The following is a 72,089-nucleotide window of genomic DNA, read 5'->3' as shown; positions in this document are numbered from 1 at the left end:
CAGTTGGAGAAGTATGGGAGAGGCCTTTGCCCTGCAGTGGGCGTAACCAGGCTGATGATGATGATGATGATGATGATGATGATGATGTATGACGATACAGACATAAACCTTAGCAAACACTTATGCATGGTATTGATAGAAATACCAGCACAGGTTAATGAGTTCAATTACACGAATGTCTATGTCCCTAGATTGGTAAATTTTATTTAATAAGGTTGGGAGCTTGTATGGTAAGATTTGTATGCAGTAATTAATGCGACATCTGTCGACTTTCACGATTTCTGGCGTACGCATTTAATAAATGGGTCAACTGTTTTCCAGGCCAGATAAACTAATTATATTCATGTTTGCCTGTGAGCGCGTTATATTGCGCTTGTTAATTGACTCAGTAAGCGAACGTTTACAGCTGCTTGTACAGCGAATAAAACTGCTAACCTTACTGCGGGGGCCTGTCTTATTATTTGCTACCGCATTGAATGATTTACCTTTCGGGCGAAATTGCGGCTTTCTTTACCAATATCAGTGTCTTGCAGATGAACGATGACCTTAAAACAAGCCTCGCCGATTCAGATGACTGTCTTCTCGCAACACGCACGAAAGTTTTGGCAAAATTTACGTGTAAACGCCTCCGAGATGCAAGCATATTTCTGAGACTTCGATGTTGTCAAATGCGATCTTAGGAGTCGACGAGGTTACCGCGCTCCTGTTAGCGTACCCGTCAACTGTCCTGATTTATTAGCTATACGAATTTGGGATCGTGTTGTGATTTTACAAAAGTTGCTGGAAGTTGTACGAAATACTGTGTTCCCGAAATGTTTCGCTCGTCGGTATCAGTCTGAGCCGGCCGTTCGAAGTTTTTGAATGAATGGGTGCAAGAGGGCCGATTTCTTCGAGCAACTTGATTCAGACAAGTTCCTGAAACAGTCGAAATCTGCAACAGCAAATTTGTTGAGGAGTTACTGTGGGTTGCTTCTCGGTTTCAGATGTTTAAACGGTGTTGCTTGTGCTGCTGCCCGTGTGCATCCTCTACAATTACACCGTCCTCTATAAAGTGCTAAGGCATCCCTCCGAAGACGTTTGCTCAAGACAGGCTTCAAAAAAATTAAAGCCCTCGCCTTCCGGTATTGTGCCCGAGGGATTTTAGGAGATTTTATTGCAGGCAGGTTGGCAGGTATTTATGAGTTCACCATATTTGATTATGCTCCCTCCTTAATACTTCTCCCCTATCAAAGATCTATTTCCTTGTAAGGAAGCTCTGCGCTAGTCTGTGATAAGTCGTGTTTGTTATCCTTCTATACAATAGAGCGCTCTAAGAAGAAAAGATCCTTGGACCATGGCCTATGCGTTCTTGCATGCAAAAGGCAACAAGAGCCGTGCTGCATTTCTTGAAGGACACCGTATTGTATGAACGTGTGTGACAGTGGAGACTCCATTGCGACTGACTGTGAATGGCTGACTATTATTGTTCTTTTTTCTCCTGATCTGCTCTTACCATTTGCCCTCGCCAATTGTAGGGTAGCCAACCGGCACGTCCTTGGTTAACCTTCTTGCCTTCCCCTCTTCTTTTTTATCTCTCTCTCTCACTCCTTCGCATTATTCTTACAGCGCTTTCGGGCCGCCACTTCATGACGCTCTATACGCTGCAACTTTTTTGTACCCGACCACACTGATAACCATTTTCAATCCATTAAATATTATCTCCATGTCATTGTCTTCACGAGGTCAAAAACACTGCAAGGAATTTCGGTAACGCCATCCAAGCTTAGGCTAGTCAAAACATTCAACCATCTAAGACGCAATGCTATGAGTTCCTCGATTACAGTTGACCTCGTGCTTACGTCCCATGGATATCAGTGTTAATTTGTGTACACAAAGTCAAACATCAACCAACTATTCACTGTGCAGTAAACGGCTAGCTCCAGCCGCAAAGACGAATAATGAAAGCAATACCTTTGTACAACTAACGCAATTATGAAGCTCTTACCACAACTCTGAATCATTTTCTTCCAATGTTTGTTAAACTTGTGAGACGTAAGGTCGATAAACGATGATAAACGATGATAATTGAAATATACCACTTGATTGGAACACAGGTGTGAACTAAAAGACCCTAAAACGTACTACCATTCCCATGGCTTAAAACGCCTTAAAGGTCCACTCCGGTAATTTTCTGAGATGAACGGATCTGAATGCTTCCGTGATTTGTAGTAAATATCAGGCTTAAGAGTTTCGCAGATTTCTTTACGCTTAAATTTTGCTCATTCCATCGTACAACATGCCTTGCCTGCTTCTGCGCTACTGGCCACATTGTGTTGTGACATGAAAGGCAGTATACGCACCGCAAGCTGGGAATGAATGGCAGAAGAGAGGGCCTAGGAGGAAGTTAGATATAACGAACTAGTGTTTCGCGTGATAAATTGCGGTCGCCACAAATTACGATCTGTGTGGGCGGACAAAAAAAATGACATGAGAGCTAAGTGGTGTCGCGTTTTGGCTGCACGAATTTAAGCCCTCGCCATCCGCACTCACAGTATGACCGACCCGATGTCAATTGCGTTCAGCCGAGGTTAAGCCTAATTCAGTCGCCAAGTTCGTGCTCCTACTGTTGCCTGACCTGAGCGACTGACCTGAATAATTGAGCCACTAGAACGAACAAAATGGCTACTCTAGTTCAGTTTTGACCACGGAGACTAGTAATAAGCGATTAGTCATTTCGTACATTGCCCACACAAAAAGCTAAAGACGGTGAAACCACGCGCTATCAACATCGGTACGTTGCTGTTTTCGAAGGCTGCCTCTCACACGCGCGGGCACTTTCCTCAGTGTAATGCGACTACATCCATGAATGTATTTTTACGTATTCTTATGCTGACTCATACTTACATGGTGCACTGTTCGCCTCTTCTCCCAAACTGGCAGCAAGCGGAGGCCGCTTCGATACAGCAGCGTAATGAAGCGCCTGCGCCAGCTGCCAACGCTGTGAATACCGTCATCGACGTTTCCGCGAGAAAAGTGCGCGTTCTCTATATGAACGATCATAGGTGCAATATCCTAATCTAACTCTAGTCTACTTTACGGAAAGCATTAATTCTGTGCATGAAGAGAATACGAAGAGTGATAAGTTGGCAGCCTGACAACATAACCGTACCAGGTGGTCTCCCTCTCACTGTTTTCGCATGCATGAGTTTTCACTCATCACTGTGGTCGCGCATGTGAGCGCGACTCACAGTGATGTAATGATCCTTGCATGCACAATATGCGCGTTTTGCTATGTTGTGACATTAATTGTTATTACAGATGAGCGCCTAGCATTATATCTCCAGCGAAAGACGAGCCGTTGCTGTACCTAGCGAATTAGAAGACGATGAAGTGCGGCAACAAGTCGGATGGGTGGTGATGAGTGCGGCGATGAGTCGGCTCCACATCTGCTCCGCACAGAAGCTACATTTTCGGCGAACTCACCTCGGCTTCCAGATTCTACGTAATCATCATGTGTCTGAAGTCAGCCGGAACACGTCAACACCGAACTTAAATTATGGGGTTTTACGTGCCAAAACCACTTTCTGATTTTGAGGCATGCCGTAGTGGAGGACTCCGGAAATTTCGACCACCTGGGGATCTTTAACTTGCACCTAAATCTAAGTACACGGGTGTTTTCGCATTTCGCCGCCATCGAAATGCGGCCGCCATGGCCGGGATTCGATCCCGCAACCTCGTGCTCAGCAGCCCAACACCATAGCCACTGAGCAACCACGGCGGGTAACACCGAACTTGAGGGTGTAAATGCTATATTTTGCATTGTACGATGACATCAAGTTTCGAAGCGGGGCTGCCTCGCTAAACCCACTACGCTAGTTACGAGGCCTAGCGAAGGCTTCGGCCGCCGCACCGCTGCATATGCGAACGCGCTGCTCAATACCGACACCGACAGAGCTCACCAATCCTCCACGGGGGCCTCGGAGGACGAGGACATGGAAATTAGCGAATCGCAAGGGCTTCTTCCGGCCGCTGAGGAGAACGAAGTAGACAACGAGCCTTGGATCAATGTTACCAGTCGTGCCCGCCGTCGTCGGCTGCAGGCACGCTCCGACACGCCCCAACTATCCCGAACGCCGCCGAAGCCCATTCTCCGACCCCCCCCCCCCAATACCTGCCGATGATTACAAGTTGGCGTTTCGTCCACGGAACGGCCTGCAGCTCAACACGGTGAGCCCAGGGAAGTTAGTAGATGCCATAATAAATGAGGCAAAGCAACAAATCGGCTCCACCGGATTCAAAATACGCATTGACGAAGGCCAAAACATCATTGTTCTGAGCACTGCCTCAGAAGCTACGGACTCAGCACTAAGCAAGATGCAGAAAATTACAATTGGTGCAACAACATATGATATTGCATCATACGGAATATCCCCCGATAACTCATGCAAAGGGGTGATATACAACATCGATCACGAAACCACGCCCGAAATATTACTTAAACGAATTGAATCTCCTGGATACGAGGCGCTAACATGTAGAAGACTGGGAAACACAACAACCATGGTGATCGTATTCCTGGGAAAAGCAGTACCATAGTACATCCTATTTTCTGGCCTTCCTCTGCGGTGATACCTCCACAAGAAGGACCGTGCGACATTACCGAACCGGAAACGAGACAGGCCACAGAGAGGATCTTTGCCCGCGGCCCCCCGCCACGCCCAAGTCCAGGGAGTACGGCACGTCGCTAGCAAGAGCAGCACGAGTGCCACCCTCGGTGCTCTCTGTGCGCGGGAATCACCCGACGGCAGCCAAAACCTGCCCCAACAGATTCCTGCTGTCCGTCAACCGCCGGAAACCGTAGCAGGCCCTGAGAGCAGGCTCTTCGTCTCCGAGGCCACGTGGCGAGCACTCAGCATCCAGCAAGTCACGCTCCGCGAAACGACGCGGAGCTGTCCTGGAGAGGAGCAATTCGAGGCCGCGTTCCTGTTCCGGTTCCAGGCGCAGGACCTCATCGCGGCGAGGGACGCCATCCCATAGCAAGACCTCGAGCCTTGATCTTTCCGCAAGTGGCAGGAGGGGAAGCAAAGGAGCAGCGCAGGTAACGCAGCAGGTGAGCTGGGCACATGTTGTTTCTCTCAAAGCTCGTACCTCCCACCTGTTGACACAGAGCTGGCACAGGCACACGCCCATATTAGGCGCCTCACTGAAGAGAACGCAACACTCGAAGCAGAAATCACTAACGTACACGCAGAGTTCGTAGCAACTAAAGAGGAATTGTTTGGAAGAAATATCACTACCTCTACACAAAACAGTTCAACCCCATCCCCGGAGAAGCGGAAACGGGAAGAGCAGCCAATGCACACAGTCCCTTCAAATCCGACACCGCAACGAGCAACCGCGCAGCCCACTGTACCGCAGGGAGTCATACCCGTCCAATATGCCACACTCCAGAAGGTAGAGGAGATAGTAGCAAAGGCCATTCAGAGCCTTCAGACATCCCTACAAGTTACTATGCAACAACAACTCACAGCTATACAACAGTCAGCGGCACAACAACAATTCGTAACTCAACAGCAACACTCTAACACTCAGATGGCGGAACGCATCATGAGACTAGATGAACGCATACTAGCACTGGCGCCCCAAGAAAACAGCTCATCAGATACTACTAGATTTGCCAGATTCTCTAGGCTCCCCAGAACCCCATCTTGTGTACGCATCACCACCACTTAATAGCCAAGATGGCTCCTCTTCAACATATATGCTGTAAGCACGGGGCTCCCTTGGTGAGACTACGGTGTGGCCGTGGAATTGCCAGGGCTACAAGAACAAGTATTGATCACTGATACAATACATCGCTACATCAACAAGACCACCTGAAATCATCGCACTGTAAGAAATGAACACGCACGTCCGCTTACCCCGATACGCCACATATGGCACCGATACAGGTGACAGCCTTCACACCCTGGTCAGTAAGAAGCCAGTGGCCGTTCAACAGCATCTCCAACAATCCGAACCGCTTGCCATTCTGCTCGAAATTATCCCGCAGACAACAAGAAAGAAGGCTCCCATGTTCGTTCTAAACGTCTACTGTCGGACGAAAATCTCGCCATCGTTCCTCAAACATGTTTTGGAGCAACCCACGCACGCAGCAGGCAGCCATCCGCTTCTCATAGTGGGCAAATTCAATGCACCCCACTCCCTCTGCCGTTATACGTACACCAACCCCAGGGGAAACCTGCTTCACAAAGGTATTGAGGACATGGATCTCACACTCGTCAACAATTCAAAAAATAGCACGAGGCTCGGCACAAGTGTTAAAAGATACACGAACCCCGACTTAACCCTCACGAGAAGTATCCCGCAAGTTGCCGGACCAATCTGGTGAGTACCAAGGCAGCGACCACGCGCTACTAGCCACCATTCTCCATGGGCTCGAATACAAAGCCAGGATAGGCATTTCTCGCCTCACGGACTGGATCACGCTGCGGGAGATAACAGAACAAAGAGCTGTATACGAACAGAGCCAACCGCTTCAGTCAATTAAGGACTCGACCACTCAGCTTCACCAGGTTGTGAAGGCGCACACCAAAATGCTTGAAACATCCACCACCACTCCGAGCTTCGACGCTCGTTTGCTCCACATGTCGGAAGCCCGGCGTAGCTTGCTGAAGCGTTGGAAAAGGCAAAGATTAAATCGCAAGCTCAAGTGGCGAATCGCACTACTCACACAAGAGGCTGCGGAATAGGCTGCCACACTATGGCAAGAACATTGGCTATCTCTCTGCGACTGCTTGAGAGGAAGACTGAGTACTTCCAAGACGTGGAAGTTATTGAGATATTTAATCAACGCGTCCAGCAACAAAACAGAATCCCACCACAATATCCCCCACTAATCCACCAATTTCCAGGAAACGAGGCGGACGTCCCTCTGACTCTCAAAGCCCAGTACTTCCCCATACAGCCATTGGAGCCTCTGCCACACTACACCGGCACCCCAAACGAGCTCCTAGATAAGGATATTCATCTACTTGAAGTAAAAGCGGCGATAATGGGCTTGAGACGCCACACAGCCCTGACAATGGACCAAATCACCAATAAGGCACTTGTCAATATTGACAAGCCCTCGCTACTACAGCTTACCGCTCATCTTAACGAAGTATGGAATGAACGAAACCTTCCCGAAAACTGGAAAATGGCCGAGGTTCGTCTTATACCGAAGCCAGGCAAGCCACCAGCCATTGAGAAGCTACGACCGCTCTCCCTCACTTCGTGTGTAGGAAAGCTCCTAGAGCCCATCGTTCTCAACCGGCCACAACAATTCCTGGAAGACTCGGGTAAACTTCCAACAACGATGATAGGATTCCGTCTACACCTCTCATCTCAAGATATCCTACTTCATCTGAAAGAGGAGGTGATTGTACCAGCGACACGCAACTCCCCCACGGCTATCCTCGCCTTAGATCTTAACGGGGCGTTCGAAAACGTAAAGCATGCAGCAATCTTACAGTGGCTAAACACGCTGCGCTGTGGGGCCAGGACGTATTCCTATATCAGAGATTTCCTCTCAAGTAGAAAAGCCATCTTAAAGGTCGGGGACCAAGCCACAAACCCCTTCCTGCTGGGCGGGTGCGCCACACCACAGGGCGCAGTGTTATCTCCTCTCCTTTTCAATATCGCCCTAATAGACCTTCCGCCGCTACTCGATAACATCCCGGGGATCCGACATGGCCTATATGCCGACGACATTTCCATCTCGTCGTCCACAGAGTCCATCGGGGCAATGGAGAGCCGCTTGTAGGAAGCGCCAGACGTCGTGAGCGACTATGCTAAGTCATGCGGCCTAAGGCTGCGCCCCCGAAAAGTCGGAGCTACCGCTGGCCTCACGGCGAAAGAAGCCTGCATTCGACTCACCAACTAACAACATACAACTGCAGGGTCACACCATCGTTCCGTCTCAGAGCGTAAAGAAAGTGGGAATGGTCTTCCAGTCGGATCGAATCAACACAATATTACTTCACAAGCTTAAGAATACAACAGCCGAAGTTACCCACATGATCCGGCGAATAACAACCAAGGCAAGAGGCATGGGGGACGCGGACACGCTTCGGTTTGTCCAAGCCTGCGTCGTGTCTCGAATAACTTACGCTATTCCATACGCACTACTCAACGCGACGGAATGCAAGAAAAGCAACACAATGATCAGAAAGGCACATAAGCAGGCGATGCGCCTGCCGATCAGTACGTACACAGAAGGCCTACTACGACTAGGAGTGCACAACACGACCGAGGAGCTGATCGAGGCACATTTATCGAGTCGGTGGACAAGACGGACGGTTACGGAAGTGAGGAGGTCCATCCTGATACTCCTGGGGCTCACTGCCCCTCTCAGCCATCCACCGCCTCAGACTGTGAGCTTACCCCATGCTATTCGGAGCAACATCACCATACGTCCCCTGCCTTGCAACATGCACCCAGTGCACCACGCACAGCGAAGAGAGGCGCAGGCCCTGGCCAAACACAAGCAATGCGACACTTTACCCTGTACAGCCTACACGGATGCCGGGTCTTACCCCAGACGCGCAGCCACAACAGCCACCGTAGTCGTCAAGAAAGAACATCGGAGCAGCATTTCGCTCACCCGAAACAATCCCCTCCAAGCCGAGGATGCGGCCATAGCCCTCGTGCTCTCCCAAACAGAGGTTCAAGTCATAGTGACCGACTCCCACCAGGCGTGCCGCAACTTTGCTAGCCGCAGAATTCATACCGCCACACTCCAGATCATCAATCAAAAGCCACCAATGAGATCAGTCATGATCATCTGGGTGCCAGCTCATCACGGCATTCCTAGCAACGAGGTCGCCAACCACGTGGCTCAAGATTTGACCCACCAAGCCGACGTCGAGTAATCTGAACCCGAGCGCATGCACCCTCTAGTCTCGTACAAAGACATCACACAATATTACAAGATAACCCGCAGAACATAAGCACCCCACACAAGTCACTACCTAGAGAGCAGGAGTGATTCCTCCGAGCTCTACAGGTTAATACATTCCCCCACTCAACCAGAAATCGCCTCATGGTCCCTACACAATTCTCTCCGCAATGCCGCTTCTGCGCAGAGCCCGGGTCCCTCAGGCTAATAGCAGGGGGTTGAAGAGCGGCACCATTAAATCTTCCAAACTCTTACCACACCAACGAGCTTTGGGAGAGAGCTTTTGCCAGCTCCGACCTCGAGGATCAGCAACGGCCGATTGCGAGGGCCCACGACGCGGCCCGCGCTCAAGGCATTCTGGAATGAGGACTCCTCTCCAAAAGCTGCATTTACCTAATAAAAATGTTTATTCTCGCTCTTTCTGTACATAGCCGGTGTAAAAATTGGACCGGCTGGTGCTTTTACCTGTCAGCAGCGTTATTGGCATTACAAATGCGTCCTCCGCACCTTAAAGTGACTATGCAAAACGCTTCCCTGAAGATCCGTAAAACACTTAAAGGAGGAAGCGGCACGTTAAAATCACTCGTAAAGGCAACCCTTCGTCTTCATATTAGAGCTCAATATGTTGCGCATGGGCGTTGGTTCTCGCGGTGGCGGATTGAATGCAGAAGCCGTTTCGTGGCCACTGAATTCGTGGGAATCGTCGCTCTCACTCTTTGACAGATCCGAAGAGCTGCAACAGCTAATATTGCCATCAGAAGGTCCGGCGCGGTCACAGAGCGTCTGCTCTTTCGTCGCTTTCATTCGCCCCGCGGGCGAGAACGGCATGCCTTGCGTACCTTCCACGCTGGTGTGCTTCTCGTGACGTCACACGAAGAGCCTCGCGCAGCTGCTCGGCCAGGCTTCGGTTTTGCTTTCGCGATTTATTTGCGTATTGAAAATTATTTTCAAATTTACGGAATATTTCTAGTATCAGACGAGTGACAGAGGGGTCTCGGGAATGCAAGTATGCCATTACATTTACAAAAAATTATGAGTTGCCCTTAAAGAGGAACAAAAAGCGACACTTTCCAGTAGCGAAGCTTACGTTCAACTAACTCAGTGCTCTTCCACTCTGTGGAGAAGGATGGCTAGTGAAGCTGTGTATGGGGGCCCCTTAATGGCGAACTGCACCTCCGCTGCTGGTCGGGCCGGTATTGCACTATCTTCGGGATCGGGCCACGTACGGGGAGTGCTTAGCGCTTGCTTCGCCTCCACAGCGGGTCGGACCGGTATTGCAGTACTTTCGTGATCGGTCCACGTATGGTGATTGCTTGACGCCTGCTTCACCTCCGTCGAGGGTAGGGCCGGCATTGCATTATCTTAGGGTTCGGCCCACGTATGGGGAGTGCTTAACGCCTGCTTCACCTCCGCAGCGGGTCGGGCCGGCATTGTACTATATTCGTGATCGGTCCACGTATGCGGAGTGCTTATTTCCTGCTTCATTTCTGCCGCTGATCGTCCCTGCATCACTATATTCGGGATCGGCCCACGTATGGGTTGTGCTTCACCTCCGCCGCGTGTCAATCCGCCATAGCACTATCTTCGGTATCGGTCCACGTATGCGGAGTGCTGAATGCCCGCTTCACCTCTGCCGCGGATCGTCCTGGCATGGCACTATATTCGGGATCGGTCCACGTATGCGGAGAGCTTAATGCCTGCTTTACTTCCACCGTGGATCCTCCCGGTATTGCACTATATTCGGGATCGGCCCACGTATGGGGAATGCTTCACTCCTGTTTCACTTCCGCCGCGGATCGTCCCGGCATTGCACTATATTCGGGTTCGGCCCACGTATGCGGTGTGCTTAACGGCTGCTTCAACTCCGCAGCGTGTCGGTCCGGCATTGCACTATCTTCGGTATCGGTCCACGTATGCGGAGTGCTTAATGCCCGCTTCCCCTACGCCGCGGATCGTCCCGGCATTGCAGTATATTCGGGATCCGCCCACGTATGGGGAGCGCTTAATGCCTGCTTCACCTCCGCTGGATGTCGGTCCGGCATTGCACTATCTTCGGGATCGTCCACGTATGCGGAGTGCTTAATGCCTGATTCACCTCCGCCGCGGATCGTCCCGGCGTTGCACTATATTTGGGATCGGCCCACGTATGGGGAGTGCTTAACGCCTCCTTCACCTCCACCGCATGTCGGTCCGGCATTGCACTACCTTCCGGATGGGTCCACGTATTCGGAGTGCTTAATGCCTGCTTCACCTACGCCGCGTGTCGGTCCGGCATTCCACTAACTTCGGGATCGGTCCACGTATGCGGAGTGCTTAATGCCTGTATTCACTTCCGCCGCGGGTCGGCGCGGCATTTAACTATCTTCGGGATGGGTCCACGTATGCGGAGTGCTTGACGCTTGCTTCACCTCCACCGCGTGTCGGTCCGGCATTGCACTAACTTCGGGGTCGCTCCACGTATGCGGATTGCTTAATGCCTGCTTTACCTCCACCGCGGATCCTCCCGGTATTGCACTATATTCGGGATCAGCCCATGTATGGGGAATGCTTAACTCCTGCTCCACTTCCACTGCGGATCGTCCCAGCATCGCACAATATTCGGAATCGGACCACGTATAGGGAGTGCTTAACGTCTGCTTCGCCTCCGCTGCGTGTCGATCCGGCATTGCACTATCTTCGGGATGGGTGCCCGTATGCGGGGTGCTTAATGCCTGCTTCACCTACGCCGCGGATCATCCCGGCATTGCACTATATTCGGGTTCGGTCCACGTATGGGGAGTGCTTAATGCCTGCTTCCCCTCCGCCGCGGGTCGGTCCGGCATTGCACTATCTTCGGGATTGGTTCATTTATTCGGAGTGCTTAATGCCTGCTTCACCTACGCCGCGGATCGACGTAGCATTGCATTATATTCGGGATCTGCCTGCGTATGGGGAATGTTTAATGCCTGCTTCCCCTTCGCATGTCGGTACGGCATTGCCCTAACTTCGGGATCGGTCTACGTATGCGGATTGCTTAAGGCCTGCTTCACTTCCGCCGTGGGTCGGCCCCGCATCGCACTATCTTCGGTATCGGCCCACATATGGGTAGTGCTTAACGTGTGCTTCCCCTCCACCGCGTGTCGGCCCGGCATTACACTATCTCCGGGGGCGGCCCACGTGTAATGAGTTTTTGCTTACCACGCCAACAACGGCACGAAAATTTCCTTGTACGGTAGAGGTGTACAGCTTCGCTGTAAAACGTTTGCTCAGATGTTGTTCGGCCATGAATATGTTTGAATTACTGGAAGGACAATTCAAGGCTAATATCTTCTTCGTTTTAGTTGAACCCTCTCGAAAACCACCACGAACCATAGAGAGCTCGTGGAGGCTATTAAACCTACAAGTTCAAGTTCCATTGCATGGTAGGACCAGAAACGCGCCACCCTAGACTATTGGGTTTTTCACATATTGAACAGAAAGGTAATAATGTCATCGCACTAATATATATGATATATACTACCAAATTTAGGTGTGCATTTACGCATGTGGCAGGTCTCCAAGGAGGTTTTGTTCCAACAACTCATGGCCGAGTACTTTTCCTCTCAGCAACGTTTTTAAGCCTCCTACGCCAAACACACACCTATTTCATCGGGTGTAAGACAGATTAGATCCGCGAATTCTTTCAGTGACCAAATTTGATCGCTGTTATGGTAAGAAGCTCGGATGACTACATTTGTCTTGACATGAATATTTGAATGAGAAACGATATACGTGTGCACTTAGAGCCTAAAATGAAAAAAAAAATTGCTTGTTACTGCGTAATTTCGCTTGAGACTAAAGCTCTGACTTTTCCGGGGCCTCTCAGTATATTATGTTGTACTGCATCAGTCAGCCTAACCCTTTGCAGGTCGTTTACGTAAACAACATTACTCACGTATCCCATCCAAAAGGATTGACGACGTGGCAATGAGAAGCATGGAACGCCAACAGTATTTCATTGCCTTGGATCACAGCTGTGATTTAGAAGGAAAATGAAAGTGAGGAGCAGGCTGGCAACTGACCAGCGCAAAGGGGCTCAAAACGTCCCTGCTCTTCAGAAAGGAGGAGAAAGAAACAGAGAAACGGAAGATAGATGTTAGACTAAGGTATACACGCACTACAAAATGATAAACATACAGGTAATACAAAGTTATAAAAAGAATTTAAATCAATACATCACAATATGTGTAAAAGTAAACGAAATATTCTTTATATAATGTCAAATCACGAATAGTGCATAAACACAAATAAAAAATTCATAAATAAGAACCCTGCGCAATAGAAAGACGAAACAAAATAACTTCTACAGGACTGCTAGATACAACTAATAAAACGAAACGCAAGACCACCAACTTGTCACCAAAACACACTACTGAATTAAAGAGAGAGAAATCGCAAGAAACTTTTTAGGTTCAATTGTGCCAGAGCACATCGCTAAAAAGTGTCTTCTGAAGCCATTTCGACAGACTGAATTTCCTAAACCTGCAGTTTTTGACTAAGGGAGTGGTGGTTGATTTTTTTTTTTTCCAGATTGCACTAAACAAGAACAAAGGCCGCATGTTTTATTTCATGCTACAAACCAATAAAGGTGATCATGCACAGAACTGTTACCGCAAACAAAAAAGCAGTAAATACAACTTTGTCGTTTGAAAGTGTTAGAACAAAAGCCAGACGTACTGTACCTTGGTCCGTATTAATTAAAACGTGTTCATGAGCGCTTGCCTATGATCTCATCCACACACAAGCTTTGATCATTCGTTATCGGTACCAGGAAACAGAATTGTTCACCGTCTTCGTGGCGCATTAACAAAGGAGAACGTTATGCTTCGAATTTATCCACTCGATGCGGGGCTAATGATGTTATGATGTTCTACAGTTTGAAACCTTTGCTTGAATGAATCATTCAGTACTCCCTCGGGCTTTGCTCCGCCGTGACGTAAAAGTAGACCGCACAGCAAAATGTCACGTTCGTTGTATGCACTCAAGGTTGAAGATTCTATTAACGCGAAATAAAACCAGAGATTGCAACTTGTTTCAGTCCTCTCCGTGATGTCTGAAAAAGATCTACACTCTAAGAAAAAAATGGATGAAAAGAGAGTCACAGCAGCCTGACTCTCTTTTTCTTTGCTAAGGCCCCTTCTTGCCTGAGTAGAGTCACAAAATAATGGCCAATCCTTTTCCATGAGCGGATTGACTCCCAATGGTTTGCGAAGAGTCGTCGTGAAAGATTGCGACTCTTTCGTGACTCGATATGAGCCATGGTGCTGTAAAGATTAAAATGCAGGAGAAGAAGAACCACATAATTTCTTTATTCTATATGCTTGCGTCTGGCTTAGGCAGAACTTCTGGGTTTATGTCCCGGTTGTAATGCAGTGTCTTACTTTTTCGTCCTTGTTATGTTCTGCAATGACTTCGGACTCTAAATGTTGATTTTCCTTGAAAAGGTTTGTTGATATCGCACACGTTTAAGCGATAGCTGGCTTCCTGTTCTAAGGAAGACCTGGATTTGTCACACTGGATTTTGATCATAAGTAAATCACCAAAAAAATAATTGGCTACTAGCCAGAACACAGGCAACGAGATAACAAACTAAGTTCAGTAAACGCACTCGACAGTGCCGATTGTAAACGTAGTTCGCACGAAGTAAAATTTAAGTTTGAGGCTTTACGTGTCAAAATTATGAACTTATTCTGATGCACACGGAAGTGGGAAACTGCAGATAAATTTTCAGCAGTTCGGGTTCTTTAACGTGTACGAGCGTTTTTACATTCTGCCCCCGGTGAAAAGGTGGCCACCGCGGTTGTGATTGGACACGTGACATAAAGCTTCGCTGTACAACGCCATAGCCACCGGATTACCGCGGTGCGTTGCGTTCCGCTACCAGAAAGAAACGTTAGCGTACACAACGTTGCTTTTGAGCGCCCTTAGAAATAGGAAAACAAAGATGTGGCATTTTTTCCCTAAAGGCGAAGCTTTTATTACCATAGCAAGGTATCAGATTACTACGCGAAGCAAGGTCCCTAGTTTAATCGGCTATATAAATTGCAGTAAACACTCGCTTTCTAATTAAATTACGAAACGTGAGGTCACGCGCGCACGTACAAGCGTGAACAGATCAGATCTTACTAAATAACCGCGAGGACTCATCTCACAACATCCGCTCAGTGAAGAGCGCAAAAAGAGGGGTCCAAACACTTCTGCTTCCTATTCCTTCAACGGGTCTCCGAATCTTGAATTTACATTTCCTCAGCTCACCCCGCCTTTGCACCCATCGGGGATTATCTCCCAGACAGGGCGAGGGTGGAGCAAGACCGAGTTAGAGCAGTGGCTGGAGGAGGAGAAGCGTGCTAAACCAACGTCTCCCATCTCTCGGCTTGCGCGCGTTTTATCACGTGGCATGGAGCGCCCATACATACATGGAGCGCCCATCAAGCCACTATACCTCTCGGCTCCCCCTTGGGCACTTTCTTTCATGCGCAGAGCCAATGGCGCGAGATAGGACCTTATCGCACTAGGACCTCATACGTAAGCTCACGGCAACGTCAACAGATCAATTTCGCCGGTTGTGTCCATATAACTGATAAACCAATAAACGCAAAAATTTTATGAATAACCAGCCCCGTTGGTTTTCTCCACACAAGAAGTCGCGGAAGAAATGCAGTACTGGCAGCTTCATGAGCACCAGATCACTCTCTTACATGGGCGCTTTTATAGTTCTACCTTACATCGGTCAAAACAGCACTAGCTAGAGATTGAGTGCAGCCGCACCGTTAAGGCTCACTCACACAAGGCCGACCCGACATCGATTTCGCTCTTCGCTCTGGCGACTGTCCGCGACCGCGTATTTTTTCCTTCGTGTCGGTGCCTGTCACACTCTGAAATGAAGCAACTAACTTGGAAGCAGTTTGCACTCCTCGTTGTCGGTGCGGGAATGCTCAAGTCCATGCATTTTGTTTTAGCCGCCAAGAGGCAATGTGGATAAGACGAGCCACGATGCGAATTTCAAAACTACAGGGAGACCACTTATACAATTTTTTCTTGATTAACACAAAAACTACTTTATTAAAATTTTACCCATTTAAAAGCAATACAATGTACTCTCACACGTCCTATTTGGCATGATTTTACTACGACCGCTCCAATGATAAGCATGCCGATAAACATACGCTGACAGTGAGTTCCTTGCCAGTTCATCCTCATCTCTGTGCACTGCAGCATATCATATCTTTCTGAATCTATTTTGGCACACAGTACAAATCCTGAACACTTCGATTACATAAATTTACAGCTTTTGCTGAAAGCCAGTCCTCTGAAAATAAAACTATTACGACATTTTGCCCACTTTTAACAACCCGTAATAAATTCAGCAGGTAATAATCAAGGAATCCAACTTTTCTTGTAAGGCCTCTCTTTGTTCTCTTGAGAAAAATTTGTTCTTCTCTTATAACGTTGGAACCGGTTTTTTGGCTGTGTCTTTTATGACACATAGTTTGGTGCCGTACAACAAAATTGACAATGTGCTTTCGCAGCTAAAAAAAATTGTCAGCAGTATTTTCTGGAATGAACGTTTGTCCTATATTGGAAGGCCTCCAATATTTCAAAAAGAAATCCCAACTGGTTGAGTGCCAGGTTGGCACAGTTGGCATGGGGTATCTTACTTACAGAAATGAAACGTATGGAGGGTCAAGAATTGTACAATTTACATTATGTTAAGGCGCAATTATTAATCCACAAAATACAACATGACAAGCATACCATCGTATAAGCAGTCCTTCACATTTATTTGCCTCGAGTCTGATGACTTGTGTCTGTTTTCCTTATGCGCCTTATGTAGACGGTAAGCTTTAGATTTGCCCTATGGTGAAGAATATTTTGGTGCTTATAGATATGGACTTGTTTTTCTCATGTTACCTCGAAATCTCACCCAAGCCGTGCCAAAATTCGAGCCAGGCCTCTTGGAAAGGACGCATACCCAGGCTCCACGCGTCAATGTCAAATGAGTCCTGAGTCCAAGGCAACCTGCTGTGCAATCAGCGTGCAACCTTTGGTCTATCCAACTAGCATCACCAGCTGGGACCACTTATCGAGCCATGAGCGAATGCTGGGGTGCAGTATTCCATGAGCTTGACATTCTATTGGCCTCTCAGGATCCTTTGCAAGTACTCGTTTTCTTACTATTCGTGTGTTTTTAGTACCTAGTTTTTAATAGTTCCTTTCCCTTAGAATGTTAGTATAAATTCCTCCTATTTGAATTTAAATCTGTCTTTATGCCCAGCTTTTCGTAGTTCTTTTGTACTTGTGCATGTCATTGATACGTTCTTAAATCTTGTAGTGCGTAAGGCTAAAGTGCTCACTTACGGCATTTTTTCTTTGTTTATTAGTCTACAGCACTGCAACATATTCAAGAAATCTTACTTAACAAGGGCTGTGGTGTAGGATAAGTTTAAGAGCGAAATATAGTATTTAATTCGAGTGACCTTTATTATTGAAAAGGCCAAGAATATAGGAGCAGGAAAACGAAAACAATATTAAACTAGAGAAACCGGGGTGTCCCTCATAGGTCTGGTAATAATGTGAGTTCCTCTCAGCGAAATGACACCAGTGGCACACAGGGTTTCAGGCATGAAACAACATGAAACCTATGTGACTCTTCGAATTTGTCAGCGTGGCAAATAGGTTGGTGACACTGACGAATGCGAAAGGTGTCGTAGGTTGCACCACACATTGGTTGTGTTACACTTGATCAGTAGTGCACTTCTCTAACACAAAGGTTTACAGCAGTGCTTGGAATGGCAAACATGTTTCCTAATTTTCAGACCTTCAGAATTTATTAGTGCAAGAGTAACTGCACATATCTTGTAAAGGTAATTTTACGGACTATATATTCATAGATACACGCGTGTTCTGATGACATAACACCAATGTGAGGTGGCGGAATAAATGTCTTTATTTCAGATTTAAATAATGGCTTCCAGGCCTGGGTTAGTGTGCTACATTGAGCATTCTAGGCCAGAACCCCTGTACTAAAGGGAAGTGAACTAAACTAGAAAAAAAAATATCAAAATATTTTGTTCGTGAAACTAACGTTACAATCATCAAAGTTCTTTGCGCATTCATTTCCTAATTTGTGATATAGTTTATATGATTATACGACTATATGATTATATAAATTATATGACTAGTTTCATTAATGTGAGAACAGACATTTGTTTATTGTCACATTGCTGTTGATAGCACCTATTTGCATGCAATTCTCTTACTGGCTAATAATTATTTGTATTCATAGGGTGTTTTAGGTTTTGCGCACTTCTGTGTTAAGGGACACCAACGGTGGCATACAGCAGAAAGCAAAAAAGTACAAAGGAATGCAAGCAGGACATGAGGCTTTCGAGGCAGACGCTTGGGTGTGCTATTTCTAAAGCTCCCTATGGTCTGCCTGAAGGCATATTCTAACGCTTTGATAGAATATATTGCCAGCCACTTATGAAGGGGTAAAGCTCCTCGAAACCACTTTCGGTAAATATTTGCACTTGTGATTTGAAAATACTGCCATTCATAGAGTTCTTTATCTAGATTCCAAATATGTCACTGGTTTTTCTGTAGCTGATATATATTTAAGTAATGTCCTGTACAATGGCTAAATGTCCTTGCTGGCACTTCTGGATAACATTTTCACAAAAAACCTCGTCCTCTATCTTATTTAGCTCGTTGTAGACCGCAGAGTGCCGATATCTATCCGAACGGCATGTACAATTAGTGGAACTATGCAAAAACTATTAGGACACATTAAATAATTTTGAGATATATTGAAATTTCAAGTAATATTCGCATTCTGCATAACTCGCACGAGTATGTAGGACAAATTTCGTCAGTATAGGAAAATTATGAGAGCGCAAGGTTACTCTCATTGGATTGTGAAAATTATAGAAATGTACTAATCTTTACTTGCATAGTTCCACTAATTTCAAATGCTTTTCGGATAGATATCGACACTTTCCAGTCTACGAAGAGCTAAGTTAGTTACAGCATAATGCTAGAAATTACGCTAGTTTATTACGTTTATTAAATGCTAGTTTATTACGCTAGAAAGTGCCCGCAAGTGTCACTATATTGTTACGTCCGAGCGCGTAAAATGAACGCGGGGATCAAGAAGAGAAGGGAAGAGGAGAACGAAGACTGTGCAGCGGCCATTCCTGTTGTTTCTAGCCTGCCGTTCCTGCTCTCGTACGCCTAAATAAACCCTTTTCCCCGTGCTTGTAACAAATTGGTGGAGGTGTGGGGTACACCTCGTAACCACGGAGGCTACGCTGCTACAACTTCGCCGAAGCCGTCGACTTGCCGGACTTCCGCCTCCCTCACCTGACATGCCTGAATACACCTGCCAGATTCCCGAAGGATCTGACGCGGCTTCAAGGCCAGCACCTGGTGTTCCGTGGCAATACTACCCGGTGCCACTCACTTTCGGAAGAAAAGCCGGAGACGATGTCGACGAGTGGCTCACGAACTACCGACGGGTGAGCCGGTCTAACGGTTGGAACTCGACCGCACAGTTGCCCAATGTTGTGTTTTCCCTTACCGACACAGCCCTCGTCTGGTATGAGAATCACGAAGACACGCTCACTTCATGGGAGCTTTTCGTTGAGGAGCTCAGAGCGTGTTTTGGAGACTCTAGCGCAAAAGAGAAATGCGCTGAACAGAAGTTTTCGCAAAGAGCTCAGATTCGATCTCGGTGAGACCTGCACGACTTATATCGAAGAAGTGCTGAAGCTGTGTAAAATAGTCAACTCTCAAATGTCTGAAGATGACAAAGTTAGTCATTTGTTGCAAGGAATAGCCGAAGACGTCTACAATTTTTTGATCGGCAAGGAAAGCTTGGATTCCGTGTCTGACGTCATTCGTCAATGCAGGACCTTTGAGACGCTGAAGATGCGACGGATAATACCGAAGTTTGGACGCCTGGCTAATGTCACAACGGTGGCAAGTGTAGACCCGAGCTCGTGTGTTGACCTTCCATCAACAATACGGCACATTGTTCGTGAAGAGTTGCTCCATCGGGAAAAGATGTACCCTTGCACACCCGGCATCACTGGTGCGTACTTACCACACGAGGTGAGAAACACGGCCGTTTCGACCGCATGGCAACCCACGGTTGCGACCGTCGAGTATCGGTCTACCCCACAAACGAGAGGGACCATAAGCTATCAAGATCATGACTACGACCAACACCCTCGCCGCACGCACGCCTCCCGGCGGCCGGTGCCTAGCCACAATGAATGTGACCCACCTGCTGGCTATGCAGTCGACAGCAACATGCGTTACTACGTGGGAGAACATCGAAATTTGCGGCATCTGCCGGTGTGTTTCCAATGCGGTGTCGCGAGCCAAATAGCGAGGTTTCACAATCGTCGCCCAACAACGTGGATTGGTCGATCGGCGTCTTCAACAAGAACCACACCTCCTATGAGGACACCTCAACAGCCGTACACCACCTCTTGGCCGGCTGGCGTCCCTGCCGGCAACGATTACTGGCAGAGAAGCTTTCGGAGCCGCTCGCCGGCATCTGACAGGACTTTGACGCCACCGCCAACTTCTCGTGCACCGCGTTTACGTCAATCTCCATCGCCAGTGCGCCGCTCCTCCTCACCTTCACAACCGGAAAACTAGCTAGTGTGGTCGATGGGGGTGAGGTCGCTCGACACGTGCTACCGACAGAAATGCCCTCTGTAGTTGCTATGATTGAGAACAAAGTGCCTGTACTTGTTGATGGTGTTCCTACAATGGCTTTACTGGATGCCGGAGCAACTGTATCTGTAGTGCGTCTCGGCTTTAAATGTCGGTTAGGGCGCGAAATTGTATTTCCGTGAGACCAGGCTGCAACGTTTTGTGGAGTGAGCGGCGAGTCGTTGCGCCCTGTTTGTGTGTGCACTGCTGAAGTATCCTTGGCTGGTGGAGTTTTCGCGACCGAGTTTCTAGTTATTCCCCGATCGACGCACGAAGGGATTTTGGGCATCGACTTTTTGCGGCAGTGTGGTGCCACCGTTGATTGTCGCACGGGGGATGTTTGCGTCGATGGCCATGTTTCGTCCGAGCTCTTAGAGGACACTTGCAGTCAAGGTGAACTTTGTGTGTCTGCAGATGCTGCTGTGCAAGCGTTCCCCTCTGTGTGCATGCCGGTTGTATCTCGCGGTGAAGTTCCAGATAGTTTCGATGCCTCCATAGAGCCAATGCATCTAAATTGTGTGAAGAATGATGTTTTTGTCCCTCATTGTGTGGTATCCATCGGCAACGGCCGTGCTGGCTTGTGGACGGCCAACTGCTTGAAGAACGCGTCCTGCTTCCAGACGGCTTGAAACTCGCTTACTTTACAGAATACACGTCTTCGTCCGTAGCCGTATTAACAGACCCGTCGTGTGTACCTGCTGACCTTCGCCACGTCTCAGACAAAAAGCTTCTATGATAAACAAGTCGCTCAGCACAAGGGAGTGCCATACCTTGGCGGATACGCTTTCTAAGCATCTGTCACTGTTTGACTTTGCACAGCCGGACAAAGCGTTCTCGATTCCCGAGTCACAAACGCGCCATACTATCGATACGGGATCTGCGCGCCCGATCAGGCAAAAGCCTTATCGCGTGTCGCCTAACGAGCGCAAGATAATCGGCGAACAAGTGAGTGACGTGATGAAAATGGGATAATACAAGAGTACACGAGTCCTTGGGCAGCTCCGGTCATACTCGTCAGAAAGAAAGACGGTAACTCGAGATTTTGCGTCGATTATTGAAGATTAAACGCCGTGACTAAGAAGGATGTCTACCCGCTGCCCCGGATTGATGATGCAATTGATTGCCTTCATTCGGCCTCTTATTTTTCTTCAGTGGACCTGCGCTCAGGATATTGGCAAATCTCCATACACCAGGCAGACAAGGAGAAAACAACCTTCATAACCCCGGATGGATTATTCGAAGTCATTGTGGTGCCATTTGGGTTGTGCAACGCTCCAGCAACCTTTGAAAGGTTCATGGACACCATTCTGCGTGGGTTAAAATGGAACATCTGCATGTGCTATCTTGACGACTTGTTATATTCGGGCGCACATTCAATGAGCACAATACGCGCCTGGATATTGTCCTCGACTGCATCAAAAACTCTGAGCTGGTTCTGAACTCCAAGAAATGTAACTTTGGTGACCGTCAAACCCTTGTGCTGGGTCATCTTGTTGACAAAGACGGTATCCGGCCTGACCCCCTCAAGACGACAGCTGTTGAGGCATTCAGTGCACCGCAGTCCGTGAAGCAACTTCGTAGTTTTCTTGGTCTTTGCTCTTACTTTCGCCGTTTTATTCCTGGCTTTGCTGATGTAGCTTATTCTCTGACAAATCTGCTACATAAAGACGCACGGGTTGAGTGGACACCCGAGCGCGAGTCTGCATTTCGTCAGTTGAAGTTCCTGCTGACCTCCCGACCTATCCTTCGCCACTTCAATCCTACTGCGCCGACAGAAATCCACACAGATGCTAGTGGCGTCGGTCTGGGTGCCGTCTTGCTCCAACGTTATGACAACCATCAGCACGTGATTGCTTATGCAAGCCGCTCATTAAGCAAACCTGAACGAAATTACACGGTGACAGACCAAGAATGCCTCGCTGTCTTTGCAAATCTTTGCAAATCTTTGCAGTTCAGCGATTTCGCTCGTACTTCTACGGGCGCCCATTCCTAGTCGTCACAGACCACCATTCCCTGTGCTGGCTCGTGAACCTTCACGACCCTTGTGGTCGCCTTGCACGCTGGGCTTTGAGGTTGCAGGAATACAACTTCACTGTTTCCTACAAGAGTGGCCGAAAACATGCTGACGCAGACTGCCTTTCCCGTATGCCGCTTACCACGACGGACTGCGACGCAGACGATTTTGATCATCTCGCCGCTTCTGTGACATCCGATTTTCCAGATATCGATGCTTTCAAAGCAGAACAACGGACAGACACCAAATTGGAGCAACTCTTCACTTCTGCCCATTCAAGTGCAACAAGCAGCTACTGTCTACGTGACGGGGTCCTGTACTAAAGGAACTACTCAAGCACGGGTGCACACTTCCTTCTAGTGGTGCCGGAGCGTCTCCGGCCAGCAATCCTTCAGGCTATGCACGATGACCCTACCTCCGGTCACTTGGGCACTGTACGCCCCCTTTATCGCATTCAAGAGCGCTTTTACTGGCCCCGGATGCAACATTCGGTTGAGTTGTGTGTCGCCAAATGCATACACTGCCAACGTCCGAAACGCCCAACCACTGCCCCATCTGGTCTCCTTCAACCTGTGCCGGCTCCCAGCTCACCCTTTCGGCAAGCTGGAATTGATCTGTTAGGCCCTTTTCCAAAGTCATCCAAAGGGAACCGTTGGATAATTGTCTGCGCCGACTATTTCACACGCTATTGCGAGACGGCGGCTATACCATCAGCCACTGCCACCGAAGTGTCGCTCTTCTTACTTCACGCTATTATTCTGAGACATCGACCGCCTGGTGTGATCATAAGCGACCAGGGACGTCAATTCACGGCGGATATCGTGGAAGAGCTTGTGCGTTTATGTAACTCGCACCTCAGGCACTCGACGCCGTATCAACCGCAAACGAACGGCCTACTGAGCGCACTAATCGAACAATCATCAATATGCTTTCCATCTATGTTGCGTCCGATCACAACAATTGAAATGTAATTATACCGTTTATTACTTGCGCTTACTACACCGCCAAGCACGAGACAACCAGCTACAGCCCCTTCTTCCTTCGATATGCTCGGCCGCCGTGGCATACGCTCGACACTGTCCTCCCTTTTTACCCCCACGACAATCCTACGGTGGCCGATACGCTATGCCTCGCTGAAGAGGCTCGGAGACTTGCGCGTGTGCGGACTTTGGCATCACAAGAAAACTCCAAAGCCCGCTACGACGCACGACATCGGCCTGTTACATATCACCCTGGTGATCTCGTTTGGCTTTGGACTCCCACAAGGAAGCGCGGTTTGTGCCAGAAGCTTCTGGCAAACTACGATGGACCGTATATTGTCATCGACGAAGTCAGCGAAGTGAACTATACTCTCGCGCGCCTCACGAACGCTGGTAGACGTCCTGCTAAGACACAAGTCGTGCATGTCGCACGCTTGAAATCTTGCACGCCACGACAATATAGTTGACTCGCCTAGTGGGGTTTCTGTGCGAGGAGAGGTATGTTACGTCCGAGCGCGTAAAAGGGACGCGGGGATCAAGAAGAGAAGAGAAGAGGAGAATGAAGACTGTCCAGCGGCCATTCCGGTTGTTCGTAGCCTGCCGTTCCTGCTCTCGCACGCATAATAAACCCCTTTTCCTCGTGCTTGTAACAATATACTTTGTCGTTGTAGAGGTCATAATAAATCTAGCATCTGAACAAGAACTAATGACGTACGAAATCTGCTTGAACAACTCTGTAACTGGCTCAATTTTCAAACCTCTAGTAGGTTTGAAAATTGAGTTGGTTCAAACCTCTAGTAGGGGAAAATTGAGAAAACATTTTCTCGAATAGCATGTGCCCTTAACTCCAGATTTAATGTACAAACCACGTCCCTTGCTTTAGTTACCTACAATATAGCGACACAACGTTGAAGGCAAGTCCTGTTGTCGAAGCGACTCGAGGCTTTCTTCCCTTGGGGTGCAGTTAAACACAGAATTTCCCTGCATTCGCCAAAAGTGCAATAGTAAAGCTTTTGTGAATGTGGCATCGGTACTGACACACAAACAGGAAAAAGCAGCTCTCTGAAATGCAGAATCGGCTATCAATTTGTTGGACATATACATTTTGACTCCATATCCTTGTTTTGTGCTCTGTTTCTGCGGTGACTTCCTCTAATACTTGAACATAACTGCTTGAAGACGATGTGACAGTATTCGCTATCAAAACTTTATGCAGTGGCCGGCATTGGAATTGCAGTACTCAAGACTGTCTGGCTTGTAAGAACTCATAGACTAGCACCAGTTCTGAGATACACATCCCCAAACGCAATGGTAGAATATATTTCTGTTCCGAACAGAATTGTCCCCCAGGACTTACAAAAGTCATTGTGGCAAAGTAGTATCTGAAACAACAAAGCATGTTCCACTAAGTATGGCGACAAATATTTCATGACTGCCAGTCGGAGGACTCCTCCAAACTGCCATACATTCAGCACTGATTAGCTTGAATAGCGCAATGTGAGCAATCCGGTGAAATAATTAAAAGTAGAATTATTGTCATCATGTTTACGAAGACATTGGCAATTATCACGCAGTTCTAATCACTGTCACTTTTGTAAATATTTGGTAATTATATTTTCAGCCTACGATTCATGGTAATAGGGGTATTCATTGCAGAAAGAGCTAGTACATTGTATTTCATTATACAGGTACTGGTCATTCGTAGATTCTTTTGTCTTCAGCATTTGTTCTGTCCCACAGCTGCTTCTTTAAATCCGAAATGATGTATCCACCTCCTTACACTACCAATGTAAGGTAAATCTGCCAGTAGGTTTTGTTTAAAGTACAGTTGATAGACTCGATAGTTAGGCTATTTGTTGATTATAAATTATAATGATAATAATTACAGTAGTAAATTTGAGAAGTCGCTTTGCACTATCGGCAAAAGGCTTTGACTCATATTGAAAATCGGCGCGACACTGTCAATTAAGGATGAAATGAATTACATTCAATTACAAAAAAGTACTATAGTGAAACGCTTTTACGATAAGAATAGATAGATAGAATAAACTTTATTTTCCAACAGATAAGGTGGTCTACATACCCCCCGACATGCAGGTCAGGGGGCGAGTGCCGCCGCCTCAGATGCAGGCTCGGAGGTATTGGCTCCCAGCAGCCTCTTCAGCCAGTTAGACGAGCCGGAGCTCGAGCTTGGAGTCCGAGCTGCGCAGCAGGGTCTAACAGTTGTCTCTACTACCTATTTTGTGCGTTCCCTCGGGAGAGTACGGATATTCCCATATTTTGTGGTCGAGGGCCTCTCTCGCCCCACAAAGATTACACCTATCGCTCCTGGCCTCGGGGAACATGTGGTTCACCATAACCGGGTGCAGATACGTATAAGTTTGAAGTCGTCTCCACGCGACTACTTGCCTGTTGTTTAATAGAAGAAGAAGAAACGAAGGAAGAAAGAAGATATTATGTTCGTTTCAATTAGGCTCAGCTTGACAATGTGACAAAGATTTCGAAAGGTGTGTGTGCATAGCTTAGTGTTTGTAAATCAACTGTGTACGATAGCTTTGGCCAAATGTGCATGTTCGCCAAGCACATAGCAATAAAACGATTGCCTTACCTTGTCCTGCTGTGTGTTTAAATTTGAGGAGCGTTCAGCCATGGTTGAAGTTATGGAAGCACCATTTTTCGATAGTATACCATGGTGAAGTAAGAGCTGCTCACCGTAGCAATTCAGATACCCGCAAGGATGAGGTCTTGCAGCTGCCTGCAAAAACCTGGTATATTCGTAACTACGATGATCTTACATCAGGGTTCTGCACAACACCATTTCAAACATTAAACATAATTGGCAGGATGCTTAACCTTCGCCTTTAAGAGAGGAACGCGATAGTATTCAAAGACCCCTGACTGCTTTTCATGCTTCCCGGCAGCTGCAGCATATTTAACCGTAACGTTTACCGGAAAACACTGGCGGCGAATGCTATGCACGAAGGCAAACTTTCTGGTAGAAATGCGGCCTCCTGCGTGGGTTGATCTCCTGTTATTGTTTCGCACATTTATTATTTCAATCTGAGAAGAGCTAACATAAAAGATATGCGCAGTCGGTGCTTCTCTTCCGCATTATATTTGTTTGTGGGCTGCCATTCTGAAAATCCAGAGGAATAACTTTGTAAAGAATGAAAGACAAGGTATGAGGAACTTTCGTGGTAGCAGAGTGGTTGGTTATGCGTGGTTCGACATTTGGTTCGAAATTCTTTTTGCCTCAACGACGTCTCACGCCCGATACAGGACGCTGACGCCATATTTTTTGCGACACGGGGCCCTTAACGCTATCGTGTTAAAACTGATGCCCAAATTCAGGCAAGCTATTACAGCAGAATCACCTAAGAACAACTGGTATTACCTATGATATTAGAGTAGTGGAATGTTACGTACACGCTTTAAGTGTCTAATGACGTTAATAATCAATCTATCACTCAGGGAGTTCGCGTAGTAGTATGCGCAGTTGAGTTACTTTTGCTAAACGTAAGACTTCGTCAATCTCGTCGTATACACTCTAGTTAAAGAAGGGTAATGCTGTAATGCATGTGGGGAAGCGGTGAAGATAGACGAGAAACATTCCAGAACAATGATAAAAGGCGGGAGTTCTTTCTTCTGCCAACCAACATACGCAAAAACTGAAGATTATATCCGAGCCACAAACTGCACCTGTTAAAGGTAGCGTTACGTTTTTTTGTACACTTTGTTAAAATCTTGGAGGCTCATATATATATATATATATATATATATATATATATATATATATATATATATATATATCATTCTCGATATATGTGTCGATGGCTTCTACAACGGCATATATTTTTTTTTTAGTTCGGGCTCCTTGGCCGAACGCTTGGAAAGAAAGTTAGGAGTTAGGAAACATACGAAACTTGTAGTCTCCTATTCTTTCCGAGCCGTGCAGCACAAATGTTTTTAAATTATTTTAAATTTCTCAGTTTGGGCAAATGCGAAGGGCCTAAAAGTGAGCTTGAAAATTTTGGGATATTGATTAGATAAATATTATACAGAAGAACATGAATCTAAAAGGTTGCGAATAAAACAAATACCTTGGCAAGACAACGTTGTCGCCACAAGTGAGACCTTATAGTACAGCATGTCGAGCTAATGTATTAATAGTCCTTAACATCTTAAATCTTTTATTCTTCCTTGTCTGCATCCACGTTACACCTTTCAAAAAGGTTGAAGGCATCTGTATTACTTAAAATGCCAGATACCTAAAATGCTTTTCCTACAAACTGCGCCAACAAATCTTTCCAGCGTTATAAGCTATAAGTTACATAAGCAACTCGCGTGACATGTGCATAGCACTATGATTGGCGAGAGGTGCACACCCACGCAACTTAAACGCCGTTTCTCAAAAGAGTTTCTCGTTTGTTATTCTCACGCCTCTGAAGTATGAACTGCATAAAATCGATCTTTATAAATTATGTACAATACCATAGTGGTATGTCAGTTTGTAGCTGACGGCAAAAAAATTCAAGTGCTAAGTGGCTTTGTTCTTAGTGTGCCGTCTATCTTCGCGCTTCATCTTTTGAATGCTATGCACCAACTTGCCCCACAACGCGTTTTACTGTTTCACCCTCTCTTCTCACGAAACACCGCTTCGTCCGCTCTGCTTCATCTAAGCATGCTCGTGATATGGTGTCACAGGCAGCGATAATCTAGGGCCGTTTCGCTGCTACACACGCCGGCTTCTTCGCTCAATGCGCCGTTTGATCTTATTGCATCAAAAATTATGGAGTTGTACGTGCCTAAACTACGATATGGTTATGAGGCACACCGTAGTGTGGAAATTTTCGCAACCTGGGGTTACTTAACGTGCGCCCAACTTAGATCACACGTGCGTTTTTGCATTTTGCCGCCATTGAATTGGAACTACCGCAGCCTCGATTTGATCCCGTGCCCTCGGGCTTAGCGGCGCAATGCCAAATCCAGTACGCCACTGCGGCGGGTGCAGTGAAGATAGGACAGTTATTATGGGTATGTGCCGAAAGGTTTGTCCTTATGCCACTGGATATGTGGCATCGTCGTCGCGTCGTATTCGATACTATCGTCGTTATCAAATTGTTATGTCGTATTCGCTCCATCGACGCGATTCTTGCTTGGTCCTTTCATCGTATTCGTGCTGTCGTCACTCAATCGTAATTAGGACGCCATCGTCATGTCATCGTCATAATACGCTCGTTATCAAAAATTGCTTGTGATACCGGTGTTTTGATACCATCGTGGTCGTTCCATCGTTCTCAGTCCAGACTTGCCCTTTAATTCTCGTAATGCAATTGTCGTCATGCCTTCGTCATCCCTCTGTTATCCTGACACCATGGACATTTAAGAATTAACAGCCCATTGTTGTCCTGTCGTCGTCGTCATAGCGCCTTCGTTGGCGCTTGTGTATGCTTAGAAATACGGTGAATGCTGGAGCATCGGGGAGCGCAGTAAAACATTCTTTGCAGTGAAATGTTATGGAAGCAGCGGAAACTTCAGAGCACCATGCGATTCGGCGAGCCCGTGATCAGGAGCGAGAACGCCTATCCCACACGATAGCGAATGCCTAAACATTAGGCATTCGGCGTTACAGTAAATCTCGTAACTGTCCTGCTGTTTATTTTTATTTCTGACAAGCAACGATATTGATTATTTACTTCTTTCTGCCACGAATTTCCACACTTTATTTCTTCTAAAGCTTCGATCGAAATCTTGTTTTAATAAAATACAAAAGAAGATAATTCAGTTGTCTGAACACGGGTATTACTAATACCAACGACTTGCACTTGTGACACCATCGGCGGCACCAATGACCTTTGTTGCGGCGGACGTCAGGAGCATCTGAAGACAGCGGCTCAAGGTGCCAGCTGTAACAGATACACGAGCTCCATTGAAGACAAGAATGGCTATAATAAGGCAGTCCACTTGAACATCCAGAATGTTACTCTAATTGGCAGCGTGAAGAGGATTTGAGCTGACGCGGGTAGCTGCAGCTTAACCTTCAGAAGATGGAGCACTTAGTTTTTGCAACTCCGAGGGTCCGTAATAGGCCGGAGGGTAAGAACGGCGACGCCGCTGAGAAGGAGACGAACGACGCCGTTGAGGTGATGGGGACAGGGCGTGACGTGGTACGTCCGTTGGGCGTCAGTCATCAGTGGGTTCAAGTGTGGCAAATAACATGCATATGCCGATCGACACGGAGGAGTTTGCGCACGTGAATAAGTGCGAAATTAGCTGCTGTTTGATGAGCTATAGAGATTAGAGCAGTCAGAAGGCAACGTGAGTCATGAGGCTGCGCTGAAAGATATTCGCATGTCATGAGGAATTCTGCAGGCATAATGATCTTGAAAAGGCGGTGGAAAAAGCTTGCGATAACAAGCACAAAGTGGGCGTAAGATTTTGGGCGTCATGAAAAGTAGGAGAGTACGTACACTGATTGAAGGTCAAGGGTATTAAACAATTGAATGACGAAAGCGCACATAAAGAAATGCCTGACGTAGTTGTTCACAACGCTGGAAAATGAAAGGATGGCAGCGCATACGTCATGGTTATGCAGCCTCGAGCTTGCATCGAATAATGTGTGTGACATTAAGGACATGCATGTGAGACGTAGAACATCAGTAATGTAGCATTTGAAATCTCTCGCACTGACTTATGATTCCATGAACTACAGGGTCCCTTTAAATATAGCCTCAAAAGTGAACGCGTTCCCATGGGCGAGGAGGTTCAAAAAACTTATCCAGATCCAACGCGCATGTTCGAATCCACGTAAAGCGCGGCTGCTTTAAAGTGGTTACCATTGACCTCTGTACTTGTTTATCTTTTTCTAGTGATCGCTGTGCACCGTCTAACAAATCTTTTCGCTCAGCGCGGGACGCTCCCGCATATATCGCAAGTTTCTCGGTTGTTATTCATGGTTCTATCTACAGTTTGTTGCCACGGAAGCTTGTTTAATCTGATTGCATGTGCGACGCAAATTATGTCGAACTTCCCGGAAGACACGCACCACCAGCGCTTACCCTAGAACATTCGACGGCACATGTATAAAAGCCGACGCGCTTCCGACGATCGCCGACTGCGTTCACCGCTATCGTTGTTCGTAGAGTGTAGCCTGTTTTGGAGGGCACAAGTCTGCCCAATAAACCGCTAGTTTCGTCAATCACAGTTCTGCTGCCTTCTTAACCGTCACTACTACGTGACAATATAATGCTATAAATTTGCCAATTTCATTCCTTCGCCTTTGGTGTAAACTGGCGCACGCATGCACTCTAGAAACAAAGAGAGTTCCCGGCACTGTCTTTGCGGGAGTATCTTGCTTGTCCCACATTTCACTCTCTTTTAAAAGTAGATCGACCCTCTTTGAAACAGAGTAGGACAACTCCTCTCGACAGGGTTTTGTTACTCCACTGCAACGGAGTGCTAGTACTCTTCAGCAGAGTGCGAATAATCTTATCTCCCCATAGGGGTAATAGTACTCCGCCAGACCGAGTGCTTCTACTCCTCCTAACCGAGTACTTCTACTCCTCCAACCCGAGTGTTTCTACTCCCCCAAACAGAGTATTGTACTCCTTCAGAACAGAGTTCTAGTACTCTTTCCAATAGTGTGAAAGCACGATGTAGATCCATGGTCACGTTAGAAGGGATTCGCAATACTTACATGTGGGAAATATTTTATTCTTTCATAAGCAGCTCCTGCACTTATGGTTGGTGAATGGGATTTAATCTGTAGTCGCCGAGTTACTCAAATGAAACCTTTTCTCTCTTAAAAGGTCAAAATACTTATTGATCAGTCACAAGACAAACTTAATGATAATTTGAGAAGCATAATGACAAACACATAAAATCAGATTACAATGATGCCCATGGTTTTTAGAACAGATATTGTAATAAAACATAAGTACATTCTCTAAAGTTTCATCAGTATTACAGCATAGAAATATCCTTTATTTCAATTGGCTCCTTTTCAAAAATAAAGTAAACAATGAAAAGTTAAACATAGAACAAACGTGCGCAAACTCGCCAAATATTGACACTATCATCAAAGAGAAATATGCGCCACATTACTGGCAAGCACACGCATTTCTTCCACAAAACACGTGCACTTATATGGCAGAGGTTACCGATGAGCTGCTAAGCACGGGGCTGGTAATGTAGAAAAATTGTGCAAGAAACTTTTTTGTTTGCCACATTCTAAGCAGCTCATTTGGTAACGTCTTGTACAGCGTATGGATATTCCCGACGGAGAGTACAGTGCACTTAGAAATGTTTTATATATTCTCATGTGAGGCCACAGGTCTAGCTAGCTTTACTTATCTTTCACATATTTATTTATGTATGGACTGCACCCTATTGTTTCTAAGTCTGGCTTGTGGTTCTGCAGCAATATCTTGCCCGGTCTCAAAGCGGTACAAAGGGGCATCATATTTTCTATTCCGTTGGCCTCCTCACGAAAGTAGTCTCCTGGTGCTGTTGGGATTCATCCTTTACATTTTCTCACCCATAAATAAAATTACATTTAGAATATTATCTAGTGTGTATCGAATCAATATAAAACTGCAAGGAGCATTGGCATTAAAATCTTGCACATCAAATTTCCTGTCATATATGGTAGCTTTTCATTCTCATTACGGTAAGAATGCCATACTTCTGAGGAGCAGCTTCCATAATTACCTGATCAATTATTTTCACTCGTTGAATATGCAATCTAACTAAAGTATAACATGGCTGCAGATGTGATGAATATGAGGCATCAAAAGCGACTTAAGCATAAGTACAGGCAGGAAAGCGCACGAAAAAGACAAACAAAGAAGCAAAACATAAATTGAGAATTCTGTTTCCCATATCCCTTCCATGGACGTGGATTTTGCATGCGAGCATGCATATACTTGCACAATGAATCAACTACCTGAGACCAAAGCTTTTTATGGGTTGCATATTGCAATCCCTCAGTTCAGCCCTTGGGCGCGGCCGGGCAGCCACCATTGGGGGTATGAGCCACCATAGTGGCTCATACCCCTACACTAGAGTTTTATGCGTTGCATATTGCAATCACTCAGTTCAGCCCTTGGCCGGGCAGCCACCATTGACCTTTAGCGCAACCACGTGACGTGACGTCACGACAGCCGGAGGAAAAGCTGGGCCCCAACACAATATGCAACGCATTCTTGGCTTAACCAAGCTAAGCCTGGCCATTTTTTCTTCCTCAAGTGGTTAAGATGGGCTAAAGTAAGAAAAATTATCGCCCTTCACAGAATCTTCGTCTTAAAACAAGTACATATGTGTCTGGGAATATTAATACACCGCTTCAATATGCACTCTATCTAAGACGTAAGGTGTGCACCGTGGTGTACATAGTGAAAGGCCTTAATTGCTCCTTGCTTTCGCTTCGGGAGACACAAGCGGTTCTAATGAACTGGTTTCGTGAGCATGCACGTAAACGGTAATGACTTCATAAACATGTGAATTTGAAGTTTGAAGTTGAAGTTTATTTTCCTTCAAAGATGAAAGAGGGAACTACGACAAAAGGCGGTAAAGCCTGACGAGGTCACAGTTCCCCAAAACAGCCGATACAGCAGTGAGCAACACAGAAATAAGTATTAACATAGTATGATAGTGAAAAATACATTGCATCAAAACAACATTGCATCAAATACATTGCATCATAATATGATAGTGAACAAACTACATTTCATGAAACGACAATATTACCGTGAAAAATATTACTTTTAATACAAAGACAGTGCACCATAAATCAAAGGCAGTGTATAAACATGGCATGAGGTCGATAAAGAAAACACACACATAAACAACTTGATACGAAAACAAGAGATGCTTCGCTAAGTGAAAAACTGAAATCATATTGAGTCAGTGCTAATTAGTAACTTTTTTATGTCGTTTTTAAATATGTTCTTAGAGAGATCAAACATGACGCTTAAAGATGGGTTATTGAGAACAACTGTAATTTGGTAATCGAGCTTTTGTTTGCCGTAATTTGTCCTCGTTTTAGGGACCAAGTTTCTGTGTTGCCGAAGGGGATATTTAGAAGGAGGGCGGTTTGGAACAATGGAATACAAACGATTACGATGGATGTACTGTAACAGGCAATGTATGTAAACATGGTTTGCTTTAAGTAAATTATGCTTATGATAGAGTGGTATTGTTGGTAGGTTTTCGGGCCTACCATGGTAACCCTCAATAGCCCGCAATTCCTTCTTTTGTAAAAGCAATAACTACTGTAAATTACTTATTGTTGTAGTGCCCCAGACCAGTGCACAATAGGACAATTTGGAAAAAAATAGTGCATAGTATATAGACACCTTTAGGAAAACTGGCAAGAGATCGCTGATCCGGTAAAGACAACCTACAGTTTTACTAAGGTCCGTAATAAGTTTTGAAATATGTGTGTTCCATGATAAGTGCTCTTTAAACCAGACACCAAGAAATTTCTGAGTTGTTACCTGTTGCAGTTTTGTGTTGGCGTATATTAGGTTAAGTGTGTAATGAACAGAGGCATTAATGGGTCTGAAAATTATGTACCTCGTTTTTGACAAGTTTAAACTAAACTTATTCGCCTGCATCCAAGCGTATAATTTTACCAAATAAGCGTTCACGATAGTTTCTCATTCCGGCAGAGTACGTAATGTGAAAAAAAATATTTGTATCGTCAGCGTACATAACCAAATCTGGAGAATCAGGTATGTTACAGATGTCATTTATATACAATAAAAACAAAAGTGGACCTAATATAGACCCCTGCGGAACCCCTTGGGTAATGCGCAAACGGTCCAAAACAAAATTATTCCGTTTAGCGTATTGTATTCTGTTATTTAAGTAACTTTTCAGCAGGGTTAGAGCTATTCCGCGTATACCGTAACTGTTCAGCTTACTCAAAAGAATTTCATGCTGTACGCAGTCAAAAGCTTTCCGGAGGTCTAAGAACAGACCGAGAGTGTATGCTCTGGATTCAATGTTGTCAATGATCTTTTCTTTAACGGCGAGTAATGCTTGCTCAGAAGATTTATTTTTCAAAAAACCATACTGAGAAGGGTTAATAATGTTATGTACGCTAAAGAACTTTTCTAATATACTATTAATGGCTCCTTCAAATACCTTCGATAACAATGATAACACGGAGATGGGACGATAGTTTGTGATTTCATTTCGATTTCCTCCTTTATATATAGGACAAACACGAGCAATCTTCAATTCATCTGGGAACGTACCACTTGTAAACATCAAATTTATAATATACGCTAGAACCTCGCATATTAATGCAGACACATACTTCAATGGTATCGCCTTGATGTCGTCATGGCCTGCTGAGACATTGTTTTTTTATTTTCCCAATGTAGGTAGCTACTTCTTGTGGGATCACAGGCAGCAACGAAATAGAATTAGGTAAAGTGATAATGAGGTTGCATACGGGAGCATTAGACAGAGCTTGATCTAATGTAGGCTTGCCAGCTTCAATGAAGAAATGGTTTATGGTGTTAGCTAATTGAGTTCCGCTAGCTAGGGAATTAGATGCAGCGATTTCCGAGTGGTCCCTGCACTTGTGTTTGTTTATTAGTTCGTTTATCTCACCCCAAACTTTCTTGCGATCATTATAAATTCTGGAGAACCGTTTTGTATAGTAAGCTGCTTTTGCAAACTTGAGGTCTTTATTTAGTTTATTCCTAAATTTTTTGAATTCTCTAAAAAGGGCTGCATCGCGAGTACGTACAAAGTCATGATACATTTTATTTTTAATACGTATCCTGTTATATAACACTTTATCAACCCACGGCTGATAATGATTCTCTTCCCCCAATGCTTCCCCTTTCTGGAACCTAAAAGGAAGCCATACTTACAAAGTTATATGTAAAAGATCGATAAAAGGGAAGACATGAAAATCTGTCGGGTTCATGACAGCATTTAAAATGCAGAATCACAGTGGTCTGTATTTGCACCCTTGCTTTCATATGCTGTTAAATATAAGCTATTAAAGCTGTTAAATGTATGCAAGCATCTAACCAAGCATGAGCTGTTGATTTTTATAGTGAACACAAGCACTGTGCTCATTGCAAGAATGTCACTAAGCAACTATGCAATTTCATTTTACCACTCTTTCTTTTATCACATGGATATATCTGTTGAGAGGCAGGCAAAAAGCAGTCATTTCTCACAAAACTAATCAGCGTTTGTTAAACACATTTCTAACTTTTCAGTGACACTTGCTCCTATGTGCGTGTCTCCAGAGAGCATACTTGACCTTGACTTCCCCATGAGAGAAATTACAAAAATATACCATGATAAGATGACTGCCCAGAGCATGTGAGAATATTCACCTTGGTGTGACATACTCTATTTTGATTTTGTTGACATTTAGTCAAATGGTACACCCAATATACCCACATTCCAGTTTTCTCGTCCAAATTGCATGGCAATGTATTTTGATTCCTTGGCGTGCGCTCTGCACTACGTGGAGTCACGCTTTGCTGGCTCCTAGACATTCTTGGGTCCTTGCAGCTGCCTTCCTGCGTTATATAAAGCGTATACCTGAAAAATATCGTGTGCAAAAGCCAACACGAGGACATGGTGTAAAACAACATCAGGACAGTCAAGGTCATGGCCCTAAAAGAAAGTATCAGCTCTAAGTCTTCCTACTGAAATGCATGCGAAACATCTAAATGACTGCAACAGTCAACAGCCAAACTAACTTCAGTTTTTGATTTCAACAAAAAAAGAAATAACCGACAGTTCATCCTCGTTCAGCGCCAATGTTAAAATACTCCTGCTAATAAATATAATATCGGTCATTGTCAGATATCACAAGTCTGATATTAGTCTGGTGTGTCGCAAACACCACTTGTGACACATCCTAAACACGTACTCAGTGTGACCCCCCCCCCCCGCACCATCTTTGGTTGTGCCACTGCTCATGCCATAATTTGAGGATCATATCTAAAAACATGATGTTCAGTAAGGATGAAAATATGGTCCTCTATTTCAATGGATATGACTGGATGTGTCTATGAGAAAGGGCAACAAGGCTTGTTATGGCAAGCTTACGTACATTTCAATAATAACAAGAACACTGCGGCATGCATCTAAGCTTACTAATAGGCATGAGCTTAATTTCATTTGCGAGGTGCCCAATGAAGTTCATTTTTGACAGACTCGACTACTGCTGCAGTTTTAAATCTAGCATTTTACATTCTTGAACGAATGTAAAGGTTGCAGTTAGACCGCACTTATTAGTTTATTAGACCAACTCTTTGTTCTATGTACGACAGACAAGTAACACGGAATTAAAAGAACGTCTTATTTTGGTACATTGGTTCTCCACTAAACGTATTAAAGCGATAAACACGTTTTGATCTGTCATGCAGTAGCAAGATGCACACATTAGGCTTGTGACCCCCAGAGGAAGGGTTATTCAGCTGTTCATATGACATAACTCTGAAACGCCAACTCATATTAGCAAATACACAGGCAAGTTCAAAACAATAAGCGTATGCAAAGCACCCCTGCAATTGTAATTCCACGCAGTAGCCATTATATTCGATGACGATGCATAACTCGCTGCTTGATAATTCACCGAGTTCGTAGACATAAGTACCCTTTCATATTCGTACCGTGCTCGAAAACCCAAACAGGAGACATAAAATAAGACATATATTCACACCATTTCAATACCTGAGCAAAAATAGTTGTCTTAGGGCTAAATACCATCAGAGAAATTTAGTGCGCGACGGCGACGAGCGACAAAACGGGCCGTCGCTTGAACAGATCGCTCGGTTCGAGAAATATAGAATTCGTCGCTCGTCTCCCGGAAGTGTTATGAGCCACTAGCCAACAGGGCGAAGCCGGAACTGGATGTACATGCATCACTAAATACTACCGATTGCCGCGCGGAAGGAGCAATCGATTGAATTGTTATACGTGCAAAGATAACAACCTACTGCAAGACCTTCGGAAATATCTTATGCTACTTTTCAGACTAAAATATATCAACTTAAATTAGTAAAGTGCGCGCCACGCTAGTTTCGACGCGTATTTGCGGCCCTCATACCGGCAACACCGGGGAGACGTCGCTCAACATAATCACGCGCACGGAGTACGCCTTGTAGGCGACGAGCGATCGCGACAGCCATCTCCATCGAATCGCTTGTAGCTGTCGCGCGCAAGATCGTTTATATGGGGTCTATACGACTCGCCAAGATACCTTCCCTACCGGAGGCAGGGAAGGGAAGGCAGGGAAGGCCTTCGGCTCCCGTCGCTACGATAGGAGCCTGCAGAAGAGCCCGATCTGGTAGCGGCGAGAGCTCCGTCATGACTACGCCTGACCTGACACCGGGCCAAAGGCTACCCACTGACCCTGAGAGCAACCGTGACTGTAAGCGATATAAGGCTACAGAAGCAGACGACGAGTCTACCCTTATTGATGATTGTGACATAGCTGACATCACTGATCTGGGCGATGAAGGCTTAAGGCTTGTGCGTCACCGCAAGAACAGGACCGTCGGAATCCCAGTGATTATTACCCCTGCCACAGAAGGATCCGACCTGAAAAAAGTAAATCCCCCTGTTCTGTCCACGGAAATTGAAAAAATTCTTGGCGCATCGCCAGTTAGGAGCCGATTTACTGCTCAAGGAGCCCTACTTCTATATGTACAGACAGAACAGCATGCGAATTCCCTTCTCAGCTGCAAGTCAATCTCAGGGACTGCAATCTCAGCACGAGTGCCGAATTCGAGTACCTGCAAAACACGTGCATTATTAGAGGAGTACCGAAGTGGTATACTGACGAGGAACTGTTGGTATACCTAAAGCCACAAGTTGTTTACCATGCAAGGAGAGTCACGCGACGCGTTCAAATATCCGAATCCGATTGGGAGTCCAGGTGAACCAGCTCCGTGGTTCTTACGTTCGCTCCAAATACAGACCGTCCAGAGAAGATCAACTTGGGCTTCACAAGACACGAGACCATCGGCTACGTTGAGACACCACCTCGGTGCTTCAAGTGTCAGCGCCATGGACATGTGGCCAAGTATTGCCGTGGTGAGCAGTGGTGTAAGAGATGTGCAGGACCGGATGATTTCAAAACATGCGCGTGCAGCGAGAACTTTCTATGTGCAAACAGTAGTGGTGGTCATCCAGCTAGTTATGGCAAGTGTCCTACGCGGGCAGCGGCAATAAAGCGAAAGAAAACGTTTATCTTGGGGCCAACAGGAAAGGATGAGAAAAATACGACGAATAAAAAGACGGAGAGTCGCAGACAGTCAGACGAAATCAAATGGAGCTCAAAGAGTGACACTTATTTTCCAAGCCTGAAGCCTTCTCCAGGAATCCAGGACACAGTGATGCCATCGCGCAGCGGACCGGCTAAAGTAGTCAAATCAATAAACAGAGGCCCCGTAGACGAGAAGACTGCTGAACAATCGGAACAGCGAAGTTATGTGTCTGCACTGCAGCGACCCCAATCGCGTTGCGATGAAAAAACACCACAGGAGGACTGTCAGCAGGTGCTACGTGCTCTCTTTAAGGCCTTGCGATCACACATAGAGAAGATGCCGGCGAGCTCGATGAAGGACATACTCGAAGTAGTCCAGGCTCTCGAGTCAGTTATTCTAAGCTCTGCCTCTTCTTAAAGATTCCCTTGTTAGTCCAATAAAAAACGTGTTGAGTTTTGCTACGTGCAGGCTCTCCATTAAGGTGTTTCCACCTCCAGCGCACACACTATCGCACCCTTTGGTTGTTTCCTTGTTCGGTGTCTTCGGCGTCCTCCCTAGACAATAAAAATTTCCGATACAGGAATTGTACTCGCGCATACAACTGCGTCCTAATGCCCTTGAAATGGATTATTAGGAGCACTCTGCGTGCCTATCGGGTGTCGTTCATGTTTCAAAACCTGCTTTAATAGTTCACCATGCTACTGGCCCCTCGGGCCTCAAAGGAGGATCACCCGATGTCTCCTGCGCAGTCACCACCGTAACGCAACCATGGTCACCCAAGGCCAATCGACCCACTTCTCGCTGAGCGCACTCGAGCCATGCTCGCGTTCACACCGACAGACACAGCACCGCATTCGCGATCGTCAGGCGAGGCACGTGCACTGCATTTCACACCTTATTCACCATCACGACACGGCTACATCTCTACCTTTATCGTCTTCACAAGATGTTGCTGGTACGCTAAGATATCTGGTTCATGTGTGCCTCAGGCTCCGCGTAACATTTTCCCTGGTGCTGAGCCAATGCACCGGCAAGTCGTCGTTGTTGGTATGTCCTCACGGCTTCGGAGCCGAGAGTATCGGTGGTATTGTCACATCCAGCAAATCGCAAAGCTCCTTCTAGTTGGAAGATGAGACCTAGGGTGCCGCTCTGGTTTACTATGTAAAGCAACTATTGTAGTAGCAGTGTATTTTAACCTAGTAGCACCAGATCATTCGCCAAAAAAAGGTATGCGAATGTCCAGACTTTGCACATGCAATTCTAGGAGAACTGGTGCTTGAAGCCCATGTCAGACAGGCTGATGGCCCGCTCCAGCTACTCTGCGTACGACATATACAATAGCGAAGAGACTAATCATATTTGCTTCAGTACCTTCTGCACTGCCACCGCGTCAGCGGAGCCTAAACTGACAGCTGGGTAGATATGTTCGCATTTTAACAAACCTTGTTCCATCGTTTCGTTAGCTTTACCACACTGCGGGCACTATGCGCTATTTGGTGGAAGGCGTGGCATTCAAGTTAAAGGGAACACGGCGTTCGAGATCAGACGCCATGCGCTGTCGATCTCGGAGGCCTTGGATGGAACTTGTAGGTAGCATGGGACCGGGCCACAGCGGCATAGGCACTTACATATTACCCTGTTTAAGACTAATTACACTATCTTTTTCTGACGCCTATAGTTGCAGACTTGCACGTGTTCTCAGCATACAGATATTTATAAAAGCCCATCCATGTCCAAAAAAATTTTTTTAATTAAATTATGGGGTTTTACGTGCCGAAACCACTTTCTGATTATGAGGCACGCCGTAGTGGAGGGCTCCGGAAATTTCGACCACCTGGGGTTCTTTAACGTGCACTTAAATCTAAGTACACGGGTGTTTTCGCATTTCGCCCCCATCGAAATGCGGCCGCCGTGGCCGGGATTCGATTCCGCGACCTCGCGATCCATGTTCAAACTACACCGAGATGCCACCTTACCGACCTCTTCTTTTTCGTGAGGAGGTTATCAGATACCCTGATCCCAGATACGTGAAATCCATCTGAAGTCAGGTAAGACCTCGTCTTCAAAAAATAATGAAGCATGGGGATGAATAGAGAACCTACATGCGCGCATGACTCCAAATGCGCACGGCAGTGACTACTGGCGTGAACAAGTAAAGCGCATTCAGCCGTAATTGCGCCCCCCCCCTTTCCCTCCCTAGTGTAAACGTCCCTATGAACGGAAGATATAAATCCGCTCATTCGGGAAAATGGCAACGTGGAACCTACATAATACGGATTCTATATCAAATATAGGCGATATGGAATCCGTATGGTACGGCAAAAAACTTACGATATGATAATATATAGGGCCGTGTTCGAACAGATTCGTATGCAGCTTCCATATTGTCCGTAGGAAACTCCTTATTGTACGGAAACTACTTCCCGCGGCTTCTGTGAATCGCACCCACGCGTCACCCATGCGCTCACGCTGGCGATCTCCACATTAGGGAGGCAGTGGCGCAACACCTCGCTCCGTTTGCAACGTGCCACACGAGAGCGATTATCTGCGCCAGCCAACATATCGCTAAATGAAAACACGTATGGAGTTGTGGTCAAATTTCACATCGGGAAGTATCGTAACCATGGGTGATTTTCTTTTTCTTATCAGAACGGAATGCCAATCAGTTCCTTTTTTTTTTTGCCTGGTATTTCAGAATTAAACACTACCTAGTTACATGGCTCGGTCTTGTGAATTTAGATGCGTATTAGGTGGTCGGAGGAAAGGAAAAAAAAAGTCAGTTTCTGCGCTTCATGATCCAATTAAACCACTTGCATTGAGAATCGTGTGGTTGCGTGCTATAGTGATGGCAGTCAATGCACAGCGTTTGCTATACTCTTGGGGCGTTGTATATTCCTGGCCAGCCTTAGACATAGCTATGCATGTTTTTATATACGAGCGCAGTTACATAGCGTCAAACGGATCTCTGATTAATACTGGAACACTTCGAATGGTTGCCTCATGCGTGGAGAACTCGCAAGCAGGAACCACTCGAGGCTAGGAACCTCGCCTTCTCGCGGCGGGAAGCCATGTTAGACGCGGCCGAACAGCCTATTTTGCCGGTGTTTTTGAAGCCGCGCGAATAGGCAAGGGTGCACAAGCGTTCACAGAACATTATACTACAGAATGAGCTATCATCGATGTGACATCAATGAATCGAATGCTATAAAGCTACGGAAGCTTGCTACTCCCTCGAAGGGAATGTAACCCGGCTTTGCATAAAGTTGATTGCTGTAAAAATCAGCTATATGCGACCTTTGGTAACAAAAATACCTTGATTTCGGCCAGTTCATTCATATTGACATTCTTCTTAAAATAGCATTGTGGTAAATCGCGCACATACGCAACTCCGAGTATGATACGAAGCAATGTTTACAAACAAGTAGAGAGCAGTTTAATAGACAGCTAATAGCCTATGAAATAACAAACGTGTGCAAAGGAGGCAAGTGGTCAACTCGTACATTGGCTGTTGTCAGGTTACACCGTAGCATTGCCGCCATTGGCTATCTTGAACATCTTCGCCATACCCATGCATAATGACTGAAATTTTTCAATATGCTTATCTTAGTATTGGTAATGATATGTGTAACACTCAAATGTTGCTCAGAACTACGTTCACATGAAAATCTTTTTATAATGATTTATGATTGAGATAATCATCCCTAGCATACTTGACACACCTTCCATTATCTATGTGTGCCCGTGTCTTTTTCGAAGCATTTTCTTCTTAGGCCGACGCAGCGACGCAACTTGTCTAGTAGCTTGGGCAACTTGGTAGGTGCTTGTGGTCATGATGTCGTCGTAATTGTTCTATCGTCGTCATTCCAGCTGCGTCATTCAACTTTCGTCGTGCAATCATCGTCTTACAGTCGTCGTCATCCTGTTGTCATCTCATTGTCTTCATGCTTTCGTGAAACCATTGTAATAATTCTAGGAATGGCATCCCATCGTCGTTAACCCGCCGTCCTCATAGCACATTCATCGTTCGATCGACGTCATTCCGTCTACGTCATTCCATCGTAATGGTGCCGTCGTGATTTAGTCGTCATTGTGCCGCTATTGTCATGGAATCGTCGTCATTGTGTTGTCGTCATAAAGTGGTCGTTGTGCATTCTTAGTCATACGCCGTAGTGATGCTGTCTGTGGTGGTTCCTTTGCCGTTCTTCCAGCCTCATTATCCAGTTCTCGTCATACAAGACTCATCACGCTGTCGTCGTTATACCACCGTCATTCTTTGAAAATCGTCCCTGATTGTCAACTACATGGTTGCGCACCCGCCATGGTTGCTCAGTGGCTATGGTGTTTGGCTGCTGAGCACGAGGTCGCAGGATCAAATCCCGCCCATGGCGGCCGCATTTCGATGGGGGCAAAATGCGAAAACACCCGTGTACTTAGATTTAGGTGCACGTTAAAGAACCCCAGGTGGTGGAAATTTCCGGAGTCCTCCACTACGGCGTGCCTCATGATCAGAAAGTGGTTTTGGCACGTAAAATACCAGAATTATTACATGGTTGCGCGAGAGCACGCACCCTTTGCCTTTACACCTTCACATCGTACTATTAACTTGCAGAATAAAGTATTTTCATGCATCATCAGCAGCGAAAATCAAACCACCAGCCACCTACAACCACTAACCACCGAATGACCACAAAAAAATAAATTGAAAAACCAGCTAGAGCCAAAGACACATATTCGCTTAAAAAATCTACACTTCAATCGCTTAAGGAAATTGCACTGAAAATTCATTTTTTTTTGTCTGCTGTGGGCAGTTACTGAACTATTCATTGTCGCTTTGTAAAGGGCTGCACGATGTTTCTAGTCAATTTCACACCAGATACCCACAACCGCGCGTCTTCAATTTGGGCGACATTATTTTCCGGTAATCCCTAGGAAAAGTAGCTCGGTTTCTATTATGCGAAATACAACAGATGGCAGATAAGTATATATATATATTTATTTTCTCTCATGATGTTCAACGTAGCTATAGTACTTAACATTCCTACATATCTCACACATTCGTCAAAATCAGACTTAATATTGACACGTGTGCTTGTTTTTCTTTATCGAGTGGCCAAGTTTCACCGCCTAATAGTTATCGCTCAGCGCAGGACGCGTCTGCATATATCGGAAGTTTCTATAATGTTATCGATGGTTCCATCCGCTCTCGATTGTCTCCGAACTGTGTGTAATATGATTTCATGTATGCGCGACCCGAATGATGTAGAACTTCCTGGAACATGCGGGCACCAGCGGCTACTCTGGAACTTTCGATGATTAATGGATAAAAGCTGACGCGCTTGAGCTGCTGATCAGAATTTCGCCGATCGCCGCTGTCGCCGTTCTTTGAGTGTAGCCTGTTTTTGTGGGCACAAGTTTGGCGTCACTACTAAGTGACAATATAAGCACGCCTAACTCGATTACGTTGATTGTCACTTTAGTACTTTTGACAAGCTATCGGTCAGGGGCAACTGATGGCACTAGAAAAAACACGCTGTTGTTCATCATTGATTGCGTTGCACAAAAGGGAAACGCTCGATTCACCAAATTCCCCATTTTCAATGATTCAAAAATATTTTAGAAGGACTGCGCAAGAAGAAACGGGTATTCTAACGCGCTAACCAACAAGGAAAAGTTGTCGTTTCTATTACTATGATGATATCTATCTGGAGTACTGCGCTGTTCTTTAAAAATACAAGAAGGGTTTCTTGATCTAACTGTTCCAGCGGCACTACGTAATAACCCCGTTACGTTTGCAGTATTTTTGCTGCAAAAATAACAGATATTAAATTATTTTAGTCTAGCGTTCCAGTCCATTCAGATACTTGCTGCACAGTTCTGAAAAGTATGTTCGCTACCCGCTTTGAATAATGCAACACCACAGTTATTTCCGCATTCATGAAAGACCACGTTTATGCCAATGTACCCCATTACTCTTCATGCAGTTATTGTCGAAAGACAGGTTGAACGTTCAATGTTTCTGCTTCGGCCGGTTAAGATTACATTATGTAGAATGCCGAAGTGTTCTCAAGTCTATTCTTCAGTAGCCTTGTCGCAAGTTTTGAAGAGACAGTTCAGTCATTACAGGCGTTCACTAACATTCTTTCCGGTCAAAATATTAGAGCACATGATATACGCACACTTAATCAATTTCCTCGAGACGCCTTCCTTCAGCAATAGTCCTGAGCATGGCTTTCAGAAAACACGTTCGTGCGAAACCCTACTGTTATGTTTTACTAATGAGCTGTTCTGTAATTCGCACCTTAAATTTTACCCCGATTGCTCAATAATTAACTTCCATAGGGCTTTCCGCTTGGTTACACATGGCTTGCCTATTTTGAAACTCAGGCAGCCCAGACATGGTTCTCAGTGTGCTCTCGTGGAATAAAAATTTCTGCTTAAGCTTAGTCAGCACATGGCGGCTAACAATTTTTGTTCATCTGCAAGAGCGTTAACATGCGGCGCCTTGCAAGCGTCTGTTCTATGCCTTCTGCATTTCTTACATTACATTACTGACCTTCCCACTTGCCTTTATTCTTCAACTTGCCACCTTTCTGCCGATAATTATGCAATCTAGCGACAAATTACTAACCACAGGGATTCCCCTCACCTTCAAAGCTTTTTAGATGGTGTAGCTTACATGTGCAATAAATGGTTGATGACACTTGAAACAACTACATATAAAGGCATCAGTGTTTCTCGTCACTCTTCTACAGAAATTGCGCTTGCTTCCCCGATAACATGCCATTAGCATCTCCCGACTCTTATATATACCTTAGAATTCACGTCTCCTCTGTTATCAACTTTAATATGCCTCTCCAACACATGACTCAGGCAAAGCAGGTGCTTGATGGCCTGCGCGGAATTTTTTCAACTGTGAAGAAGGTCCTTGGACGAAGAAGGCTCTTGGAACAACTCACAGCTGATCTTTTGTTTCTACAACGTGCTTACCACCACCAGTCGACGGATCTTAACGAGTGAAATCTTTTGAGACCAAGATCTCCCAGATCCGGTGAGACCTCGGCCCTTGGATATTTCGAGGCGAGCAGGCCGCAGCGCTAGGCCTAACCTAGGCGCCGCGATCACGGCGTGACAGCATCGAGTGCCGCCCATACCCACTGCCCTGCTACCGTGACGATGGCTGCCCGAGACCCTCTGCCTGCTGCAGCATTGGACGAAACCACACCAGCCGCCGCTATGGATCAAGAACCGACTCAAGACAACGAAGACGGGACTTGGTTTCGCGTGGCCCGAAAGCGCAAGAAGCAGGTCCAAGCTACGTCGAGCTTTCCACCCAACACCGAACCCGCACAGCAGGACCACCTACATCTGACATCGCGCAATAACAGCTCGCAGCTGCCCCCGCTACCGATCGACGACTTGAAAGTGGACTTCCGAACGAGAGATGGACTGAATCTCGGTGAGTGGCCGCAGCACTCTATAGCCAGAGCTATAGGCACAGCGGCTCAATTAAACGAGAGCGCGCTCCACCAGCTAACCATAAGCATACGCCGAGAGCAGAACGTCGCAGTGGTCAGCACACCGGACAAAGAACTAGCGGCAGGACTGCAGCTGATAAATTCTATATGCCTGGAAAACAAGCATTACGAGGTTCAGACCTATGTGGCTGCTCCGGATGCTTCCTGCAAAGGAGTCATCTCCGGCATAGAAAAGAACACAACGCCGACAACGCTGATGACAAATATCCGATCACCGATGGCTCAGGTCCTGCATGCAAGAATGATGGGAAATTCAGCCACGGCCATCATCACGTTCTCTGGCATTCGGGCTCCCCGGTACATATACTATTACGGAGCAGAATACCGGTGCTACATTCATAAACCCCGACAGCAGCTGTGCAGCGTGTGCATCTCCAAGGGTCATCGAGCGAATGCTTTCCCAAGCCTAGATGAACCCCGGTGTGCTGCGTGTGGAACTTCCAACCCCTCCGAAGGACATGATTACACGCTGAAATGTTTTCATTGTGGGGGTGAGCACCCCGCCGCTGACTCTCGATGTCCTGTAAGGCAACGCAAACTCTTTAACAAGAGCCACGTGCTCCGAGAGCAGCAGAAAATGGCGGAGCAACAACTGCAGCACGAGAAGTCCAGTAAGGTAACGACATTCAACGGTGCGGCACCTGCAACTACTGATGGAACACGTGGTCGTCCTCGCTACCGATCCCGGGGACACAGCCGGTCCCAAAGTCGCAGTAGGTCCAGCGTCCGCAGGCCGTCTAAGGACCATAAGCAACCACGTGGTCGAAGCCAATCTGGGAGCCGCAGCCTGACGCAGCAGAAACAGCCACCGAAGGAACCTCAGGCCGCGTGGACGAAAACGCCCGACCATCACACCAGGAAGGCGACAGCGGTGAGTTGGTCAGCGCAGTTTCCGCCTCTTTCCTCCTCCCTTCCTTCAGCTCCGTCCTCACAACAAACAAAACAAGCTGTCTCCCACAGCGACGCTTTCACTCACCCAGACACAGACACTCGCACCTGAGAAACTCCCTCACAATTCCTGCACCAAACAAGAAGTGTGCGAAATGATAGAGGAAATGGCGACTGTTTTAAGAGCGGAGATGCAAAAAATGAAGGAAGAGATCATGCCTGATGTCAAGCACATGCTACAACAGGTCATACAACAAGCCATGACTGACATGAAGCAGTTCATCAGTGCAACTTTTAGCTCAACTTTCAGCCATCAAAACGACTCACTTGCACATGACACTAACGCCACTAGAGAACCAAGAAGGTGACACCCTTATACCTGTCCGGCTCGTACAACACCTGCCCTCACCAGCGAGGCGGTATCAACCAATCATGGCCAGCAAACCTAAGAGACGCACTACCACCACCTTCCGGGTGTGGCAATGGAATTGTAGAGGGTACCGAAGGAAGAAGGGTTCCCTCACACAGTTGCTAGCTACACGTCCTCACCCACCAGACGTTATAGCACTTCAAGACGTACATTGCGCTCCCACACTCACTGGATACAATGCATACACCGACAAGCATTACACCACCAAACAACCACTAGCTGCCACCCTTGTGTCCAAACAAATCACAGTGATCGAGCACACGCTCGACAGCTCCCACATTCCGCATATGCTCTTAGAAATTGTACCTAGGAATCGATATGAAACCAGCTTGTTTTTACTTAATATCTACAGTGCACCCAAATCGCGACGAGACTACTTCGGACAACTTTTTTCGGCCGCCAGTAAACAAGCCAAAACATTGATTATTCTGGGAGATTTCAATGCGTCCCACTCAGCCTGGGGGTAGCAAACAGAAACTCCAAAAGGCCGCCGTCTAGCCCATGCGATGAACCTTCATCAATTCCCTCTGCTGACAGAACCTGACACACCAACCAGAAGGGGCAACAGCGTAAGCAGGGATACCTGCCATGAGTTAACAATGGACAAGGGGTTAACTCAATGCTCCTGGAACAACCTAATGGAGAATCTGGGCAGTGACCACACAGCATTTTAGCCACAGAAGTCCAACTGGTGGCCATTCGCACCCCAGAACGTTCAATTAAAATAACGAACTGGGACACTTTCGGCGCAAAAGAACCAAATCTGAACAACACGACCCGCCATCTCTACGCGAGTGGACACAACAGCTACAAGCAGCTTTTAAAGCAGCCACTAAGCAACTTACTGCAACAACGGAGACCCCGGATGTGGACAGACATCTGCTCCATCTCTGGGATGCTCGAAGAGGCCTGACCAAACGATGGAAGAGGCGGAGGCACAACCGTAGGCTGAAACAAAGAATCGCCCGGATCACAACAGAAACTGAAGAATACGCCACCAGCCTCACTAATAGCAATTGGCACAACCTCTGCGACCGCCTTAATGGCACACTAAGTAGTTCCAAAACGTGGTCCCTTCTCAGAGCACTACTCAACCCAACGCACACAACGAACACAGTCCGCACTATCATCCACAAAGAACAAATGGATGATGACGCGCTCCTGCAAACACCGCAACAAAAATACATTGCTACAGGCCACCGACCGGAGTACAAATACTATCCGCACGAGGAAGAAACCCAATTGGACGGCGACATTACAGAGACAGAAGTGAGGGTAGCCCTACACGGCATAAGACGAAACACGGCGCCCGGAGCAGACGGCATTCACTATGCACTTCTACGCAACCTCGACGACCAGGCCATACGGCAACTCACTGCATACTACAACGACAATTGGAAAAACGGAACGCTTCCACAGGAATGGCGACACGCCGATATCACCTTAATTCCGATACCCGGGAAACCGCTGTCCCTCCAAAACCTTAGACCCATTTCCCTGACTTCGTGTATTGGCAAACTCTTCGAGCACGTAGTTCTAAATCGCCTCCAGCCTCACCTCGAAGCGAACCAATTCTTCCCCAATACCTTATTCGGCTATCGGCCAGGTCTGTCTGCGCAGGACATACTCCTACAACTTAAGGAGGATGTTGTGGATAGTCCAAGTAAAGCTCAAACAAGAGCCATTCTGGCGTTGGACCTCAAAGGAGCCTTCGATAACGTCTCACATGACCTCATTATAAACAACCTTGCATTCTCCCGATGCGGAAAGCGCATCTATGATTATGTCCGAGCCTTTTTATCTGACCGAACAGCCACCATCGGCCTAGGTGATATTCGGTCGGATATCATACAACTTTCCGGCAGAGAGACTCCCCAGGATTCGGTTCTCTCACCCACCCTGTTCAACGTGGCGATGTCAAAGCTACCACCGCTCCTCGACAAACTTCCGAACGTGCAGCATGCCCTGTACGCCGCGATATTACAATCTGGGTGACCACAGGGTCAGACGGCGCCATTCAAGACGCACTACAGGAAGCCGTATATATAGTTCAAGAGTATGCAACAGCCGGAGGACTCACATGCGCAGCTGAGAAGTCGGAGCTCCTGCTTGTATTCAAAAAACGGAACAAGGCCGATATTCCACCAGCCATCACATTGCATGTCAATGGCAACGTTATTCCAAGGGTAGGCAGACTACGTGTACTAGGCCTTCACATACAACACAACGGGAAGGCCACACATACCCTACACGTGCTCCGCCAACAACTTACCCAAATAACGCACATGATAAAGCGCATTACAAACCGCCGACAAGGACTAAAGAAAGAGACGTACTCCGAATTGTGCAAGCCCTCATAATTAGCCGATTAACCTACCACGTCACCTATCATAATCTGACTCAGACTGACATGCATCAGATGGACACCCTCCTCCGTACGGCACTAAAAGCAGCGCTGGGACTGCGCCAACATGCGTCTACGCAGCTCCTACTACGAAATGGGGGTGCACAACACCATCCGCGAACTAGTTGAAGGTCATCTTAACCGCCAATTGCAACGTCTCCAACGAACAATGCAAGGGTGCCACATTCCATCCCGGCTAGGATACCAAATACCAAGAAAACTACAACAGGAAAACCGCACACTTCTTCCGCTTAGCATGCGCAACAAAAGTCACGTGGCCCCAATTCTCCGGAATATGTACCCTGACCGTCATAAAGGTCGACTAAAGGCAAGAGCACAAGCCCTGGCTCGCCTATTTGGCAATGACACATCAAACACTCCAGTCCTATACACCGACGTGGCCCGCTACCCACAGAAACGTGCCCTATGTCTAGTCGTACTAGATAGTGCAGGCATTCGGAGAGCTTCGGCCACGCTCAACTGTGGACAGTGGCACGGCGGAAGAGGCTGCTATTGCCCTAGCCATCGTACACGCTTCAACCATGCCGGCGCCGGATGGACCTATCACAGTGGTCACTTGTTCTCAGACCGCCTGCAGGACTTTGGCACAAGGGAGGTTGACATCCTACACACACCGCATCCTTACATCATTACACCCCACAGCGTTGCACAGGGTGCGTATCATCTGGACACCTGGACACGCCTCTCTCCATGGTAATGAACGCGCTAATGTGGTAGCCCGAGAGCTCGCTAACCGGGCGCCATTGGAAGAGCTGTCCAACCCAGGCGACGCACCGACAGAACCACTGAACTACACTGAAACTCTACAATATTACAGAGATACCAGGAGACACTTCCCTCCACCACATAATTCCTTTAATCGAGAAGATGCCGTCACGTGGCGACAGCTTCAAACTAATTCATTTCCCTTACTTTTATATTCACCTCTTCCACCCCACACAATATCCTTCATACTGTCCCTATTGTGGAGCAAAGCCCACAGTATATCATTGCACCTGGGAGTGCCCACACGCTCCGGGCTACTCCCCTTCACCTTCACCTTCCTCCTGGGAGACGGCGCTGACCAGCTCAGACCTGCAAGAGCAGCGACAGCTGATCCGGCGGGCACGCGGAGTGGCGCGAGCCAATGGGGCCCTGAACTAAGTGCTCCACCCTGCGACGAAGTCGCCCAATCTGATGACAAATAAATGTTTTCTCTCTCTCTCTCTTTCAACTGTGGCAGCGACGATGAAGTGCGTTTTTTTTGCTACGCGGCATAACCTCATAGTGGAGCTACTCAACAATAGAACGTGTTCACACTATAAATCAGGTGATAGATAAATGTGCGGCAGATAAATGTGCAGTAGAAATGTTAACGTTGATCTGCACAACCACAACATAACTTCCTGGTGTCGAAAGAACTTGTTGTGCATCAATGCGATAAAAACGATTTTTATGGTTTTTCATTCCTTCCCGACACTAATTTCGAACTCTATATCGGTGTGTCTTGAAAACAACTTAATACCAATATCTGATAGCACTAAGTTTCTTGGCCTAGTTTTAGACAGGCATCTGAAATTAAATCTTCATGCCCAGTCACTTGTCCGTAAGATATCGTTTGGAACCCGCTCATATTTTCAGCCACGTATTATCCATTCCCTTTATCATGCACACATTCACAGCCATTTATCTTACTGCATATGAGCCTGGGGAAACATATACTTCGCTCACCTCAGCCAACTTCAACGTCTGCAGAATCAGGCGATTCGCCTCATGACTTTCAGCCATTTCGTATCGAATGCAACGCCACTTTATTGCAGTTTAAACATTCATCCTCTTCATCAGCTCTTTCAGTTAAAGTTAACAACTGTGATCTATAAGTTATTTCGTAATATTGCACCCATAGATGGCTTGGTTATTGAAACTTTTGTAAATACTAACACTACTACGTTCTCTGAACTCGATAAACGTCTTTTACCTAAAGAGCGCACAAACTATGGTAAGTTCACTACCACATTTGCGGGAATAAAACTATGGAATTCTATTCCACATACCATTAAATCATCCCCCACAGAGCATATATTCAAGAATCAAGCTAAGAAATACTTTATGCAGCAACTCTCTTCATCCTAACCACTGACTTTTGTGATTGTAATCATAATTGACTTGGCTATTATACTACATGTTATATTACTCCTATTTTTATTGTATAGCAAATTTGCATTGCTTGTTCACTGCAGAAGTTTTCTTCGCAATGTTTTGTCTTACTAAACAGTTTTATATTTTCTTGTTTTTTCGCGCTGTATTTTATTTTATCAAATTGTCTGTAAAGCCACCGTAACCAACGCTTGATCTGTATCTCGTTTTTTTTTCTCATTTTGTTCATGTATGGGAGTCCCCCTGACAGTTTTTAACTTTGGGACTCCCTGTGTAGTGCTAATTTTGCATACAATTCTTTGTAAAACTGAATATCGTTGATGAATAAACTTGAACTGGAACTTGAACTTGAATATAACCAATATAACGGAATATAGCCAACGAGAAAGTGTTTGATTCAGTCGAAACCGCAGCAGTTATGCAGGCATTACAGAATCAGGGTGTAGACGAGCCGTATGTAAAAATACCGAAAGATATCTATAGTGGCTCCACAGCCACCGTAGTCCTCCATAAAGAAAGCAAGAAAATCCCAATAAAGTAGGGCGTCAGCCAGGGAGATACCATCTCTTCCATGCTATTCACAGCGTGCTTACAGGAGGTATTCAGAGACCTGGATTGGGAAGAATTGGGGATAAGAGTTAATGGAGAATATCTTAGTAACTTGCGATTCGCTGATGATATTGCCTTCCTTAGTAACTCAGGGGACCAATTGCAATGCATGCTCGCTGACCTGGACAGGCAAAGCAGAAGGGTGGGTCTAAAAATTAAGCTGCAGAAACCTAAATTAATGTTTAACAGTCTCGGTAGAGAACAGCACTTTACCATAGGTAGCGAGGCACTGGAAGTGGTTAGGGAATACATCTACTTAGGGCAGATAGTGACCGCGGATCTGGATCATGAGACAGAAATAATCAGAGGAATAAGAATGGGCTGTGGTGCTCTTGGCAGGCATTCTCAGATCATGAACGGCAGGTCACCATTATCCCTGAAAAGAAAAGTGTATAACAGCTGTGTCTTACCAGTACTCACCTACGGGGCAGAAACCTGGAGGCTTACAAAAAGGGTTTTACTTAAATTGAGGACGACGCAACGAGCTATGGAAAGAATAATAATGGGTATAACGTTATCGGGGATAAGAAGAGAGCAGATTAGGTGAGGGAACAAACGCGAGTTAATGACATCTTAGTTGAAATCAAGAAAAAGAAATGGGCATGGGCAGGTCATGCTTTGAGAAGGTAAGATGAAACAGTGGTCATTAAGCGTTACCGACTAGATTCCAAGAAGAGGGAAGCGTAGCAGGGGGCGGCAGAGGGTTAGGTAGGCGGATGTGAAAGTTTGTAGGGACAACATGCCTACCAGTAGCGCCTGACCGGGGTAGTTGGAGAAGAATATGGGAGAGGCCTTTGCCCTGCAGTGGGCGTAGCCAGGCTGATGATGACGATGAAATACAAGCATGATGGCCCGTTTCCCAGAGATACTTCACCAATAATTTGTAAAATGTGTTGTCCATAGTCCATCTTTCATAGTCTCAAACAAACCATAGGTTGTTTTTAATGACAGTTCCCGTGCGTCATATGGGGCCATAGAAAGACCAGCTCATTCTATCCCTGGAATCCGGAATTGTGCAGCACAATTCAGCTTATCACTTTCTTCGCGTCATTCCAGTGCTCCTTAAAAGAAGAAAATCCTTAACTCGCCTGACTTTTCCCTCAACCGTAAATGCCCTCCCTTGGATCTTTCTCATAATATGTCTTAATATATCTTTCTGAAAACATTACAAGAATGTTTCGCAGGACGCTCTTTGTTATTCAAATTGCAAATATAATGCATAACTGATCACTGTTAGAAAGTGGACGGACCATATTGTGGCACAAAAGTGCATACTGATTGGCCCTCGAAAAATCATCGCATGGAGACAGCTTCCGGCTAGCATTGGTGCCATGACTCATGGCGAATAATTCAAGATTGCCTCGCAAAGCGCTGTATATCTTTATTTTTATTTTTTGCTACCTACACGTTTTTTTTTTTACATTCTTCATTCCTATCTGTAGTGTCTTCAGATCCTGAAAGTATTTTGAATAAGTAAACGAATTGGTTGTATGGCTAACATTTCGACATTCAACGGTACGCTAATCCCAGCAGGGTCGTGCTACCGACTAGACAACAGTCGGAGAATTCGTGTATACAGTAGACCTGCGTTCACAAAAAGAAATGCACGACAAATGTCAACGTTCCTCGCACAGTGACGAAAGAAAGCTCATGTTGACAGATCTGCAGCGGCTGTCTCTGGAGCGCGCGAAAGTTTTGAATTACAACCGCGGCTGCAGCGCCGCGTAGCCACAAGGTGAGTTCCATCTGACGAGCTCGCTGTGAACCACAGTGAGCGCACACGTCGTCATCGGCAACCCCACACTCTCTTTCCGCCAAGCAGAGGTCGCCACCACACCATTTGTGCTAAACCTTAACTTGTGCCAGAGTTAGTCTTGGGCACCACATAGCCGGCATCGATTAACGATTACGGCGCTAGCTTCCGATGTTTGCGATAGGGGGAACCAGCAGCACACTGTAGTGGCGGTGATGGGAGAGAGCATAGGGAGAGCGACCTTTTGCGTGGCATGCCAGCGGCCGCGGAGCGGGGTCCGTGCAGCGGTGCCGTGCTTTTATCGCAGCTGTCTGCGGCAGCGCGCGCGCGCTTTGAAGAGTGAGCAGCTTCTGTCGCTGCACAATGCGTCCTGTCCGTTTTTCGCATACATCTCTATACATCCTTATAATGTTTCGTCGGTACCAAACTTTAGTTCGGTTGGCGCGCGGTGCGTTTTCTCGTTGTGAACACTCATTTCTGTGGAGGCTTGTGAGGGCATTTACCAGCTCACACGTGGGCACATCCGCTCCTTCCCACTTTCACTCCCATTCCCCCTACCAAGTGCACAGTGGTGAGACACTAGCTCAGGTCAACCTTACTGCCTTTCCTACCAATAATATATCTTGTCTCCAGCAGCAGAGGCGCAGCGCTCCCATTTTCCCGAGGGAGTTAGAGTGATATCGATGCGAACTAACTCTGCACTGAGGGAGGCACACAACATAAATTACTCATTCTTGTAAATAAAATTTGGAAATTTTTGCACGTATGGTTCGTTACTATGAAAAAAAAAAGATCTCATTGTAACATTCAACAACGACTCATAGCCACCAAAAAAAGAAGAGGTAACAGATACATCCGGTCCTTGCTTCTCTCTAATAATACGCCGCAGCTTGTTACTTACTTTCCAAAGCACATCACCCAGAAGAATATCGAAATAAAAAAAAAAGACAGTAGGTTACAAAGTCATAGACAATTGCAAAGACAACAGACAATTCAATGTTTTGCAGTGTATACATGCTAACAGCCACAAATGCAACTTATACAAGCGCATTTAGTAGTGTGCAAGAAATAAATAAAACGCTTCAATTGCAAGCAGGTTATTCATTGATGATGTACCCGGCAAACGCCGTAAATCCTACAGTGACAGAACATTAAAGCAGTACACTACATGTGCAGAGCAAGCGGCACTTGCTTATTGGGGCTGTCTAAGGTTCGCGGCCCAGGAGACTGTTTCTATTTACGCCCACCCCCAGTGCTCGACCGCTGCGCCGCCATGCGCCGCCATGCGCCGCCCGCACGTACTCCGCTTCTAGGTACTTCTTCGCCGAAGCGCCACGGCACACACCGTAGATTCGTTTTTTTTATACCTATTTGATTTTAAGTCCTAGGGACCAGGGAGTGGTGCTGTGCCTGGGCGCGCAGCCTACTCGGCCCAGTCCGCATTCGCAGAGTTTAGGCGGTGTAGGTAAGTTCTAATTTTATATGCGTAAGCAGTTCCACGCTTACCCAACGAGATAACAGTCCCACCGTCCGTCGCATAATAAGACGAACGCTTTCGGGAAAGCGCCCGCAGCAGCAAGCGAATTCGATTTTGCGCTGCCTCTCGCTTCAACGCCAACGAAGCGGCGAGAACACAGCGCTAGCGGAGCTCTCAGCAGACGCCTGACACTCTGCCACGTTTGCAGATCGTTTTAAAGGTATGGGCGCGTTCGCCTCTCTTCAACACTAATGGCGAACTCGGCAAATCGCACCGGCGCGCGCTGGGACGATGATGATTGGATGAAATAGCGCATTGGGGCGCCCCGGTGCGCACCGGTGCGCTTTGCCGAATTCCCCCTTAGTAAGCGGCGAGAACACAGCGCGCGAAGCTATGAGCAGTCGGCACTCTTTGCTGGCATCGCAGATCGCCTTCAAGGTGCGGCCCACGCGGCGGTGCCATACGAAGCCGCTGCCTGAGTACGTTCACGGTTCATAATGGTTCGACAAGGATGGATAAGCAACTAAAGAGCGATAGTTGCTTATTATGATCGGAACGTCATTAGCGCACCTGGCGCCTCCACATGCAGTGCTTTGCTTGCATCATCAATGCTCCTTGTGCCGACGTCGGCACCAGTTTGTGTCGCCACTGCGCTGTCGTTAGTACTGGCCTAATCAAGTTTCATAACATTGGTAATGACACCGGGCGGCGCGGAGATGAGCAAGTGGCACAATGCTTGCGCATACTTAGACAACTCTCAGAAGGATTTCTCCGTGATTTCTTTTGTTGTTGTTTTTCCTTGATGTTAGGCTATAGTCTAATGAGTGTCGTGTGTGGCGCCTGCGCCTTGCTACTTTTTCGGCTGGAAGAGACATACTGACGTAAATAAAGAAAGGATGCTTGATTGCAGCTTTGATATGGCTCATGGTGCGAGAAACACTCCGTGCCTCACGAATATACCAGCTTTTGTAGATCGAAGCGCCTAGCACACCACGACCAACTTCTTATGTCCCTTCACCCCTTATCCAGATTGAAAAAATTCGTCCAGTGTTACTTGAGCTTCCTCGTTACTTGAGCTTCCTCATTACTCGTCCTCCTCGCCCGCCGCTCCGTACAGAGTGGAGACAACCGCGGCGTCTTGTACGGTCTTGGCCAAGCGAATCAGGGACGCCGGAGTAGATGCCTTTGACGGACGCCGTAGGGACGCTTTGTCGGCGCTCGTGTGTCTTGAAAGCGGTCTCCGACGTGGACATAGTGCGCGCCCACGCGGGCCTCATCTTCAAAGCGATCTGCGATGTTTGCAGCGTGAGCGTAGTGCCGGTAGCTTCGTATACGCTTTGCTTTCGACGCTTCGTTCGCGCTGAAGCGAGACATGCGTGACATTCGCTTGCTGCTGTCGTGATTCCTCACTCCAGAATTTTCACCGCGAGTTTCCGCGCTCATATAGCAAGATGTATTCATGTTTACCTGTGCACGCGTGACACCGTGATGGTTAATTTAGGTGAAACGCGTTGACGGGGTAGTTGATTTGAATGCATGATAGAATGTCTAAAGGCGATTGAACAAAGAAGTAGAAAGAAGCAAACACACAAAGATAGCACTATCTCTGTGCGTCTCTTTCTTTCTACGTCCTCGTTGTGCCACGCTAACACATTCTATCATTGTTAATTTAGTTAGTAAGCGAATGTGTGCAAGTTTATACCGCCGATAATGCTACAATCTTTACTTCGCACATCTATCTACTAATTTACTATCGTAATCGGTGCTTCGCCTTTCGGGCAGAACTGCGAATTTTTATTTCAAGATAGCTTAGGCGGCGTGTATTCATAAACCTACTTTCTCTTAGCAACAGCTGGCTGAGCTCATTGTGCGCCCAAGCATAACATCTCCCTAGTCCCACAGAATAGCTAGAAGGATTTAGGGCGCTGACCGTGGCTCTTTGGGGAGAAAAGTACCTAGAAAGGTGGTACGCGCGAGTGGCGCATGGCTGTTCAGCGGTCGAGCGCTTAGCTCGGGCGTAAATAGAAACACGCGGCCCGGGAGGGTTAGAGTTAGTGAGAAAAAGCTCACGCCCCCCCCCCCCCCCCCCCTCCACTCTCCGCCGTTTCCACGCTTACATCTAGCAAACACAACAGCTTTGGCGTGCAATCTGTTACAGCGGAGCTGTATATGACTAGGCTACTATAAATGTTTCATGTACGCACACAAAAACTATCATCATCAATGGCTCATACCCCCGTAAGCAAGCAAAAAATACAATGGCTGATTGCACCGCAAGCCAGAGGCTACAAACACTCAGCGAAGTAAAGCCAACAGTGCTTACATTCTTTCTAATCACGCATACAATGTAGGGAGCAGCATGTCGAAAACCGTCTTCATAGATGGCCCGTACCCCCGAAGCAAGCAAAAGCTATAGCTCATAGCCCCATAAGATTCATGGCTACTCAATTTTCGTTGGTTAGTTGTGATTACACTACCCTTTAGTCGTTGCCGGTGATTTCAATGTACATGCGTCTCGATCGAAAACGGAGTGGTTTACGCGTTTTATGTTGCAGATACATCGCTTGTGATGCCACACTGATCCGGCCCAACCGACCACCCAGCGGCGTACGTGAATCGATTTGGCATTATCAAAGAATATGTTTGCAGTTGCGAAAATGCCAATCAGGTTATATTATATTGTCCAGAAAGCCATTGTGGCCGTCGTTAGTCAGTGGCAATGAGTGATGCAATAAAATTTTTACCATAGGTCTTCTTAGAACGAAGTTCATAGCTCCGCTGATCATCCCCTTTCGCCAGGCGGAGTGGCATTAGATTTGTCTGACGTCAATTCCTTCCATTTATTTTTCCTCTTATATTTTGCAATGGATGTCACGCAGACCAGATGCCTCGTCATCATGCATGAAGTTTTCCATCCGTGGCCTGATTTCATTTCCCCTCATCTCAGAAAAATGCTGAAAAAGGCCGTACTCACCCAATGATTCGAAGATCAGGAAGCATGCGGCCACGTGATCTCGGAGGCAATGACTAGGTAAGGTCACTGCCATGTCGCGCGTCATCATTGGTTAGAGCAAGTGCTTTTCGCAAACCTCATTGGTTGTATGGATAACGCAGAAAATTTGCGTGGGTGGAATCTTGACATTAATGTGTCAAGAAAAGCGAGGTGGCTGACCAGGCCGCACTTGGTTTGCTACCCCACACTGGAAGAAGGAGAAGCTTATAGAAATGATAGAATGAGGGAAAGGAATAACATGTGATGAGAATGTACAAACAAAAACGTTCACAGCGCAATCAACAGTGGTCCAAGACGCCAGTCTTCTTTAATAAGTGGATGTAGTTGTTTCGTGGACTTCTGTTGTCCTTGGCCTTCTTTATTGAGCTGGATATTTTCGCTATGTCGAAACACGTGTCCTTTTATATTACTCGATTGACTCGATTATATCACATGTGTTTAACAGTTTTCATAAAGTTATTCGGTTCGGGGGTTTTACGGGTCAAAACAACTATTTGATTATGAGGCACGTCGTATAGTGAGCGTTTCCAGAACAATTTCGGGCGCATGCGGCTTTTCAACGTGAATAAAATGCACGGTACACGGAAATTTTTGCATTTCACCCACATCTGAATGCGGTGGTGGCCGGTATTCGATCCCTCGCCCTCAGGCTGTAGTTGCACAGCTCCGTAGGCACTACGCCACCTCGGCGGGGTGTGTTTAATTGCATAAAGTGCTGAATTTACCCTTTTGTTGCTGATTCCTTTTTTCTATAGTGACTGTTTAAGCACGGTTCTAAATTCGTCCCTTTTGCCAAAAGATTTTTATAACACCATATGCTATCATCTATTGGTCACTGAATGATTTACTGCCTGTGCACAAGCCGCTTACACGATCCTAGCCGATATGTTTAATAATATATGTGCAACAGTAAGTAATAATAGCCCAACAGCGAGTGCCTCATTTTCAGCCTACAAAAGTACCAGGGTGCCAGAAAAATTTTTCTAAACAATGGCTCCAGGCCTATTTAAAATATTGCGACAGGAGAAGACTCAATATGGCTCACTATGGGCGCTTCAAGTTCAAAGCGTCACAATGAGTTGTGTCTGTTTAAGAGGAAGCTTTAGCTCAGGAGCCCCGATACCAAATACATGTTAATTAAGAAATTGTTTTTGTTGGCAACGACCGCGCCGAAATTGATGAGTTTTGTTTCATGTGTAAAGAGAAGGTAAATTCTAGAAATTTTTCAAAGTGGAAGGTAATTCATGGGGGAAGCGTTCTTTTAAGGTTTCTTTAAAAGTGCACAAATTGTAAATACTGAAGTACCAATTATTCAATACTCTAACTAAGCAATAAAACATCCACAATAATATTCTGTAAAGTGCATCTAGTAATAAATACAAAGCGGACAGCATTGCTGTATTACATACAGCTCTGTAACGTACCAATAATTTGTGTTTTTTTAATTTCGTAGAACCTTTTGTAACCCTAGTCGGAATTTTTGTCACCTGCTAATTTATATAAGAAATTTGTCTGCTTAATCTTAGTCCGCTTAAACACATGTAGTTTGCGGAACCGTGTCTTCTGCTTTTCGTACAAAGTTGCGGATATTGTAAATTTTGCGCGTTTATCTTTGCTAAGCTTTCTGTGTTTCAAACATTTTCCTAAATAGTAATAGGTCCTAAATAAATATTGTGTTTCGTAGTTTTTTTCTTAAATTTCATTCAAATAAATCCAGCGGTATTCCTCCTGGAAGAATTGTTGCATTATGCGTCTGTTCGAATCGGAAAATGAGACTTCGCCCGGAACAAAAGCTTGCCTTTAACTCACCCCACGGCCGGATCGATTCCTCACATGACGTCACCGCCTCTGGCCGGTGCTCCTCCAGGAATATTGCCAGTCGTTAGCAATCCTCGACGAAGTGATGCACGCTTGGAAGTTATCTTCCCCGCGCACGCATAGCGTTTCTCTTGAAGAGGTGATGGCGGGTAGTCGGGGACAGCGAATAGCCGTCGCTGCATGCATACGCGATGATGCCGTCTAAAGAGACGTATCCTGTAGGCACCTTTGATGCGGATGTCTGAGTATGAACCTTTATTCCAGACGTGCATGTTACATATACAGGACTGAGCTGAAAGCAAAAGAATCCGCTATGTAGCAGTTTGATGGTGCTTCCGACCCCCAGGCATACATCGGTACGGCAGTACGGACACAAAGATCAGTATAGAAGACTACTGAACGACCATATTACAAGATAATTCGAGGGTAAAACGCACAGTGTGGTGAACTGCAGAGCAAAAACAGTAATAGCATTTCAGGTTTTCAATACAAAACATACTACAAAGGCATACACAGACGAAAATAATTCAGATGAGTTTTAAAATGAACGGGGAGAGATTTGGGAATCAAGGTGTGACATAATTCAAACGTGTTTAGTAAGGAGGGTAATGCATGCTTTTGAATATCAAGAGCATAAATTTTACGGGATCGAGGCACATGCCAGCACACATAATGTCTTGTAGTATAGCAGCGAGTGATACTGTGAAGGTTCGCAATATTGGCTAGGAAGGAAACATCGCCTTCAATTTGTGGTTTGAATATCTCTAAAAGGCGGAAGTCATACAAGTTGGGCGAATGCATGATAGGATAAGCAGCAAAGAGACGCAGGGTGGGTATTGCAAGACAACAGTTTGGAGCTTCTCTCACCGCATTCCTTAGTAAAACAAAAAGCCTTCTAATGTTTGTTCGTGTAGTCGCAAATCACAGCACAGCACCTAACCTGTGACCCAAGGAGTGAGTAGCAGGACATAAGCTTATTGTTTGAAGCAATACACAGTGAAATTTCCCATAGATGCCGACTACACGGGCGAGTTTACGTTGTAGATGCTTCGTACGGGCATTCCATGACATGCATTCATTAAAATATGCAGCCAAAATTTTGACTGGATCTGTCATCTGTATTGGGTCCTCCCCAAGGAGAAGATCAACGTTGAGGGAGTATTCTTAGTTTTTAGCTCTATAAAAAATTGGCTTAGATATTGTTCGAATTTATGTAGACCATTTCTGACAGACCGGTAATGCAACATATTGAAGACGTTGTTCTGTTTAGTGGCCAAATCATCAGCATCATCACCTGAAAAATATAGACGTGTACCTCCTGCATAAATCACATGTTCAACATCAGTATCTATTTCTAATTATTCATTTATTTAGGCAATGAACAATAAGGGACCTAGTAGGCTACCTTGAGGAAAGCTAAGTTTAGTAGTTTTACATGACGAATTATGCTCGCCGATAGCCACATACTGAACACGATTGTGAATATAACTTGAGAATAAATCAAAATGCAACGCCACGCCTACCATACGCAAGAAGCTTGAAAGTAAGGATTGTATCGTTTAATCTGTCGAAGGCTTTTAAGAAGTCTGTGAATATGCGCAAAGTAATCATATTGTTTTCTATATTGGCAAGAATTTGTGCACATTATTTAGCAATGCAAGCTCAGCGGATAATCTTTTTGTGAAGCCTAATTGATTTCTGGTTATCAGATAATACTTTCTAAAAAAAAGTGAAATACATACAAAATTTATTCTTTCGAATCCTTCAGAAAAAATGGCAAAAGTGATGTTGTTCCGTGATTTCTGAGAAGTTACTCAGAACCATATTTATGGAAAATTACCCGGAATGTTCACCAGATGCTCGTTACCGTAACTCAGCATATATTCCTATCACTAACGCACGTATTGCGAAATTAAAGCGACGTAATAACCACACTAGCAAAGACATTCCTAGTGCATTTTTAGCGCGACATCCCGAGCACGTTTTAACCCACTCAGCCGGAATACTTCTTCGCATCCGAGAATAATGGGCAATAACACGGACCCACAATGAGTATCTGGGTTATTCCATGTAACTTACGCATATCATAAGCAAGAAAACTTGTCCTATTTCCAAAGGCCATTATCCCTTGCGCATAGCACGTGCCAAAATTTATTAAGTCAGCCCAGTCCCTAGCGCAACGACTTCAAATATTAAAAGGCGCTCACTTAGGGGGAGGGCGAAGCAGGTAAGGGAACAGTTGCCGAAGCCACAAAAGGTGTTGGGAAGATTTTCTTAGTATGTGCAAAATATCAAAAAATGCCTCTGGCAAATACTAAATTTTTTAGTTCCTGACGTGCAATACTCAGAGGCGGACATCACAGGAATGAGAAACTGAACAGCACATTCGACTAATTAAGATATTACATTTAGGTTTGCAAATAAACAATTTAAGCCCATTGCCTTGTAAGAATTGTGGCCGGAGACTTCCCATTGCGTATCCAGTTGAAAGAAATGCGAACTATCATACCAGTTTCCATGTATTCGTTACAAAACTGTACCTGCAGTACGTGTTTACCAGTAGTTCGGCGATGCATATCTCGACACTGGCGCCCTCAGCGGAATTCGTTCCGATGTGTATATCTCTTGGTAACATGTCAGCTACAATTCGTAATTCTTGTTATATGCCTTAAGTGAACTAGTTAAGAACAGATTCAGTAAAATTTAATTGCTAGTCTCATCTGTATGTCGATTGATTGGGCAATCTAGTTCAAGGATTAGTATTGAACTATCTGCCACAGGCAATTGTAATATATATATATATATATATATATATATATATATATATATATATATATATATATATATATATATATATATATATATATATATATATATATAAAAGAAATCACAGATGCACCCGAAAGGCTAAACATCGATTTCGATAGCAAATTATTAGACAGCCACACGAAATAAGGATGGCTTCATCGGCCGTATAAGCTTGTACACAATCCCTTACTAACTGAATTAACAAGCATTGTGTCCTGTGCGCACAGGCCAACATAAATACATGTCACTCGATGACCACGGACACTCGCTGTTAAAACTCTGGTGTGAGGAGGCGCGACAACAGCAGCGATCGAAGTGCCCTTTGTGCTGCCTCTCACTTAAATGCAAACTAAGCAGCGCACACACACCAAGCAGTGTACACGAAGGACCACGGCGAATTTTGAATCGGTCATTATCGAAGATCCCTTTCAAGATAGGGTCCGCGCGGCTGCGCTAAGCCGCGCCATACGTGGCCGCCGCCGGAGTAGAACCCCCCTCTGCCTCCCACACATACACGCACATCGGTGCTTTGCGCGCGATGGAAGACGCTGTGCTTCCTCCCCGCCTGCCTCCCTGGCTCGCAACATCGAGCCACCATTCTCGGCACTCACTCGCACGCAGTCACTCGCACGCACAGCATACTGTGCGCGGCGTCAATAATATCATAGTTTGACATTATACGGAACATCACAGAGACGCTGATAACAGTGACGACGGCTGGAATCCGCCTAGAGTGTTATCCGCCTGCTATCGCAATTATATGCTCCTAGTACATAAAGAAAAGCACGCACATTTCCGTGGCCGCATGAACTTAATTCTTCTCTGGAGTAAACGGCTCCAATGCCCTTTGCCTGTCTACATTAGCGTAGCTCCCGCCAGTGCGGCTGTTGCAGCAGAAATGAAAGTGCTCATGTACCTCGCACAACTTTTCAAAAACACTTCCCTCGACTATGCTCGAACACACCGTGCTTGGGAAGGCACTATTTTCTCTCAGGTAAACTCAACCCGGAAGCGGTTTTGCATGCAACAGAAGCTTTCTTACAAAAAGAAAATGAACATGCTGGACGCTGCGTCTCATTCGATAAACAAACCTTCCTCATCGTTCACATAGCATCAGAAGCAGTAGCTCAGCTTGAATTTTTTTTTCCTAATGTGGGGGAGACAGGGAGGAGGGTGGCGAGGGACCACGCAATTGACGCAGGAGTGGGAGGATGAGGAAGGGGGAAGGGGGGGGTGCGTGTAGACCACATACTTGCACCGAAACTTCGTGAGGAGGGTAAAGGCACGTGCCCGGTGTTCCACCCCGTTGTAACGCCAGTGAACAGAAGTGCTGAGCCGAGGAAAACACTTACGAACTGCCGGTTGTTTTAGAAGACAAATAACCATGTCGCAGAGGACATTTTTCGGCGCTTGCTAAGGCCATTACACGCGGCCTCACGGAGGGGTAATGGCCATGTCTGGCTGCGTTACATTTACGAAACGACTGGAAGGTCTTGTGTGAGCAAAGAAAATTGCGCACTACTCCGTAAATGGCCAGTGCGCCGAATCTAAAATTCGCGGAAGGCAATAGACGAGAGAAACGGTCGTTTCTGCGGCCCGAAATAGCGAAGCGCTTCCACGTAATGCCGACATAAATATATAGTGGTTCCGTGGGGTGTGAACTACTACACTAAACCCGTTTATCTTGTTTTGTTTCTTACGTGTTCTCGAATTGAGAGTCCGATGTTCTCTTTTGTCACTGCAGTCTGTTATCTACCTAACGTACGTATTTTTACTCGTCTATACTCGGTTGAATAGTTGAGACAGCCATTAGTGCAAGGACGTCGATGAAGGTGACGATGCTTGAAAAGGGGAGCTGCATCTAAGGCTTTGAAACGCATTAGACAGAAATATTGAAAAAAAAGTAGTATAAGACCCAGAGGGTGTGCAAAACGGCTGTTCAGCTTGTCTTTATAGACCCATTGGTGGTTCCCCGAACACAGTCGAAAGGATATCTGGCTGCCTGCGTCCACATTATTTTTTTTTTCTCTATGAGTCTCCGCTTCACATCACGCGCCTTCGGAGGGACGCACTTTGGGGAGATTTCCCAACTTATTTCCGAATGGGCACGTAGCCGGGGGTTAATGCGCGACAAACCGAAAACTTTCAGTTTACATTTCCCACTTGAGAAACAGTGTGCGCTTACTTGTTCTACTCTGATCGCCATAGGCATCAAAGCCAGTGCAGCATTCTAAGCACGCGGAAAGGAAAACTGACATCAAATGAGGCTGTGTTCCTGTGTACCATCACTGTGTGTGCCATGAAGTCAAGCTGTGCATATTAGTATGGTGCACAGTTGAGCGAGTTGGTTAACACTCATTTTGTGTGCCGCCGCAGAATGGACGTAAAAGCACGCGGTGTTTATACGCCATTCGTTATTAGGTACTGAATATGAAGACGTTAATGTCTGAAATGAAGCACTTGAACATAGCACTCCCCCATACAGAATAGCCAAGTAACAAGAACATTAAATAACTAAACGCACGTCTGCGCACAGATGGACTGAGTTGTCCGCGAACCCCAAGATTGTGCATGTGCGGCGTTTCGGGCTGCAATTCCGATAGGCTCAATAGGTCCGCGGGGCTGTTACGTCAGTCGGCCCTGTTTTGCAGGTTGCCTGACCGGAGTGGTTAGCTTTGACGCGTCCTTTGTTATGTTTTTTGTCACCTGTCGCGACATAGTTTAGGTAAGGTTTCGGAAAGGTCAGACGAGCGCGCTGCTTCAAGTACACGTCGAGAGGCCTAGCGAGTTAAGTGCATTCTGCTTGACGCACAAATTGGGACAAAATTTCCCTCTCGGGGCAGTTTTGTGCTTGTATAAAACTTCTCAAGCATGGCCTTCCGTCGCTGACGTGTGGTGTTTCGCGAAAATGGGTTGGTAATTAGTCTGATAATACAAGACCGCTTCATGCTCCCGAAACATAAAACCAAGTGCCTACCGCATGCAACTGTACGGCATTCACGTTAACGCGATGTCGGGTACCGCTAAATGGTTGCTACGGGGAACGGTGAGGCTTGAGACAGATGGTGCAATGCAAAAGCGATTGTATTATCAGCTGTCACCCAAGTCTCATTGCGCTGCTGTGGAAGCGAATCTATAATTAATACCTGTTACTAACAACTCCTGTAGCTCAACTTATCCCTATAGTTTGTGAACTGTCATGCGGAATTGTGGAAATGTATGTACATATATGCAAAATGAAGAAAAAATTCGCTGCTTGATACTGACGCGATCTTTTATCACTTATATTCTGGAGAGTTTCGGAAGATGTTACCACACACAGAGATTAATTTCGTAAACGCCTGTACCTTTCTTCAGAACAATGGAGAGTTAGGCGAGAAGTATGGCTGATATTTTAATTGCAGAGTAACTAGGACTGCGTCGCGCAGAACGACACATCACAGGCGCTGACTAACAACTTAAATTAATTATTAGGAAAAATCGCGAACAAAGGTTTCATTAGAGCTGCAAGGCAATGTTTACCATGTCGTTAATGAACGTCTGACGAGGGATTGTGAATTGTGTGAATGCATCCTTCTTTGGAAAGTGTATTGGGCTAAACCTGTCTCCTTTAAAGCTGAGAAACGAAATCATTGAAGCCTGTAAGGCGCCCCTAGGCGGCCGCTGTATGAAAGAGGCCGTGCTCCACAAAGCACCCTGAGCGCGTGTGGTATGCGATGAATGCTAAAGGCGGCTGTGAACAGTAAATAATGTTTCTTCTCCTGGCCTCGATGTCGTTCACAGGCGGATCTCGGTGGAGGCCAGGGATACACGTTCCTACATTGGCGCCCAGGAAGATCGGGTGTCGGTTGCTGATCTTCAGGGTTGGTGTCGAGGAGGGTTCCGTGAACTGTAGGGTGTTTTCTTCTTTGCGCGCTCAGTGAGTTGTTTTGAGTGTCACGGTCATGAGATTAATTATTCATTTATTTATTTCTGAATAGTGTCAGCCATTCTGGGTACGAAAAAATACATACTAATATGTCCATACGGAAACCGCACTTCAGGCAGTGCCTCCAGCAGCAGACATAAAAATTGTAACAGGTTGAAACCACAACTTCAAGCGATGCCAGTGTGCACTCTCAAAATGTCACCTCAAGGTAGTGTGTAAAAAGAAAAATAATAGAGGTGTGTGAAGCAGTATATAATAGATATATTGTGTAACATTAGTAATGATATACAAATTATGCAGATCAAGACAATGAAACAATCCCATCACGAACCACTAAACATGTGCATGTCGGGCAAGTTAGTGCATGAAAGACTATTTAAATACGTTTAAAAAAAGCAACCGCACTAAAACACATTGCAGCAAATTTAACTCCTCAATTGATCTGGGGTAAATGGGCATGTATTAGAATTCAGTCGTGCCATTATGTTCATGAATTGGGAACTGTCGCTACTACTTATTTGTCGAGATGACCGATGTCTTAAGTATTGCCGTGCGTTAAAATTTAAGTAATCGTTATTTACTGAATGGAAGTTCAACCGTGCTATTTTTCTGCGTTGCGAAAGTAGGGGCAATTTAGGTTCTTTTAGCATATCAGTTACTGAGTCGGTATATCGGTGAAAACATAAACCTAGCCACCTTCCTCTGAACAATTTTAATTCTATCAATTTGATACTTCTATTACGGGTCTCATATGGTAAATCCATACTCCAGTGTCAGTTGCGTAAGATATAAATATGTAGTTCATCAGACTTTTGTCGATGTATACGTCTTAATTTTCCTCTTAATGTGCAATGCTTTCTTTCTTCTACGTTGCTTGCATTAAATTCATATGATTTCCGGTCCAGTTCACTGGTATTGCGAGGCCTAAACTTTTCAAACTATTCACACATGTCGAGGTATCTAGCTGAATGCCTACTGTCATCATGTTCATCAATCTATATTATGCCTACCTTCACCTCCGATATCCAATTACAACAGTGCTGCGCCAACCGATTCCAACTTGCACCTGTGAATTTCTTGATTTCATCACCTCTACAGCATCGACTACGAGACTTTTCAAGATGGGCGTACACAATACCTGGCAAGAACTAGCTGAAGCTCATAAAGCCAGTCAATTAGAACGACTGAAGCTCACGCCCACCGAAAGATCAGTGCTGCAACGGCTGAGCTACGGTTAAACCTTTATAGCCACCACGAACTGAAAAGAAAGAATTCCTTCAAACCTCCCCGAATCCCGGTGCATAGCCCCAATTCCACGCAACATGCACCCCACGTACCACAAGTAAAGAAGACAAGCCCGAGTGGATGCTCTACGGCGAAGACACAGGCAAGATCCGGACGCCAGACACACCGACGCAGCCATATACACGCAAAGAAACGCTGACGCCCTGAGCGTCGTAGATTGTTAGGGCAGAGAGCTAGCGTCTGCCACAGTCCGTGCACAAAACCCCGAAACTGCAGAAGAGATGGCGATCGCCCTAGCAGCTACCACGTGCATGGACGCAGCTGTCATCTTGTCCGTTTCTGAAGCAGCCGTCAGGAACTACGCTAAAGGTCGCGTGTCGACAGAAGCACCGAAGATATTGAAGTGGCCGCAGTACTCCGATCCCCTACACCTGCGTGACATGGGTTCCTGGGCACGAGGGGCTGGAGAGGAACTAAGCGGCACATGCCGCGGCCCGAGGCCACACCTGCCGGGCCAACCCTTCCTGCTCTCGAAACGCCCGGTCTGCGTCAGCGGAGGATGAGACCGTACCCATCACCTACTCAGGGATCCTTCAACATCACAGGCTGGAATGCAGGATGTACCCAGCACCTCCCCAAAAGCTCAGCGAAGATGAAAGCACTACACTCAGAAGACTACAAAGTAATACTTACATCCACGAAATCCTCATGCATAGACTATACCCAACGATACAAGGATACCACTGCCCAATGTGCGGCGTACCGGACACCTTAGCGCACCTGATCATTGAATGTCTATGGCATCTAGACAAAGACGCATTGCCTTCACCGAGAGACTGTTGTAACGCCAGACAAGAAAGCGAAGACCTCATAGAAACGTGGGAGGCCAAGCTTGTCTCCGAGGACCTGGAACAACAACGACGCTTCGTCGCCAGGGCCAAGGAGGCAGCGAAGGCCAGAGGGTTCCTGGAATGAGCAAACCTCCCACCGAGAGTAGAACCCGGGCTTAGCCCGGGATACTGTTTCAAAATAAAAGTTTAATCCTCCTCCTCTTTATCACCCCACTTTGTCTTTTGCCGTCTTTGACTGCGCTTCCCTTCTCTTGGTGCTCATTCTGTAACACTTATGCTCCAACGTATATCCAGCTTGCGAATTACATCACCTGCACAGCTCCATTATTTTCTCTTAATTTCAATTAGAATATTGGCTATACCCTCTTGCTCTCTGATCCACACCACTGTCTTGCTTTCTCTTAACGTTATGCTTATCATTATTCATTCCATCGCTCTTTGTGCGGTCCTTAACTTGTTTTCTAGCTTCTTTATCAGTCTCCAAGTTCTGACCGATATATTAGCACTGGTAGATTGCATTGATTGTACACTTTTCTTTTTATTGATAATGGTAAGCTTCCAGTAAGGATCTGATTATGCCGTATGCACTTCAACCCCATTTTATTCTTCTGTAAATTTCCTTCTCATGATCAGGGTCACCTGTGAGTAATTGACCTAGGTAAACGCAGTCCTTCGATTACTGTTGAGGTTTACTGGTGATCCTGAACTCTTCTTTTCTTGACAGACAACTGATCATTATCTTTGTTTTCTGCGTATTATTCTTCAACCCCAGTCCTACACTCAATCTGTTAAGGTCCGTGATCACTTGTTGTAACTCGTCCCCGGTGTTGCTGAATAGGACAATGTCATTTGCAAACAGAAGGCTGCTGAGATATTCGCCCGTTGATCCTTACTCCTAAGCCTAATAGCTTGCATGCTTCTACCAAACACGCAGTGAATAACACTGGAGCGATTGTATCTCCTAGTGTGACCCCTTTCTTTATAGGTACCTTCCTACTTTTCTTCTGGAGAAGTAGGGTAGCTGTGGAATCTTTGTAGATATTTTCCAAGATATTCACATAAGCCTGCTCTACTCCATGATTAAGTAATGCCTCTATGACTGATGGTATCTTTACTGAATCAAATGCCTTTTCGTAATCTATGACAGCGTTGTAGAGAGGTTGACTGTACTCAGCAGATCTGCAGATTTCTAGATTACCTGATTGATTATGGGGATGTGATCCATTATCAGTATCCATTCTTGAAGCCAGCCTGTTCCCTTGGTTGACTTAAGTCAAATGTTGCTCTTATTCTACTGGAAATTATGTTCGTGAATGTTTTATACAATACCGGAAGGAAGCTAATGGACCTCTGATTTTTCAATTCCTTAACGTCTCCTTTTTTGTGGGTTAGTATAATGTTGGCATTCTTGTTCTCTGGGACTCTTGAAGCCGCGAGATATTTTGTATAAAGGGCCTCCATGATGTCTCCTCCATCTTTGATTAAATCGACCGTTCTACCTTCACCTGCCCCCTTTCCTTGTTTAACGTCTTCTAAGGCCCTTCTAAATTCATCGGAAGTTACAAAAGGAGCCTCTGTAAGCTGTTCATTACTGCTTTCAAAGAAGGTGTCCTGGCTGCTCTGGATATTGTACAGGTCAGCACAGAATTCTTCCGCTGCTTTTACTATATCTTCGAAATTGCTGATAATGCCCTGCTTATCTTTCAGTGCGCACATCTTGGCCTTTTCTATGCCAAGTTTTCTTCTCACTGATATCATCCTGCGTTCATTTATTACTGCTTCCTCAGTCTTTCTTACGTTATAATTTCGAATATCCTTTATTTTCTCCTTGTTGATTAGTTTTGACAATTCCGCGAATTCTGTATGCTCTCTCGAGTTGGACTGTTTCATCCTTTGTCGTTTCTTTATTAGGTCATTCGTTGCATGGGAGAGCTTCCCTACTGGTGGCCTCGGTGCAATGCCTCCCACTTCAAGTTCCGCTTCGGAAGCCAGCCTAGTTATGCTTTGATTCATTCCCTTTATATCATCTACATCTCGCTGTTCTAAGGCTGCGTATTTGTTTGCAAGTACCAGCCTGAACTGGTCCGCTTGTATCCTTACTACGTCTAAGTTCGCCTGTTTCTTCTGGACTAATTTCACTCTTTCTCTCTTCAAATCCAGGTGAAACCTGGACCTCACTAATCTATGATCACTGCACATTACCATACCTAACAGTTCAACGACCTGCACTATGCTGGGATCGGCAGAAAGTTTGAAATCAATTTCATTC

The sequence above is a fragment of the Dermacentor andersoni genome, chromosome 8 (genome assembly GCF_023375885.2).
Source record: "Dermacentor andersoni chromosome 8, qqDerAnde1_hic_scaffold, whole genome shotgun sequence".
Lineage (NCBI taxonomy): Eukaryota > Metazoa > Arthropoda > Arachnida > Ixodida > Ixodidae > Dermacentor > Dermacentor andersoni.
Note: the sequence above shows the minus strand (reverse complement) of the source record.